The following is a 72,089-nucleotide window of genomic DNA, read 5'->3' as shown; positions in this document are numbered from 1 at the left end:
TCAAATTTATTGCATGTGCACAGCTGTTGCTGTTGAAGAAATGAGCAGCTATGGACCTTCCCTATACCCATCCTGCACATCCCGAGCTATATTCCATACTGTCTTTCCCTCTTTGTGCCCCTTTGTCAACACTTTCTTATCTCCCCATTTTTCTTTTCTTTCAAAGAAATGAACGCGTGGGTTAGCGGGAATAAGCACTATTAAGCATTAGTTAGCGGGTTTGCGCGGGTTTGCACTTGTTTGCGCTTGGCTAAGCAATGTGCAGTAATGCGCAAATCCGCACAAACCCGCTTACAACTGCTTAAAAGTGCCTTAGTCACTCTGTAGGTGAGGGCCCTTGTTTTGCTTAGGAGCAAAATAAAACCTATATATGTCTTAAACCCCAGACCTTACACACACTACATAACATCAAGTTGGTGCTTAAATAAATATATCATGCATCAGAATGAGTGAATGTAAAGGAAAAATAGGAATACCATACCACAGAACTTGTTCTGTGGATGTTGACTAACAGTTGTTGTGGGATTACATTACATGACTGTGATAAGAGAAGCAGCCATTCTAACAGGAAATAATGTTACACCATCACTTTACAACCCCACACAGTATCACAGCAGGACAATCACTGGCATATCTGTTTAGGGCAGAGGCCATACCTCCCAACTGTTCCTAATTTTCAGGGATGTCCCTGATTTTGAAACAAATTGTAGCTCTGTCCCTCTGAATCCTCAGAAAACTACTGACTTTGGCCAGAAAGGTGGTGAATTACATTTAATGAATAATGGCAATAATTAAGAGTTAGACACTTCTTTTACTTCAGAAAAGGTGTATTAATTCATATGCTCTCATTCTCTCAATGTCTCAACTTAATGTCACTAATATTTTAAAGGTGTCCCTGATTGTCCCTGACTTTTTCTTTACTTTTCCCTGAGTCTGTTCAAATATGTACCTGAGTGATTGAGAGGTCTGGCAGAGGCAGAAACGCAGAGGCATATCAGCCTTTCTGCTGTTACACACTGTGCAAAATGCTTTGGAAGGAGTTTCAGAAGCATACCCTTATGTAGGAATACAACACTGAAATACAAATGGATGTAGCCATGTACTGGTAGCAACCAACTGTAAGAATGCCATTGCTCTATTGCTGAAAAGACATGTGTGGTACACAGACAAAAAATAATAGGCTATTCTCTGGCTATCATGTGGATAGGTCCACAGTTGGGAGTTACGCCGACACACTACTTGCCTTGATAAACTAACATGTACACAGCAACCCTGTAATTCCAGCAAGATAAAATCCACACAATAGTACTTACGCTGTCTGTACTTCTGCAACCCTACCCTAATGTAGAATATACCTGTGTGTGCAGGGTCTACCAAGGATGTAGGTAAGCATACTCACAGTACTGAAATGTGTCCAGTTTTCCTGAGCAGCTTGTGCTAATGTCAACTCTAAAAAAGCACAAACTGTTTAGAACTGAGCAAATGAATATTCACAGTATAGCAGTTCACAATTCTTGTGCCAAACGGAATGCATGTCAATAACTAGCTTTGTATGGCAGTTAATTGTAACAGTTGAAAAGAAAGTACATCTTTCCATGTGTCTTGGGGTAGCATTTTGAGGGGTGGCATTTTTCTACACACACATGGGTACTGACTGGAGCAAGCAACATTCTGCAACAACAAATGTAAATCTGGCATGTAAATTCTGGCTTCTGATATAAGAACTATACCAACCTTCTGTCTTAAACAATGATGTCCACAGCAAACAAGGATGAGCTCCATCTTGGAAAGCTGAAAGGGCCACGCCTACATAAGTCAGCAATTTATAGTACTGGGTTGCTATGACAGTGGTTACTGTAATTACTACACAGCAGGCTGCATGCAATTAGCAAATGGTGGCCACTAATTGGTGCAGAGGCCATCACGTGCTCATGTGCAAATTCCTACAAAAGCAGGCTGCAATCTCTGCCAACAAACTCAATCACTCTATTGCAGATACTGACAAAGAGAGAGAGACAGAGACAGAGAGAGACAGAGAAAAGGAAAAAGAAATATTACCAAATCATACAAAGGAAAGGTATGTGACACATATGTATTTACTGGCATGTAGTAGATGTTATTGAAGAATAGTCTACATAATGTGAACCATTCATATGTGGCAGCAGTACTTCTTTATGCACAGATGTTCTGCTTAACTACTGCTATGTACAATACTGTGTGTACCTGTGGGCAGTAGGACATACCTGTGAAATGTGTAGCTCAGCATTAAATGTCAAAGATCTGATCCATGTTATCTGTGTTCTGTACAGTAGTGTGGCCAATAGCTGTTGGGAGGATTAGCGCTGACATTATATAAACATGGGTGTGACAGAACAACACATGCATGATAGTCATATTAAAGTGTAGCTTAGCACTGGAAACTGCTGTAGCAGTCTAGTATGCTTATCTAGCATCTGTTGCCATATATATATATCCCCCTAATGTTAGTCTGTGTTCATATGTGACACCTGTTTGTGTTGCAGCAAGGCCCAACAGTTCAGCTGTGAGGTCCAGGGACTTACAACAGTGTGGACCTTGTGTGTGTATGCCACACACATACGGAGAAATATATATGTGTCATATATATTCACATCTGTATATGTGCACAGAGCAGGGAACATATTGCAACTGTTTGTGAATGGGGGAGATATATATGTTGGTGAAGGTTAGTATGCGCATATTTGTATGTAGGTTTTAGTGTGTGACAAACACATGTGGTGGTTAAACACTGTGGGTAGTTTGTTCAGTTTGCAGTGTTGAAGCCAGTAAGGCCTGCTAAGGTTGTGAATACCTACAATCCATTTATCCCAAGACTGTGCGATTTTATTACATTACTGTACACCTTACATCCTTTGTATAATTGATATTCTCACTATGAAAGTTGAAATGTATATGTGCCTACATATATATGTATATGTAGACCAATGGATGTGTGTGTATGTATATATATATATATATATATATATATACATATACATTATATATATATATATATATATATATATATATATATAGTTATATATACTCATACACACCTACATCTACTTGTTGCAATAGATTCTCTGTATTGTTGACTGACTGTGATGGTCAATATGTTTGTGAATACGTCAAAGATATGTATCTGTGGGATAGCTTAGTGGGAAACTGTTTATGTCATGGTATTATGGATCCTTGCTTTGATCCTAGCAAAAGCTGTTTATTATGTTGCTGGGCAAAACAAGTGCTATTGCATACAGTGTGATTAACTCCCTTGGTTTTAACTAGGGTGTGTCATTGGAGGCTAAAGCACTACATCTTTGATTATTGATTGGTACCGATGTTGAATGCAAATCCTGTGTGTACTGTAGTACTACTTGAAGCTCTCAGGCTGTACAGCAAAGTATGGTGTACGTCCACATTGCTTGCATCCACTGTTTTTTGTGGTCCTTGTATTCATCACAGATTACATTTCTCAAGATTAAGGTTGTGTAAGGACTGACACAGTACTGTATAGTACACACTGAAAGCTTATCTGGGTTGTCATACCTTTGTGTCCTGTAATTATGTCTGATGTGTGTGGGTATGTCTGTAACATGTCCTTTGACATATGTGTGGTAAAACATATAACTGCGTATCTAGCAACATTCATAGTATACTACAGCAGTATGCGACCTATATTCCCAGTTATGCACATATTTTGGCCACAGGTTTGCCATTAACAAGTTGTGTGGTATAATAGTAATACATTTACTGGACTTTACACTGATTGTGATGGATGATATATTTCTTTACACATCAGCTTGATGTATATCTGCTGTGGCTAGGTGGTGCATCGTGTTGCATACAGTGTGCCAGGTACTCTTGTATAGTCTTATATAGTGATTTTATCTTGTTGTTGTGCAGAACATGGTTCATTAGGTAGAGAGTGAGCAAGGTACTTTCAAGCAGTTGTGGGGTGAGCAGTGATAAGTGGCAGTTACAGTGTTTCACTCTCGGTTAGCTTATAGGTTGCTATATATGGCAGTTCAGTGATATCTGTACTGTATAATGTTAAATGTGCCATATGACTTGCTCAGACATATTTTTGTATTTATGTCTTCCAGGGATCATGGTCCATCGCAGGAACCCCAGTTACAGTAGTGCTGAAGATTATATCATTACTAGCAGTATGATTCAGCACTACCGTCTCATGTTCTCAGGAACTAGCCAGGACCAGCAGGAGCGTACTGCAATGTGGCAAGATGTTGTCCGCAGGGTCAATGAGGTAGTTCTACATAACTGGACATATGAGCAGGTATGCCACCACTGTAGTGATCTTCTCAGGCATGTCCGTCAATGTGCTGCTGATGTGCGTAGACAACAGCTTGCAACAGGAGGTGGTGTTAATATCCATCCCCCCTCACCAGAGTGGAGGAGCTGCTCCTGAGCCTGGTGGCACCTGCCCAACAACAACAGCAGCAGACATACACCATGATGGAGGTTGGAGCCACCCAGCAAGCACACATGGAGCATGCAGATGACATGGCATATCTGTAGACTACTGTTATCTGTATTGGTAGATCATGGATATGTGAGATGTGGAGTGTGTCGTTCAAAGATGTGGAGCCTGTTGTTGTGCAATACTGATCATTTGGAACATAATCTGTAGCCCTGTGAATGCAAACTGTTGTACTGTAAGATTGCAAACACACAGTAGCAATGCCACAGTTGTGGCCACTGACAAACTGTCTCTTCTCTATGTAGGTCCCTCTGGGGTGACATCAAGGCAGCGGACAAATGCTGGTGAGTGTGTTCTACATTTATTATTGTAAATAAAAAGTGCATGTCATAGTTAAGGTGTAGGCTATGTACACATGTAACACACCTACCCATAATGCATGCTGTGAATGTTTGGTGTAAGAGCATGCACATTTCACTAATGTGATTAGCTGCCTCAAACACATGCAATACCCAGACCATCTCAAACAAATGTGGCTAGACTGTAGTGACCATTGGATAGGCACAGTTGATGCACAACATGCACATAACATACACATCTATGTCATACACAGAGCATTTTAACATGCTACACATAAAGGATTCCCAAACCCTCTGTAAAGACACACTCCAGTATCCAAAATCTCATCCACACATTACACATAATATACCTGAGGGATAGATGCCTATCATGGGGGCATTTAAACACTCTTCAACATGCTACACATTCATGTCAGGGAATGCTCCTTATTGGCCTCCTTACAAACTCACATAACAACTGGTTGTGAAATGGTGAATTTAGCCATGGTAGTACAGTTCTGGCACAGCATGATTAGTGCTGGTTTGGGAAACATTTGTAGCCTTGAGTGACCACCTGATGCTTCATGATGATGGCCTATGGTACTATACCCCATCCAGTTATTGTAACCGCAGTACTACACATAGCTTTCATTGCTATACACCTTAATGTTGCATGTGTGCACACATATGCACCTCTAAGCAGTATGCATACCAATCACCATTTGCACAACTGAGACATATATGTCTTGTGATGCTATTGAGTGGCTAGGTCATATGACACACATTGGGTATGTGTAGTGTTTAAATATGCAGTTGTGTTTTAGCATGGCATGACATGGATGAGACTGGCATGTCCACAATATGATCTACACTCACCATAAGTACTGTACATTGGGTATATGGCTGAATAGTATTCCATCAGTTATCCATGCACCACTAATGATGTTGTGTGAATACTCATCATGCATGCGCTAAAAATGTGTCCACAATTATTTGCTAAAGACACAGAGGCTGTAATCAGCATTGGATACCTATCTGACACACAGATACACATCCAGCAATGGTATGTACACCTGTGAGTTATGGTGTACAGTACATTACAGGGTTATGAATACCTGCACAGCAATGTTGTGTCCATGTATGCATTGTGTTCCAGGGGGAGGGCCATCACCTAATAACAAAACACATGCATCAAAGCCATGTATACTGTTAGTAACAAGGACTGACTACACTTGCACTGCATGCTATTGAGCAACACATTTTAAGCACTTGGGCTTCAAACCAGTTGTTTTACATTAGGAAGGTTTGTGGTCTACACTGTTGTGGTAGAACAGGTAGCGTACATCCTTCTAAGTTGGGAACTGCTGATTGAAGGCTCAGTGTCTGTTATTCTAAAAGTGTATTAGTTCTAGGTTAAAGACTTGGGCTTCAGGGCAGTTATTTTACATTAAGAAGGTTTGTGGTCTGCACTCTTGTGGGAGGAGAGGCTAGATTCTGCCCTTCTGAGCAGGGAATTTCTGGTTAAAGGCTTATTGTGCATGCTTACTTGAAGTGTTTCTTTCTGAAATCGGTACGCCTTGTTTGCTGTAGCATAGACTAGATTCAGGCTGGCTGGATCTAGCTTTGATTGTATGAATTATGCACTGACCCAGGCCGTCTTTTTTGGAGAAGGTTTCTCTGTACCCTAGTGGCAGGACTGTGCAGTTAGAACTTGTCTGATTGAAGACTGCAGGAACAGAGCTCAGTTTTAAGCTTTTTAACTGGTCAATTGGGTAAAGTGTTGTTTTGATTGTATCTGCTCTATTTTCTGGAAAGAAATATATATGTATACTTCTTTCTTGCCTTTCTGAACTAGTATAGTCCAGTTTTCATGTTATTACTGAATCCAGGGTTGTGTTACAAGTTTCTGTGTTGCCATACCTTACTTGGATAGAAGGAAGTTTCACTGTTCAGCTGTGAGAGAGGGGAGCTTTGAGCAGGCTATCTGTCCCTGGAGGAGTGGTTTCAGCCCAGAAGTTGGTAGTTTATTGGCCTTTTTGTGCTAATTTTGATTGTATCTGCTCTATTTTCTGAAAAAAATTATATACTAGTTTCCCACCTTTCTGAACTAGTATAGTCCAGTTTTCAGGTTATTGCTGAATCCAGGGCTGTGTTACAAGTTTCTGTGTTGCCATTACCTTAATTGGATAGAAGGAAGTTTCTCTGTTCACCTGTGAGAGAGGGGAGCTTTGTGCAGCCTATCTGTCCCTGGAGGAGTGGTTTCAGCCCAGAAGTTAGTAGTTTATTGGCTATTTTGGGCTAATTTCTATCTCTTTCACTTCCCTGCTATAAAAACCTCATTTGCACAGTTTTTACACTTGTATTCCGCTCAGCAAGTGCCTTCCAGGTGTTCTGCAGAGTCTACAGCAGCAGAGAGACAAAAGAGTGACTTTGGAGTGATTAAATATCACTTTTCTGCTTTTCTTGCTGTCTTAACTAATTCTGCCTAAAATGCCAGTTTTTTTTTTCAGCGAATCTGTGATTTAAAAAGTTTTGTTATTGTAGACAACTCCGCACAGCTCCTCGTGGTGTCCTGCAGAGTGTTATAGGCAACTGGTAGGCTACACACTCAAGTGCGCTAGCTGAATTAAAGCATTTACTGTGTTTCTGTACCTAATTTCTGCTACTTAAAAAAAAAATATCCTTGTTTCCCGCCTTTACTGAACTAGAATAGTCCAGTCTTCAGGTATTGCTGATCTCTGGGCTGTGTCATAGTTCCTGTGTTGCCCATATCCTTATTTGGATAGGAGGAAGCTCCTTTGTTCACCAGTGAGAGTGGGGAGCTCTGAGCAGCCTATCTGTCCCTTGAGGAGTGGATCCAGCCCAGTGACTTGTAGCTTATTGGCCGTTTTGGGCCATTTCCTATCTCTTTCTAACCCCCTGCTTTAAAGCCAGCTTTAGCATGCTTTTGCGCTTGTAATTTAAAGTTTGTCCTGTTTGTTGCATTTACCTGTTGAGGCTACACACTGTGCTAGCCTATGTTACATATTTATTGCATTTTCCTGCTGTTTGTTGCAAAAAAAGAAAAAAAACAAAAAACAAATTATCCTTGTTTACCGCCTATCCTGACCTAGAGTAGTCCAAATACAGGCTTTGCTGTATTCTGGACTTTTGGAAAGTTCCTGTGTTACCCATTTCCTTTCTTGGATAAAGGGAGGCTTCTTTGTTCACCAGTGGCAGTGGGGAGCTTAGCGCAGCCTATCTATCCCTGGAGGAATGTTCCCAGCACAAGAATCTGGTAGTCTATTGGCCGTTTTGGGCCAATTTCTAGCTCTTTCAAGTCCTCCTGTATAAAACCTGCTTTAGTGCAGCTTTGCGTGATTTTGCGCATAGCGCAGCATCAGGCAGTGCCGCTTAATTGGGTTTAAACCTTTCTCGGCTCCACAAAGTCTGATCTTCACTTTTTCCCTTAGAACTGATCTAGTTCTCATAATAAACACCCTATTCCTACTCTAAAGCCTGGCACTTGCTCACTAAAGCAATTATATAAGTCAGCACTAAAAAATTAAAAGCACTACACCCTCACAAACTCCCCCGGAGTACCTTGTTCTCCATTTGGCCCTTTTTTCAATTATAAAGGAATTCCCAATACTATTCCAGCATGTCCAAAGGTCAGTTGTCAATCTCCTCTCCGGTCCAGCTGGTGAATCTGGGAATCTTGAGGCAATGTTACAACTGCCTTATGTACACAGACAACCCTCTCCTCCTCCCAACAAATTCCAACACATGTGAGAGATGCAACCATATAGCCAAACTGGAGGCTAAGCTCTCTCAACTCAGTACTGGCATAAACAGTCAGGAGGAGAAGGAAACCACACTGACTACAATTCCAGTCTCACATAGACCTACCATGACAGCAAACCAAGCACATAAACACACAAAACCATACTCGGAGGCTCTAAATAAAAATCTGCCTAAGCAGCAGAGACCTCCAAAGCAGACACCCAAGCAACCGCTACCCCAAAACAAAACACGTGCAACACATAGCTCACAAAGCCAGTGTGCTGAACAGTCACAGCCCTTAAGGCTAAACAACACACCTAATACACTTGTAATAGGTGACTCTATTGTCAGGCACACTGACGTCCCACTCACCAGGCTGAACAAGGAGAAGGTCACGGTGAGCTGCCTGTCGGGTGCTAGGATCCGCCACATAACACAATCACTCAGGTCACTCCAAGGCAAGTACAGATATGACTCAGTCATTGTCCATGCTGGTGTGAATGACCTGAGACGTACCTCCCTGGACTACATGAAAAGAGACATAGAGGAGCTCTCTGAGCATGTAGCCCAGGCCGGTATGACCCTGACCTTGAGTAGCATCTTACCCTCACCAAGAATGATGCCACAATATGAAGACAAGATGATCAATTTCAACAATTGGCTTAAGTATTGGTGTCATTCAAAGGGGATCCAATGCCTGTCAGCCTGGGATGACATGCTCGACAAGCCACGATGCTTCGCTAGGGACAGCTTGCACCTGTCACCCCTGGGCTTTCGGATATTGGCAAAGGCTCTTGCTACCCCATAGTGCCTTTTTTAGGCAAGGCTCAAAAGACAAACCCAACTCCATAGGTATAACAAGGGATAAGAAACTAAGAGTAATGCTACTCAACGCCAGAAGTCTAAACCTCAAGATACACACACTCGAAACTCTCCTTAGCATGGAGAACATCGATATCTGTGCAGTAACAGAAACCTGGTTCAAGGCTCCCGAGAGCACCCCATCACTACCAGGTTATACCTCATACCATGCTTCTCGGCCCCAAAACTTGGACCAAACCACAAAAGGAGGGGGAGTATCAATATTCGTCAAAGATACCCAAACCTGCAGGTTGGTGGCACAGCACGAAGCATCAGAGACTATCCATGTGCAACTAACTATGGGTAAAACTGCCTTCCAGTTTATAGCCTGCTACAGACCACCCTCCCAAACCTAGGAACCCCACTCGCCCTTCCTGAGAACACTGGAAAATATGAAGGTCTCTCCAAACACCATTATATTGGGCGACTTCAACTACCCAAACATAGAGTGGGAGCATTACTCTAGCTCCAATACCCTAGCCCAAAGGTTCCTAGAATTTATAAACTCAAATGCTATGGAACAACTTGTTACCACTCCCACAAGAGGGGAAAACATACTGGACCTGATCATCACCAACATGGGGACTCTATGCTCCAGACCAGAAGTGTATCCCTCACTGGTAAGATAAGACCATAAACTAATCTCACTGGATATTCACATCCCGACCCCACCCCCTGCCCAGAAAACCACAGTGAAAAACTTCTCTAAAGCAAATTTCACACTCCTCAAAACCGAGGTGGAATCCTTCAAAGCCCCCGGGCATGTGGAAAATATGGCCCAGACTGCAGAAACCTTTATAAACGGATTCTATGAACACCTTCAGGAATGCATGGATCATGCAATCCCAAATAAAACCAAGATCCAATCCTCCAAAGGCAGGCGTCCTGTCTGGTGGACCCCAGCCATAAACAAACTATACAATAGAAGGAGGAAGCTACTACATGATAGAGCAAAATCCCAAAAAGGGAAGGCATCTCTGATCAGTATTAGCAAAAAACTACTGGCACTCATAAAATCGTCTAAGGCCAGCTTCAAGAGAAAAATTGCACAGGACACTAAGGATAATCACAAGGCTTTCTTTAGTTATGTTAGCAACCTGGGTGGGAATTCCCAGATATGCTCAGAATTAGTCCAAAATGACAAAAAATACACCGAACCCACAGACATTGCAAACATCCTAGCTGACAGGTTCAGCGCAAACTTCTTCCCCCCTCCCCACCAAAAGGGAAAATATCTATCCCAGCAGAGTGCTGCCCCCCTGACATCTCAGATGCTCAGGTAAGAGACGCCCTCTCCAAAGCAAAAAACACAGCATCAATGGGACCAGACGGTGTCCGGCTGCGCCCTACATAAACTCCAAGAAGAGCTAAACCCAAACATAAAACTACTGTTCAATCTCAGCCTTACTACAGGATATGTACCCAAAGAGTGGCGTACAGCAACAGTGGTCCCTCTCTACAAAGGTGGTGCCTCAACCGATCCTGGAAACTATCGCCCCATAAGCCTGACTAGCTTGGTCTGCAAAGCTATGGAAAGGATCATCATGGACCTCATAAATAAAGATATTGGGGACCTACAGACACTGGATCCTACCCAGTTCAGCTTTGTTAAGGGCAGATCCTGCCTCTTAAACCTGGTCGATTTCTTTGAAACAGTCATCAAGGCCATTGACGAGGGGAAGGTGTTCCACACAGCCTACCTGGACCTCACAAAAGCCTTTGATACAATACCCCACTCGGGCATTATAGATAAGCTCACCAGCTTAAATATAAACCCCTATGTCACTAGATGGGATGCAAACTGGCTCAAGGATAGAACCCACATGGTTATAATTGCTGGAGCCATGTCAGACTCCAAACCAGTTACAAGTGGCGTCCCACAAGGCTCAGTCCTGGGACTTTCCTTGTTCAGTATATATTTCTTGGAGGTACAGGCCAACACGGAAGGACTGTGGCTGACCAAGTTCGCAGATGATTGCAAACTGGGTGCCATAATCAACTCTCCAGCTGACACAAGCATCCTACAAAAGGGCCTCATAGAAACAGACAACTGGTGCCAGAGCCATGGCCTCAAGCTAAACGCCAAAAAGTGTATAGTCATCCCCTTTGGCAAAAACAAAGTGCCCACAAATGACCACATAGGTGGTAATCCATTACATACAGAAGAAGTAATTAGGGACCTGGGGACCCAAGTTGATAGCAATCTCTCATTTGACAACCACGTGGCCAAAGTGGTTAGAAAAACATTTTATATAGCCCACCTAATCATGAAGGGATTCACATCTAGATCAGGGGAGGTCATCGTGCCTCTTTACTCATCCCTCATCAGGCCCATAATTGAGTACAATGCCTTTGGGATGTACCTTACCAGACACCTGCAGCAACTGGAAAGACCCCAAAAGTACCTCACTAAGAGGATCAAAGGGCTCAAACAGATGCCATATGCTGCCCAGTTAAAGAAACTCCAGCTCTACTCAGTGGCATACCGCCTGCTCAGAGGCGATCTGTGCCTGACGTATAAAGCCATGTTCAACCTGGAATTAATGGACATGCTGCACCTCAGAAAATCCAAATCCCATCGAGCTACGAGCTCGAGAGACTTGAACCTCAGCACTGAAATAAATAGGACATGCTGGAGGGACAGATTCATAACCCAGAGGCTCCCTTCACTCTGGAATAAAATCCCAGTCCAGGTTAGGCAGAGTCCCTCATTGACTCTCTTCAAGAGGAATCTTGATGAGTGGATGGGAGATTGTAGGTTTACCCTGGGTATCACTTCTGTGTCACTGTTAGACAGAGGCACAGTATACTAACCTCGAAAAAGGGCATAGCAAAACTCATTTAAAATGGGTGGTGAAAGCCAAACACACTCTGGCTAGGCTTATAAATGCCCTAGGGCAGATAGCCTAGTATGAACCTATGAACCTATGAACATGTCCTGCATGCTGACATATGTGATATGACTGTTTTTCTTGTGATACTGTACCCCACCATCACCTGCTATTGTGTATGTTCTGTGATTGCTGGTGTTGTGTGTGTCTGCTTTAGGGAGGAGTGTATTTCTGTGTGTGTGCATGTGTGCATGTGTCCATGTGCGCATGTGTGCATGTGTGCATGTGGTATGAAGTCATGATCAGGTCTTAAAGTGTGTCTCCTGTTTTTTCCTTTCACAGGTGCCGAGGTAGGGCTGGTTCAGTACAGCAGGGATCCTGATATCACTGAGACAGACAGTGATGATGAGGATAGGTGTGTTGAGGCACAGGCAGGTTTGTCAGGGTCTGTTGTTGGGCCACCAGTTGACAGTACACAAGTCTCCACCCCATCCATGCACACAGTCATACTGCCTGTACATCCATCATCACCATTGCCATTAGCTGAGGGACAGTGTATGGTTGGCACTGGCCAGGACAGTGTGGTATCTATGGCACATGTATCAGGACACAGCAGCCATTTCCAGATGTCTGGAATGGTACCACATAGGCAGATGCCCAGAGGTTCTATCAGAGCACTACTGGTCATCATGCCCCTGGCAGACGTGCCACACCTCTTTCTACCACACACATGTTCCAGGCTGTCATGGAGGCACATGAATGGAGTGGTACACCAGACAGAGGCTAAGGGCACAGAGGTCTCATTACACCTCTGTAAATGACAGTATCCATAACCTAGCAGGTGCCATACGTAACTACACTGAGGTCATTGATAGACATTGGGGTGAGACATTGGATGCCCTCCACAATGTCATGCCCATGTGTCAGGACAGTGCGGGATGGTTGACACATCGACATGGACGTATGACAGCAACATCAGCAGCTGCAGGTCACCGTAGACATCCAGCAAGTCACAACCACTCCTGTAGTGCCAGTACCAGCCCCAGCAATGTTGGGGGGGCTGTCCATAGACCGTCCTAGCAGACCACATGAACGTGGCTCTGGCCAGTCCCAGGAGGGACCTGGATCCAGTGGACATTTGTCAATCCTTCAGATAGTACCCAATCTGGATTAGTACCTGATACTGTCTGTAGCACCCCTGCCAGGCGCAGGTTCCATATCCATGGCCAGTGGCGGTGATCTGTAAAGCCTGCCAGGTACAGTCTGTAGTTGTCTCACAAATCCCCGTATATGGCAGCCACATGGTGGAACTGTGTGAATTCACACACACATAAACCAGAAACCTAGGGCAAACACATACCTGCACACATTACATCAATATTGGCCCATAACAGTAGTCATGGCCCTCACACACACACTCACACACACACATGTCAATTGTATGGCTCAGTGTAGGCCTCTGGCAAACCAACAACACACCCTGTGCATATGATGAAACCTGTGCCACCTCCTGTCATCTGTAACATTGATGCAGGAACAGGCTAACATGGTGCTGATGCACAGGGTGACTTTAATAAAGTATAGCAATGGTTGGATGTGTAGCATGTTGTCAGCAGTAAAGTGTAATGATATACTTGAAGGTGTAGCTGAGCAGGCATGATGCATTAAAGCTGTAATTAGCAATGTTGCATTGTTTTCACCAGTGTTTATTCCAATTGTGTTTTGTTTGCCCATGTGCCACTTGGCTGATGTGTGTAGTTGTGTCAGCATGCGTTATACAGTGGACAGTAAGTGTGGGGTGTATGCAACACAGGTTTTCAGGTGTCCATTTGTGAACATGGTGGAGGTGCACTGTCTGCATGTACATGCATATTGGACACATGGGCAGGATGACATGCCCTGTATTGGCCAGTGTTAACACTCCATAGTTTCTATTGGTGCCCAGTATGCATTGTACTACATACATTTCGGAACTTGAGTATGCATGTCTGTGTATGACATGGGTTGACACTGTGCTGTGGGTGATGCTGTTGTTGCTATCTGTCATTGGTTTGCATTACTAAGGTTAACACTGTCCCAGCTGCATAATCCTTTAGTAATGCACACTGTTCACCAACAGGGTTGCATGGACTGTGCTATCACAAACACAAGAAATTCTCACTTATACAGTAAAAATGCATTAGTCTCATGGACCTCTGCCATAAACTAAATATATAATAGAAGGTGTGAAGTTGTACCAAAAAAGAGTACATACCAAGAAGGGATAACCTCTCTGGTCAGTATCATTGGGAAAATGCAATCCCTCAATAAACATACAAGGCAAGCTTCAAAATACAAACTGGCAAGGATTCCAAAGACAACACTAAAGCTTTCTTTAGTGTTGTGTATAATCTACAGGGGAAATCGCAGATCGGGTCACAGTTAATGTAAATGGTCACAAAGTACACTTATCTGACTGACATTACCAATTTCTTGTCAGACGTTTGAATGTGGATTTTGCCACCCTGTCGTTACACAAGGGCCACATTTCCAGACCCGAAGAATGTAAAACCTGATGATTCACAGACACTCTAGTAAAACATCTCTTTACCAAAGTCCAAACCACAGTGGAAATGGTACTGGACAGTGTCCCTGACTGTGTCATACACAAGCTAACATATGAAGTCACCACTCACCTAAACACTCTGTCCAGATGCAGCCTCTATACAGGTTACATACTTGTGGAATGATGCATGGTAATGGTGTTGACAGTCCACAAGGGTTGAACTACAATGTCTTCTTCTTCTTCTCCTTTCGGATGCTCCCATTAGGGGTCGCCACAGTAGATCATCTGTTTCCATTTTTTTCCTGACCTCCGGATCTTGCACTGTCACACCATCCACCTGCATGTCCTCTCTCACCACAGCCCTAAACCTCATCTTAGGCATTCCTCTTTTCCTGTTACCTGTCGGCTTCATCCTTAGCATCTATTTCACAATATACTCTGCATCCCTCCTCAGCACATGTACAAACCAACTTAATCCTGCCTATCTGGCTTGGTCTACTAACCTTCAAACCTGGACTGACCCTCTAATATACTTATTCCTAAATCTGTCCACCCTCGTCACACCCACTGCAAATGTTAACATAAATTGATTAAGGGTAGAACTACAACAGATCCTGGAAACTCTCACCTTATAAGCCAGACAAATATTATCGGGAAGGCTATGGAGCACACCATTATATAACTCATTAACAGAGACACTATGAACCTGCAAACACTGCACCATACCCACTTAGGTTCTCTAAAGGCCAGATCATGGCTCATACACCTAGTAGACTTCAAGCCAGTTAACAAGGCTATAGGTGAGGGAGGGGAGGTCCACACAGCCAAGCTATAGCTCACCAGCAATTCATACCCACCCCACATTATGGTATTATACATAACCTCAACACCCTGACCATAAACGATTGTTAGATGATGGATTGACAACTGATGCACCGATGTAAGACACACAGTAACATTTGCAGCCTCCATGTACAATTCTATGCCAGTAACAAGTGGTATTTACCTGCACTCAGTCCTGGGACCACTCCTGTTTGGCATATAGCTTTCTTAGGTACAAGCAAACACAGTAGGTATATGTCTGGCCACGTTTCATGAAAATGCATACTGTGGGCTATACTTTATTCTCCAGATGACACACACATCCTCCAAAAGGGTATCATAGAGACAGATACCTGATGTCAAACTCATGCTGTAAAGCTATAAGCCAAAGAAAGCATAGTTATCCACTTTTAGAAAACAAAGTATACCCAGAGTACAACATAGGTAGTAGCCCCCAAAATGTGGAACAGGTACTAATGTATACATAGAGCCATGTGTTTAGTCATCTCTCCTTTGATAATCACATTACCAAAGGGTTTTGGAAATCCCTCTGTGGAACACATAAGCAATAAAGGGTTTGCATGCAGATTCACAGAGGTTGTTGCACATCTAGAATGATTAGTCATCTTTGCCAGACTTTGCTTGCTTTGGAACAGGATTCAAACATACCTCAAGCATAAACCCTCACTCACACTCTTCAATAGAAACTGTGATGAGTGGATGTGAAACAGAAGACGTAGCCCAGGGATCACTGCAGTGGCTATGCTTGTCACTAGCATACAGAAGTGACCTAAGGTCTGGAAAGTGCCAGCATGCTCTAGCAAAGATAACAGATGCATTCATGAAGAAAGCAGAGTACCCACCTATGAAATAATTGAGGTCACATGTATGTATATGGCTTTGCCCCACAGCTACCTTACATGTGTAATGCACATACAGTTGTCATTGTCATACACTAAAAAAAAATCAGAACCCACTCCATATTGACCAATAGTGTTACACACTCTCACACACCTGAAACACACACACAGTCAGCAAGTGCTTGATTCAAACTTTTTCCTAAGTCCATTATGGATATTACAGCAGTATGTATTTACACAATGCACTATACACATTGCTGGGATTTCACTTTTCCACAGGTATATTTGTAGGATGGTGTCATCATCAGACTTGTCAAAGATGAGTATGCCACTTTTAAGGGGTGTGAGTATTCTCCAAAAAGGTTGCTTCTCCCCACGGAGACAGACATATTCAAACACACAGTTGATAGGTGCAGGATTCAAACCCCACCCTAACTACATTATGATACTACAGCAGTAAGCATTTACATAACATGCTATACACATTACTGGGATTTCTTCTTTCCACTGGTATATTTGTAGGATGGTGACATCATCAGACTTGACAAAGATGAGTATACCACTTTTAAGGGGTGTGAGTAGTCTCCAGAAAGGTTGCTCTTTCCCTGAAAGACACACACACACATTTGGCAAGTGCAAGATTCAAACTCCTACATGATACGACAGCAGTACGCATTTACACAACACGCTATACACATTACTGGGATTTCACTTTTCCACAGGTATATTTGTAGGATGGTGACATCATCAGACTTGACAAAGATGAGTATACCACTTTTAAGGGGTGTGAGTATTCTCCAAAAAGGCTGCTCCTTCCCATGGAGATACACACACACTCACAGTTGGCAAGTGCAGGATTCAAACCCCTACCTAACTACATTATGATACTACAGCAGTACACATTTACATGACACACTATAGAAATTACAGGGGTTTCTCCTTTCCATAGGTATATTTGTAGGATGGTGACATCATCAGACTTGACAAAGATGAATATATAGTCTCCAAAAAGGTTGCCCCTCCCCAGAGAGACATACACACTTGGCAAGTGCAGGGTTCAAACTCCTATCTAACTACATTATGATACTACAGCAGTACGCATTTACAGTATGCACTACATATGTTACTGGGATTCCTTCTTTCCACAGGTATATTTGTAAGATGGTGACATCATTAGACTTGACAAAGATGAGTATACCACTTTTAAGAGGTGTGAGTAGTCTCCAAAAAGGTTGCTCTCTCCCCAGGGAGAGACAGACACACATTTACACAGTTAGCAAGTGCGGGGTTCTTAACCCAAACTAAGTATGTCTTTACACTTCAACAAGCAATATGAAGTTGCAGGGTGCAATACAGACATTACTTGCTGACAGTTTGCCCAAAGTTTTTTTTCACATTTGCTAACTTCAGCAGGCTTATTATACTAGGTGAATTGTGAGTGTATTGTATGCATAGGCCATGACCATATCATATATGGGTTGATGCACCACATGCTGGCACACACAGGGTCAAACCGGTGGCTAAGCTCTGTCAACCCAATACTGGACAATACAGTCAGGAGGAGTAGGGTCATACAACCACAACACCAACTGTCTCACATAGACCTACAATACAAGCACCAGCAAAACACACACATAAATACACATTACCATACTTGGAGAATACAAATATCAATCTGAAAAAGAGAGAGTGTCCTCCTAAGCAGACAAGCAAGCAACATGCACCTCCGAGCACACGCCAGAAAACACATAATACACCAAAGCAGTGTGCCTCACAACAGGCCCTAAGGCAAAACAACATACCCAACACACTAGTAATAGGTGACTTCATAGTCAGGCACACAGATGTTCCACTCACTCGGCTGGACAAGGGGAAGGTTACAGTCAGTTGTCTGTCAGGTGCTATAATCCGCCACATAACACAAGCACTTACATCAATCCAGAACAGGTACATATATGACATGTTCTTTGTACATGTCAGTGTGAATGATCTGAGACATACCTCCCAGGACAACATGACAAGAGATATATAGTAGCTCTATGATAATGTAGCCCAAACTGGTATGACCCTGACCTTGAGTAGCATCTTACCTTCACCTACATGATACTGCAATATAACAGAAAGATGATAAACTTCAACAATTGGCTGAGCTTCTGGTGTCATTCAAAGGGGATCCAGTCTCTGTCTGCCTGTGATGACATGATAGACAAGCCTCATTGCTTCACTACAGATAGTTTGCACCTGTCACCCCTATGCTTCTGAATACTGGCCAAGGCTCTTGCTGTCCCTATATTACCTTTTATAGGCAGGATTCAAAGGTCCATAGGTTCATAGGTTCATAGGTGGGTACTAGGCTATTGGCCCTGGGGTCTATACAAGCCCAGCCAAAATGGTACCCTGGCTTTTGCCACCCAAGAAATTTATTTTCCTGTTCCACTGTCGAGCAGAGACACAGAAGTGATCCCCGGGGTGAATTTCCTATTTCCCATCCAATCATCAAGATTTTTCTTGAAGAGTGCTAATGAGGAGCTTTGTTTGATATAGATAGGTAGTTTATTCCGGTGTATGGGAAGTCTCTGGGACAGGAATCTATCCCTCTGGCATGTTCTGTTTATTGTGATGACAAGGTTTAGGTCCCTAGAGTGTGCAGGTTTATAGGTTCATAGGTAGGTACTAGGCTATCTGCCCAAGGGCATTTATAAGCTTAGCCAGAATGTGTTGGCTTTCCCCTCCATTTTAAATTAGCTTCCTGGGCCTCTGTCTAGCAGGGCCACTGAAGTGATCCCAGGGGTAAATTTACGATTTTCCATCCACTCGTCAAGATTCCTCTTGAAGAGAGTCAGCAAGGGGCTCTGCCTAACATAAACTGGGATTCTATTCCAGAGCGAGGGAAGTCTCTGGGACAGGAATCTATCCCTCCAGCACATCCTGTTTATTGCTGTGCTGAGGTTTAATTCACTGGAGCATGTGGTTCTAAGAGATTTGGTTTTCTTGAGGTGGAGCATGTCCATTAATTCCGGGTTGGATATGGCCTTATACGTCAGGCATAGATCACCTCTGAGCAGGCAGTAAGCAACCGAGTAGAGCTGGAGTTTCTTTAGTTGAGCTGCAAAGGGCATCTCCTTGAGGCACATGATCCTCTTGGTGAGGTACTTCTGTGGTCTTTCCAGCTGTTGCATGTGCTGATTAAGGTACATACCAAATGGGGCATTGTACTCTAATATGGGCCTAATGAGTGATGAGTAGAGGGGCACAATGACCTCTCTAGAGGTGAACCCTTTTGTGATTAGGTGGGCTACATAGAGGAAATTTCTAACCACTTTGGCAATGTGATTATCAAAGGAGAGGTTACTATCTACCTGGGTCCCCAAGTCCCTAATTACATTTTCCGTACCTAGTGGATTACCACCTATGTGGTAAATCATGGGCACTTTGTTTTTCCAAAGGGGATGACTATGCATTTCTTGGCATTCAGCTTGAGGTCATGGTTTTGACACCAGGTATCTGTCTCTGTAAGACCCTTTTGGAGGATGTCTGTGTCAGCCAGAGAGCCAATTATGGCCCCCAGTTTGCAGTCATCTGTGAACTTGATCAGCCATAGTCCTCTCATGCTTGCCTGTACCTTAGAGAAGTATATACCAAACAGGAGGGGTCCCATGACCGAGCCCTGTGGGATGCCACTTGTGATTGGTTTAGAGTCGGACATGGCACCTGCAACTCTGACCATGTGTGTTCTATCTGTGAGCCAGTTGGCCACCCATCTCATGACATAGGGGTTAATGTTCAAGCTGGTAAGCTTGTCTATGATGCCAGAGTGGGGAATGGTGTCGAAGGCCTTAGCGAGGTCCAGGTAGGCTGTGTGGACTACCTTCCCTTCATCTATGGCCTTGGTAACTGTTTCAAAGAAGTCAACTATGTTTAGGAGGCAGGATCTGCCTTTAATAAAGCAGAACTGGATAGGGTCCAGTGTCTGGAGGTTCCCAATGTCTCTGTTTATGTGTTCCATGATAATTTGCTCCATAGCTTTGCAGACCAGGCTGTTCAGGCTTATAGGGCGATAGTTCCCAGGTTCTGTTGTGGCATCACCTTTGTGGAGCGGGATGACTATTGCTGTACGCCATTCTTAGGGTACATAGCCTGTGGTAAGGCTGAGTCTGAACAGTGAATTTAGGTGAGGGTTTAGTTCCTTTTGGAGCTCGTGTAAGACGTAGCCTGCGACACCATCCGGTCCCATTGATGCTGTGTTCTTAGCTTTGGAGAGGGCTGTTTTTACCTGCATGTCTGTGATGTCTGGGGCTCTGCATTATTCTGGGATGGACATGGGCCCTTTTGGGGGTGAGGGGGGGTGATGTTTGCACTGAACTTGTCCGCCAGGATGTTGGCAATGTCAGTTGGTTCAGTGTATTTTTTGCCATTTTGCAGTAGCTGAGACCATATCTGAGAGTTGCCACCTACATTTTTGATATAGCTAAAGAAGGCTTTGTGGTTATCTTTAGATTCCTTGGCAATTTTTCTTTCGAAACTGGCCTTGGATGATTTTATGAGCGATCATAGTTTCTTGCTAATATTGATCAGTGATGCCTTTCCTTTTTGGAATTTTGCTCTATCATGTAGTAGTTTCCTCCCTCTGTTGTATAGCTTATTTTTGGCTGGGGACCACCAGACTGGGTTCCTCTTTTTGGAGGAGTGAGTCTTGGTTTACTTGGGATGGCTGAATCCATGCATCCCTGTAGATGCTCATAGAATGCACTTGTAAAGGATTCTGGGGATTGGATAGCATTATCCTTTAGCAAGGGGGCTTTGAAACTTTCCACTTCAGTCTTGAGAAGTGTGAAGTTTGCTTTTGAAAAGTTTTTCACAGTGGTTTCCTTGACTGGGGGTGGGGTCGGGATGTGGATGTCCAGTGTGATTAGTTTATGATCTGATCTTACCAGTGAGGGGTTTACCTCTGGTGTGGAACACTGATCCCCCAGGTCCAGTATGTTGTCACCTCTAGTGGGCGTGGTGACCAGCTGTTCCAGGGCGTTTGAGTTTATAAACTCTAGGAAGTGTTGGGCAAAGGAGTTTATACTTGAGTAATTCTTCCAGTCAATGTTTGGGTAGTTGAAATCTCCTAATATCATGGTGTTTTGTGGACCTTTATATTTTCCAGTGTCCTCAGGAATGCTGAGTGAGGGTTCTGAGACAAGGTAGGTAATCTGTAGCAGGCTACAATCTGATAAGCAGCTTTGCCCACTGTTAGTTGCACTTGGATGGTCTCCGAGGCCTCGTGCTGTGCCACTAACCTGGAGGTGTGGGTATCCTTTATGAAATGGATACACCCCTCCTTTTGTATTTAGGTCCGGGTTTGGGGGCTGAAGGGATTGGGATTTCTTTAAGTGGAGCATGTCCAATAGCTCTGTGTTTGACATAGCTTTGTATGTTAGGCAGAGATCACCTCTGAGTAGGCAATATGCGACAGAGTAAAGCTGAAGTGTTTTGAGACGGTCTGTGTAGGGCATGTATTTGAGGCCGTTAATCCTCTTTGTGAGGTATTTCTGTGGCCTTTCCAGTTGTTGTAGATGTCTTGTGAGGTACATACCAAAAGAGGCATTGTACTCTATAATGGATCTAATGAGTGATGAGTAGAAGGGAACAATGATCTCTTTTTTTCTGCATGAGAAACCTTTTGTGATGAGGTGTGCCACGTAGAAGGATTTCCTGACTACTGTGGTGATGTGGTTATCAAAGGAGAGACTACTGTCCACCTGTGTCCCAAGGTCTCTCATCACATTTTCGGTGTTAAGTATACTACTGCCTATGTTGTAGTTCATGGGTACAGAGCTTTTACCAAAGGAGATGACAATGCACTTTTTGGCATTGAGCTTGAGACCATGGCTTTGACACCAGGCATCTGTCTCAGTGAGGCCCTTTTGTAGGATGTCCACATCATTAGTAGTTTTGATTATGGCTCCTAGTTTGCAGTCATGTGGGAACTTCATTAGCCAAAGACCGTCTGTGTTAGCCTGTACTTCAGGGAAGTAGATACTAAACAGGACAGGACACAGGACTGAACCCTGTGGTACTCCACTTGTCACTGGTCTGAAGTCGTATTTGGAGTCTGCTACTTTCACAGTGTGGGTAATGTCAGTGAGCCAGTTGGCAACCCATCTTATGACATAGGGATTTATACCTAGTTTAGTGAGTTTATCTATAATTCCAGAGTGGGGGATGGTGTAGAAAGCCTTGGCAAGATCTAGATAGGCTGTGTGAACCACCTTACCCTTGTCTATGGCTTTGGTGACTGCTTCAAAGAAGTCTATCAGGTTTAGTAGACATGATCTGCCTTTTACAAACCCAAACTGGTTGTGGTCCAGAGTTTGGAGATTACCAATGTCTTTGTTTATAAGTTCCATGATGATATGTTCCATGGCCTTGCAGACCAGGCTCATCAGGCTAATGGGGCATTAGTTCCCAGGGTCCGTGGTGGCTCCTCCCTTCTTTAGTGGGATAACCATTGCTGTGTGCAATTCAGCAGGCACAAAGCCTGAGGTGAGGCTATGATTGAACATGGTACTTAGGTGTGGTGCCAGTTCATTCTGTAGTTCATGTAGAACGCAGCCTGGGATGTTGTCTGCTCCCATGGATGCTGTGTTCCTGGCTTTGGAGAGTGTGGTTTTTACCTGTGCAGCCGTGATGACAGCAACTTTGGATTCTTCCAGTATAGAGATGGGCTCTTTCATGGGTGAGAGGGGGATAAAGTTAGCACTGATCCTATCTGCCAGGATTTTGGCAATATCAGTTGGGTCTGTATATTTAGTGCCATTGTGCTGTAACTTAGAGCAGATCTGAGATTCTTGACATAGCTATAGAATGCTTTGTGGTTGTCTTTAGAATCAGTGGCGATTTTGTTTTTGTAACTAGCTTTGGAGGATTTTATCAAGAATCGCAGCTTCTTACTGAGGCTGACCAGGGAGTTCCTCCACTCATGGGATTTTACCCTCTTTTGCAACAGTTTCTTCCTTCTGTTGTACAGTTTGTTTATGGCAGGGGACCACCAGATTGGCTTCCTTTTCTTGGAGGATAGCATCTTGGTTCTGTTTGGGATAGCACGATCCATGCACTCATGTAAGTGCTTATAAAGTGCAATTGTGTAGGATTCAGTAGTTGTAACCATATTGTCCATCTGCATGGGTATCCTGAAGTTCACCACTTCTGTCTTAAGAAGCATGAAGTTGGCTTTGGAGAAATTTTTTAACATGGTTTCCTTAATGGGGTGGGGGGTGGGGGCAGACTGTGCATATGTAGGGTAATTAGCTTATGGTCAGATCGGACCAATGAGGTGTTGACTTCAGGTGTGGAACACCAGTCACTCAGGACAAACCAAACCCCATAACCAACACAAATAAACACAAAGTGAGCTAAATGCTACTCATTGCCAGAAGTCTCAGCCTCCAAATGTAGACACTCAAGGCACTTCTCAGTATGGAGAATATTGATATCTGTGCAGTAACAGAAACCTAGTTCAAGGCTCCAGAGAGCACACCAGCACTACCAGGATACCACTCATTCCATACCTTTCAGCATCAGAACCTGGATCATAGCACATAGGGTGGGGATGTATCCATATTCATCAAGGATATCTACACCACTCTCTACATCCTCTCTACAGGATATGTACCCATAGAATGTTGCACAGCAACTTTCTTCCCACTCCATAGGGGTGGGGCCACAAAAGACCCTTGGCATTCATGCTCTATGAGCCTGACGAGTCTGATCTGCAAGAGAATGGAGCCAATCATAATGGAAGTCAACAATAAAGACATTGGGAACCTTCACACAGTTGAGCACATCCAGTTTGGCTTCGACAAATGCAGATCATGCCTCCTGAACTAGGTGGATTTCTTTGAGACAGTTACCCAGGCTACAGATGATTGAAATGAGCTCCACACAGCCTACCTATACCTTGCTAAGACCTTTGACACCATTCCCCAGTCAGGTATTATAGATGAACTCACCAGCCTGGGCATGAATCCATACATCACAAGATGGATTGCAAACTGGCTCACATATAGATCCCACAAATTAACAGTTGCTGGCTACATGTCAGACTCGACACTGGTAACAACTGGTGTCCCCCAGGGTTCAGTCCTGGGGTCCCTCCTGTTTGGTATAGACTTCTCAAAACTACATGCCAACACAGGAGGGTTGTGGTTGACTAATTTTGCTAGGAACTGTAAAGTGTTTGCCATAATAGATTCATCAGATGACACAAATATTCTCCAGAAGGGACTCTAGGAGACAGATGTGTGGTGTCAGAATCATGGTCTCAAGCTCAATGTGAAAGAATGCATAGTAATCCCCTTTGGGGAAAACAAAGTACCCACAAACTACAACATAGGTGTTACCCCCTAAAAACTGACAAGGTAATAAGGGACCTGGGGACGCAAGTAGATAGTCATCTTTCCTTTGACAACCATGTTGCCAAAGTGATTAGGAAATCCTATGTGGCCCACCTAATCAACAAAGGGTTTGCATCAGGATCAAAAGAGGTAGTGGTGGCCCTCTACTCTTAAGTCATCAGATCCATCATTGAGTACAATACACTATTTTGGATGTACTCGACTAAGCATATCCAGCAGCTGTAGAGACCACAGAGGCACCTCACCAAGAGGATTACAGGCCTCAAACAGTTGTGTTATACAACACAACTGGTAAAACTAAATCTGTACTCAGAGGCATACTCTGCCTAACATACAGAGCTATGTCCAACACATAACTGTTGAACATACTTCATCTACAGATAACAAAACTGAGTCGCACTACACACTCCCGGGATATGAACCTCATCACAACAATGAATACAACATGCTGGTGGGATAGAGTATCATCCCAGACACTTGCCTTACTGTGGAACAGAGTCCCAATGTACATCAGACAGAGCCCCTCACTGGCACTCTTCAATAGGAACCTTGATTAGTGGATGGGAAACAGACAATTCACATCAGGCATCACATCAGCAGCCCCACTAGAAAGGAGCTTAGGGTACTAATTATTAGAACTAGGACTTAGAAGACTACCCAATGGGGTGGTGAAAGCTGCACAACTTGCCTAGGCTAATATATGCCTTCATGAAGATAGTCTACTACATACCTATGAACCTATGTGACAGGTACATGTCTACAGATAGTAGATGTGTACTTCACTGTACAGTCATATTGCACAGTAGGCACATGGACCACATACACTGTAATGCTTACAGATACTGGTGGCTGTTATGTACAGTGGGTGAGATGTGCACCTCATGTCTTTTGTACCATTGAGATGTGTGCTGGGTCGGACAGTCCTGGATGGCTCCCTGTCATGGTCACCCTCTTACACACATCTCTGCCCATCCATCTTTGGCTTATTATACTGTGTTCCCCCTACATATATATAGGTACATCAGTAAGTAATAGGCTATCTGCTTGAAGGCATATATTAGTATGGCCAGAGTGTGCAGCTATCACCACACATGGGGCTAGTTCCCTAGTCCTCTGTGTAGTAGAGCTGATGAAGTGATCCATAGTGTGACAGTTCAGTTTCACATACACTCATCAAGGCTCCTCTGAAAGAGTGTCAGTTAGGGACTCAGCTAAATGTAGGTTGGGAGCCTGTTCCAAAGCAAGGGAAGTCTGTGAGTTAGTAATGTATCCCTCAAACATGTTCTATTTATTGTTGTGATGATGATATCCCTAGAGCATGTGGCACAGTGAGCTTGGGTTTACTTCAGATAGAGCATGTACATCAGTTCTGCATTGGACATGGACCTGTCTGTTGGGCAGAGATCGCCTGAGTAGACAGTATGCAACAGACTATAGATTGAGTTAACTTCAGTCTTGATGCATGGGGCAACTGTTTGAGGCCAGTAATCCTCTTGTTGAGGTACTTCAGTGGTCTTTCCAGCTGCTGAAGGTGCCTAGTCAGATTCATCGCAAGTGTGCCGTGATACTCTCTGATGGGTCTGATGACTGATGAGTAGAGGGAACCTCCTTTGATCTACATGCAAAGACCTTGGCAATTTGTGGGAACACATAGCATGATTTTCTAACCACTTTGTTAATGTGTTTCTGGAAGTAGAGATGACTATCCACATGTGTCCATAGATCCCTTATTATTACCTCCATATTTAGGGTGTTGGCACCTATGTGGTATTTGTATGACTGTAGCTCGAGGCCATAATTTTAACACCACATCTGTCTGACTGAGACACTTTTTAAGGATGTCTCTGTTGTCCCAAACATCGATTATGACAACCTTTTTGCAGTCATCCATAAACTTTGCTAACCATAACCCTCGTATGTTTGACTGTATTTCTGAAAAGTATACACCAGACAGGAGGGGTCCCAGGACTGAGCCATGGGGGACAGCAGTTGTTACCAGCTTACAGTCCAACAGGGAGAACACAATTCTTACCTTGTGGGATCTATCTGTGCCCCAGTTGGCAATCCATCAGATGACATACGTGTTTATGCACAGGTTCTTGATTTTGCGGATACAACATGTGTGTGGGATGTTGCAAAAGGGCTTTTTAAGGTCTATGTAGGCCATGTGTAGCTCATTTCATTGATGTATGTCCTGGGTGACTGCCTTGAAAACTGTCTAGCAGGTTTAGGCACCATGATCTGCCCCTGACTAAACCGAAATAGGTAGGGTTGGGTGTTTGTAGGCTCCCAATAGCTCTGTTTATGAGTTCCATAATGATGGACTCCATGGCCTGCAGATCAGGCTTATTAGGCTTATAAGACAATAGTTCCCATGGTCTGTTGTGCACCAACACTTGTGGAGTGTGCCAAATGTTGCTGTAACCCATTCAACAGTTTCATATCCTGTACAGAGGGTGAGTCTCAACAGAGTGTTCAGGTGCAGAGTCTGTTTGTTTTGGAGTTCACATATGACACAGCCAGGGAAACCATGTCATCCCATAGACGTCATGTTTTAGGTTTGGACAGAGCTGTTTAACCATTGTATATGTAATTTCTGGGTTTTCACAATCTCCAGGTATGGTAATGGGCCCTTTTGTCAGTGGGAGGGGGGTAAATATGTATGAACCTGTCTGACAAGACGTTGGCAATGTCAGTCATGTACATGTATTCATTTACACTTTTCACTGACTCTGAACATATATGAGTTTACACTGATATTTATGACATAGCGAAATAAAGCTTCATGGTTCTCTATGGACTCTTTGGCAATATTTTTGCCAGAACATGGCTTGGATAATGTTAGGAGTGCTCATTGTTTCTTCATGATACTGATCGGAGATTTATTGATCTTATTTGGATTTTCACTTTCTTTGAACAACTTAAGTGCTTGTAGTACATAGTTTGATTATGACAGGGGTTCAATATATTATATGGGTCTGTTTTCATATCACTGTGTGCGGAAGGCAGGATTGGTGAATAGTGACTAGTGTCTGGAGTAAGAACTGCAACTGCCAGATATGTGTGGCCCACTGCTGTACTCAGACTTGGCCTGTGTGAGCATGCCCAGTATGACCTTCCAGTATGTTGCTGACTGAAATTTGCTAAATTTAAGTGTGTGAGCATGCCCACTATGGACATATATACTATATGTCTGTGAAAAATCAAGTTGTTTTTTACTTTAGGGCTCACCTTTGTGTTGTACATTGACAGGAAGCATGCTGTGCCTGCAGTGCTTCCATGAGTCTATTTGCATAGACATTTCTACATACAGGCGGGACAGCTATTATTTGTACATTTCTACCCAGGAGGGCACACCTGATTGTTACTGTGGGTGCACATAGGATGAGGGGTACACCTGACACTTATACACATTTGCTAGGCCTGCACTGCTATGGCAGGTACTCCATTTCAGTCTGTACTGTTGCCTATCGTACTGGCTTGAGGCATACCACTGTACTACAGACCTTAGCTTCCAATTACATGCATATTAGTTTGTGACTTCATAGCCTACCCAACCCACATCACACTGCCTGGCCTGCTGTTATCTGTCTGCATAGGCCTGGGGGGAGGTTACTCATATGCCTCTTCAGAGGGCATCTTCAGAGGGCATGATACAGCATTTGTTTGTGTTTGCATTTGTCTACAGTTGTCCTACTGGCTGTGACTGTTAGGTATGTGACCTCCCCCCCAACTGGTATGTGTGAGTGACTAAAGTTGTGTCTGCACCAGTGAAATGCTGTCATGGCTTAGTGGTTCAGTACTGTGACTATAGTGCACAGTATCCTGAGTTCAAGCCCTATCACTGCTTTTTATTTTCCTGCTGGGCAGATCTGACTGGTTAAGGAATATTAAAGCAGGTGTGAGCATGTTTACCCGACTTTGCTCAACTTTGCCTGACGTTGCCCAACGTTGCTCGACGTTGCCCTACATTGTCCAACATTGTGCTGGTTAGCGTGGTGTGCAGTTACGCGCAATTGTATTTAAATATGCTCAATACTGGTAAAATGTGCTCAGCAGTGCTTATATTGCTTAAAATAGGGCACTCATGCCTCAGGTGGGGCTGCAGGGCTGCCTATGTTGGATGCACATAGTACACTCCCTATGCATGTTTGAAAACAGGTAGTGTCAAGTTAGGCATCCCTTTTACTGTATGTGCGAGTCAGAGAGAGGTGTCAATTCCAGGGTTCCTACTGAGTCAGTGTATGCGCTATGCGTTGCCTCTTTGCCAAGGCCTCCTTCTGCCTACTGGGACAGGTGCAGGTTGTTCCTCCTTTGATTCACGCTGTGCCTGTGCAGGCCTTAGCAATGGTGGGGGGCTGTTTGGCCCTGCCCCATGCTGTTCCTGCTGCAGCTGTTTCCACAGGATCATATTGTGCAGCATGGCACATACCATAACAATTTGGGTACATGTAGTTGGTGAGTACTGCAAGGCTCCACCAGATGTGTCCAGGCACCGGAAACATGACTTGAGCATCCCAAACACATGCTCAATTATGTTTCTTGTTTGTGCGTGTTCCTCATTATGGAGTTCTTGTTCAGGTGTGTGTGCATTTCTGATGGGTGTCATCAGCCACGGCTCCAGTGCATATCCAGCATCCCCCACTAGGTGACCATCAGGGATGTCCCCATTGGCAAATCTCTGGTACAGCTGCGTCAGATGCCAGATGTGGGAATCGTAATAGCTTCCAGGGCAGCCAGCACACACATTCATTATTATGCCCTGGGTATCACACATGACCTTGCAGTTGATGGAGGGGAAGTCCTTGCGGTTGATGTAGACCCTACCCCGCTCACCGGGTGGTGATTTGATGCATATGTGCGTGCAGTCTATTGCACCCACTACCTCAGGGTATTCTGCTATTTGGTGGAAAAGATGCATATTGCTGGCCAATGCCTCACAGGAATTGGGGAAATATACATGGTCACCGACATGTGCTGACATAGCATCAAGGAACTGGTGGAGTACCCTGGATGTGATGCCTGTGAAATCCCCATCATATCACCAATTGGTCTTTGGAAGGTACCTGTAGCTAGTATTCTTATGCCAACACATACCTTGGTATCCACTGGGATGGGCTCCCCTCTGTTGGTTCTGTGTGTGAGGCATGGCCGGCACAGCTCAACAATTTGCTGTAGGAGGTCTCTGTCCACCCTATAGCACTCCACTATCTCCAGCTCATGTACCCCCTGGTAGGTTACCCTGGGTCTGTACACTCTTCTCCGTCTCCCCACTGTGGGATGCTCAGCAGTATTCACAACATCACCACCCTCAGCATCTTGCACATGTTGGTTTATGATAACAAGAGCAGCCCCTAACATTTTGTCTGACATAAGCTTTTTAAGCTTTCCCTCTTTGTATACTGTAGTGTTGCAGAGTTCTTGGGAAAAAAACGGGGGAATGCTGTTTGCAGAGTTTAAAGTGCTGGGCTGGGCTAGTCTGCTGCCTGTGTAATTGGCTGATTCTGATATATTTCACCTGGCAGCTCTGCTAGTTCTCCTTGGTGAACTTCCTACTACTTATTTTCCTTCCGTTTGCCTTTCTGTTTCCACCCGGGACAGCACCGTGCAACATAACTCTCAACCTCTTAGTGAAAGAAATCTGGACAAAGCCTGACAAAATGGGGGGACAAAGGCCCAAAAATAGGAGCATAGTTTAAATATTGCTGTTATAAACTTAGAAAGATGCTAGAGTAATAGGGTTTGTTTTAACATATATTTTCTGAAGGATTTGAAGTCTGAAACTGAAACGTATGTCATTATTTAGTGACTTCAGTCCTGAGACCATCCAAGTGAATTGCCAAAAAAACATACATTTTATGTGGAACAGATCAAAAATCTGACCCAAAAATTTGTACATTCTGCGAAAGTCTGGATAGTTGAGAGGTATGCCGCGCAAACAAGTGCAAACACACGCACGCACACAAGCACACACAAGCGCACATGCTGCGTGCATGTTTGCAAGAAATTTCTGATCTTTTAACAGTGTGCACCTTTGGTTTCAGGTTTTCAAATAGGATAACTGTAGGCATGCCTCTTGCAATCCTGAGCAACTCTGGGCAAACACAAGCCACTGTGCTCCAATTACCTTACAGCCTTTCTGACACACCCCCTCATGATGTCACCTATATTCTGCTCTACTACTCACCTACTCCTACTCTTACACTCTTGGGACATGCCTCACATGCAGGGAAAATTGGGATTCACTATCCTTATCCTCATTTGCATAGGATTGTCTACTAATGCATGGTTACATCTCTCACACTGATCTTCCCCCCCTTAGCAACCACTACTCAGTGGCCATGTTGTCTTCAGCCTGCCATTCACCTGCATGGCAGAATAAGCTTTTTAGTGAAAATGCCTATTGTTGGCTATTTTTAAATTATTTTCTTGTTTTTTAAAGTGCCGCATGTTTGCGCGTTGCTGCGCTATGCCTAAACAGCGGAGATCGGGAAAAAAGTTAGATTTTTATCATTTTAAACATTTCTAAATGCCAATGGCCTTATATTTGGCCATTGGCATGCATCCTCAACTGTATGCATCCTTTATTTGGAGCTGTCATAGCTCCGTTTAGCTATTTGCAGAACGATACTCTGTTACCAACGGAGTACATTTCTGCAGATAACACTAATCTTCCATGGACAGGTTAGTGTTTCCTGGATTGCAAATTTACCTCATTTGCATAGCCTTCAGCAGCAAATGAGGTAATTTGCATACCATGATGCTGTCCATGCAAGAGTAGCTTTAGCAGGTCTCGTGCACACCCCAATTTACATATTAAATATCCAAGAAACATTTTCATTACTTGGATGCTTCTTTTATCAAGCACAACAAATAAAAAAAAAATAATTTCAAGAGTATATAGGAAACTGACATAAAGTAACACATTTTTATATTTTGATAGTGAACATCCTTATTCTCAAAAACAAAGTATTGTAAAAGGGCAATTAAAACTGCCCGTATGACATCTATATACCAAGATTTTATACCAGAATGTGACACTTTGAAAAACATAAATATCATAACAAAATATTGGGATATTTTTGGTCAGATACCAAGAGCCCCTGGTATATTCAAAAGACCATTAAAATTTTACATACAAAAAACATAGAAGTTTAAAGAATTTACTTGGGCCACAGTGCAATTTTAATGAGTATAATAATAGGTCAAAAATGGTACCTATAAGTGTGGTGCCTGTAAGTAATGCATTTATATGGGAAACACCGATATTATTGACATAAAAAGTCAGAACAGAAAAATTCAAACCATGCAATATTTCAGTTGTAGCACAGGGGTGGTCTACATATGTTTATGTGAAAAATGCACCTATTTCTATATTGGAAAAATAGAAAGGGCTTTAAAAAACTCATTTATGAGCACTTATATGATGTATTGCATAAAGTTGAAACCAATTCATTATTTAAACATACTAGAACATATAATAATAGCCAGTTTAAATTTTATGTATTAGAACAGGTACAAAAAAATCCTAGAGGAGGAGAGTGGGAGGACCTCCTAGAATACAGAGAATTATATTGGCAGCTGGCCTTATGGGCTAACAGAGAACCTGGTTTAAATGAAAACATCACTATCACCCCTGTTTTAAAATGTATATCTGCCAACCTTTGATAGATGTTTATTTAAAATGGTGTTACATTTATTTAATTATAAATATTTATATGCATGAGTTTTCTAAGCTAAAAAATAACATAATATTTATACACATTCGTATTTTCACACTAATTAGGTTTGTTTTTAATAATATAGGATTTCAACAATATAGAATTTTAGATGTTGACAATGTATTTGCATCTGTTTAGGGTAGCATTGTATGATTCTTTTTGAAAGTCTGGAATGCTGATTTAATGTCACTGTCTTTTTAAATGTAAAGTACTCATTAATTGTTTTACTAATTGTTTTTATGTGGGTGTTTTATATATATATATATATATATATATATATATATATATATATACATATACACGGAACGGAATTGGCTAGGTTTGTACATTGTTCTGATGAAGTCCTAGCTGAGTCTGGACAAAAGTTCTAAACTCATATTGAATAAAAAATCTATTTATTTCACTGAATTCTGTGCTATCCATTATTTTTGTGTTATTTTGGGAAGTGTCAGTGGCTTAATCTCCTATTGTAGAGTATTTTGTTTTTTAGGTGTAAGTAAGGTGGCAATAGAGTGGTTAACGTATTGACCATTTGTTCAACAATTATATGGGTTGTTCCCAGACTATACATCACAGGTTGTCAACAATGGTCATGCTAGCTATAACCATAGGAAGATGAATTCAGTGTTGAGCATATATTCTCAGCAGGAAACACAGGGATTGAGGTTTTCCATGTTCCACACATTAAAGTAGCACTGAAAGCCATGTTATCACAGATCTGCAATGTTATTTTATTTTGCTCTTTCTCATTCTGTTCAACCTTTCTACTCTTTTTCTCTCTCCTTTCCATTTCTGCATTTAATCTGATGAAAAAATAGAAAAACAGAACATATACTTGGGTGCAAATGGCTTATAAACCAGTTTTTATTTTTTTATTTTTTAAATTATCCATTGCACAATACTTAGCCTCAAGCAGCATTGCTGGTCATCTTTGAAATGCTAGTTCTCATCCTTTGGCAAAAGCAAATAAAATTCTTAAGACTTTGTCATTGGTTGCACAACTAAGCTTGGCATCATTGCACACCAGAAAGCAAATGTGACATTGAAAAAAAACATAAAAATAAAGTAAGGAGATTATGTTCTTTGTAACAGTTTCCATGGCTCAATGTATCAATGGTGTTAAACTTCCATTTCTGTGGACTGCATGCATGGTCCTAATTCAGTGGTGGAATGCAGTTATGTCTATAATTTCTGCTCCCTAACTATAATCCATTACAATGAACATCTTTTACATATGTTGCTTGAAAGTTTCACTGTTATACCTGTGTAATGCTCTGTTTGATAGACTGTAACTAAGCAGCTCATCACTTTGAATCTGGTCATGTGCATTTATTTTACATTGATTTCCACTGCTATGTTAAAGTAAAATGTGTGTTATGGACACCTCTCCTTGAAAGATATGTGACAAGCATAGGTAATGATCTGCCTATTAACTTTGAACACCTTGCAAACAGACATAAAGGGTTGGAAGTTAACACAATGTTTAAGGTGTTTATATCACAGCACAAGGTACAGGATTTGATTCCAAACCTTAAAGAAAAATGACTAGGCTTAAAATGGTCTGCAAGAGTAGCTAGCGTGTACTTGCCTATAAGTACAATATACACCTCTACAAAAAAAAGACTAACAGATTAAAATAAAAAAAAAAAAACAGAACAATGTTTTGTTCAAACTGTATATAATGTTTGGCATGCAGCAATAGCGACAGAAATAGAGTCATAGAATAGCACTAGCCTAGCTGCCTTTGTAGTCCATCGTAAGCCTAGCTAATCACCCCATCTGAGTATCAAATCCTGTACCTTATGTCTGTAAGGTAAACACCTTAACCATTATGCCAACCTCCTGTCCTCAAAACTCTACCAGGAGTGGGATTTGAATCCACGTAGCTATACATCTATTGGATCTTAAGTCCACCATCTTAACCACTCAACCATCCTCGTTTAATGGTTGATACGAATAAATGACAGTTAACATCTTATGGCAAAAAACAAATAGAAACCTTTGGGCCTTACTAATGATTTGTTGACCATCTTTTGAGAGAGCTTGAACCTGAGACACAGAAGACTGTCACCCATGCAACTGGTATCCCACACACAAGTGAACAGTGCAATTGCCACTATAGTGCCATAAGTCATAGTTTGGATTCCTTGGACAATGGGAGTAAGAGGTTTGAGACCATTCACCACCTCCATACTGTAAGTATAACATAAGTCACCCATTCTTATACCCTGCCAATACATGGCACCATGGGATATTTAATATGCTATGTCTATCTGTGCAGCTGAAGAAGAGATTGAAAATAGTGATTGCAACATCTGAGAGAGTGCCAGGTTGCATGCAGATTAATTTTGTGTAAGATGTCTATGACTCAATAGTAACAGGTAACAAACGAAATATCAGTAAAGTACAATTATACACCAACACAGCACTTGTCATTAATGCCACTCTATACTGGAATTATTGGGAGTATGCAAATGTAGATTGTTGATTCTCCAAGCCACTATTAAAATAGCAACATAGCTTGAAAAGTTGTTTAGCATATTAAATCTATTTACATTGATGTAACTATTATGCTTGTGGGTTCAACACCCACCACTACAGAAAACAAGTCTTTATTGTTTTTAGGAGCTGCCTTTTAAGTGTCATAATATTGAAAGCAATAGATCTTTAACTGAAATAGCAAAGATGTTAAAATAAACCTGCACATGTTAGGATGAAAATATTTTAATTGTTCACAACTGTATTTGATGACCAACAAATAAAGATTATGAATACCATGAAATCATTTTTGTAAGTCTTTTCCACCACCCCATTTCTACAATTAGGTATGATTTAAGTTGTTACCATGTTGCCCATTATAAATGGTAAATGACAGTGAGAAAGCAAAATAAAAGCAAGATACAATTTGTCATTAATGTCATTCTACACAGTAAATCATAAGACTTTGCAAAAGTAAAGATGGTGGATTTGGAATGCCATAGTTTGACAAATGGTGCATTCTGTTAACAGTTATGTAAAAATCACAAATGTTATGATGAATACTGGTTCAATTCATACAAGCCCATAAATGCATAATGTGGAAGCTTTAATGTTGTAAATGTATAATTTCATATTAATTAGAGTAATGCAATGGTAAATAATATAAATAATATAAATAGTTAAGGAACCTATAATACCCGTGTTTGTCCTATAGTTTGCTTATTATTCTCCTTCACTGTAATGTCTGCTTATGAGAAAATACTTAGTAATGCAATTTTCATTGCTTTTTTGTTTTGCCTCTTCCCCCATTGTCTTATGTGTTACTATTATATGCGTCTTATGCTCTCTCTCTCTCTCTATATATATATATATATATATATATATGGTTCTACCTGACGAAGACCGACAGCGAATTGGAGCTCCAGAAGATCAAGACGCGAATGGCGGGTTGCAGAACATCGACAATGCAGAAGAGCGACACGACGGATGACAACACCAACGCCGAGGATGCCGACATGGGGAAAGGCTGTGTGAGTATGCGGTAGTGACGGACGCGTTGTGCAGGCAGGTAAGTGTGGAGATTGACGGTCTGTGGGGATAGGGGTGGGTTAAGTGAGTTAGGGTTTATAGGGTGGGTTAAGTGAGTTAGGGTTAGGGAGGCGCGGGGTGGGTTAAGTGAGTTAGGGTTAGGGTGGGGTTAAGTGAGTTAGGGTTAGGGGCCAGGGTTAAGTGAGTTAGGGTTAGGAGCGGGTAGGTAAGTGTGCGATAGTGACGGACCTTAGGGTTAGGGTAAGGTTTAGTGTGGGCTTGTAAGGATTTTGGTGTGCTTGTGTTGTGTGTGTGGTTTGTGGAATGGGGATGTTTTGTTTTTAATAATTGTTATTGTGGTGTGTGCAGTGTATGGGGTTTCGTGTTTGTGTACCGTCGGTTATTTCGTTGTCGGTTATGTGTGGTTTCGTGTTTATGGACTGTCGAATATGTGGTGTCGGTGATGTGGTTGTCGGTGTTGTGTGGTTTCGGCTATGTCAGGTAGAACCATATATATATATATATATATATATATATATATATATATATATATTCCCTCCATCTGTGTTACTATTATATGCAGCAGCACAGAGACCTGGATTAACCACTGTGACACAGCCTGTCTTCCCCCCACAGGTGGCAGCAATGTGCCCTCACTATTATAACAGCTACCCAGCATATCTGCATCAGAGACTGACAGAACTGCACCCACACCTTCTGCCCTACCTGTGTTAGGTAGCACTGCCAAGGGCAATAGTACATTGGTGCCCAATGGAAGAGGTGCCAGTAGAGGTGGCAATTATGTCACCCATCAGGAGCTGGCAGCGCTTGTTTGGGAGACCATAGATAGGAATTTTAATGGTTGTATTTGGTGACAGCTCCCAGGGTGAATACTGATTTCCCACTGTCTAAAGCTAGTAGAATATGCATCTCCAAATACCCCATCCTATACCCATTCACAGTTTTCCCATCCCTTTCATGTCCATAACCAACCCTGGTCATGTTATACAATCCACCCTTAACTATTGCCTTCCCTTGTCTGATTTCTCCCTCACAAATGTGTTCTTCTTCCTCAGTGTGCTGTCTCACACCCTATCAGTCATATTTGTCTCCTCCTGCTACATAACTTCCAACCCTTACATGCTGCTCATATCCCTGACATTTGTCCCCAACTTTCCCAACTCATAGAAAAAGTAAAGCCCCCACCAAAAAAATGCATCCCATACATAACTCAACTTCATCTATGTGTGAGAATAACACAAAAGATTAGATACAATTGGTTATACTACACAGTGTGTTATTTTGACACAGTATTTATGATTTCTGCAAGATATATATATATATATATATATATATATATATATATATATATATATATATATATATATATATATATATATATATAAACATAAACACCACTACTACTTTGAGAAAAGGTTGAGAGATATGGTCCTATCCCATCTCTACTGTGATCATTTCTGAATTGCTTCCCTAGTGTGTTTTACCATCTGTTTGCTTCCAATTTTAATTTGTCCTATCTTCCCCGTTCCAAACGTTAATCTTATCTAAAAATAGATAAACACAACACACATGGCCATAAGTGGCTCATAGAAAGAAGTAGCTATTTCTGCACTCCTCTAATGTGTGACACTTAGCACTGAGCAGCAGAGCCTAATATCCATTCTCATCCTACAGAAAAAAAATGAAGAAAATTCTTACCCAAGCACAAGACTTTGCCATGGTTCATGCAACTGATCTTGGCTTCGGTGCACATCGGTAAGCAAATGTGACATAAATAAAAGTAAGGCAAGGTGATTCTGTTCTCTGCAGTTGCTTTCATGGCTCAATGTATGAATATTGTGATATGCTGAGCACTACATGAATAAGCTAAGCGTAAATGCACAACCAAAATCAATAATGTTGTAAACATGATTATACATGTATCACTGTAATTGTAACAACATCCTTGGCTGAATGTAGTTCTGATGTGATGTTCAAGGTGTCAGTTATGTATGCATAGGGTCATGACCCATTGATTACTGCTTTCTGTTTAGCATTGCACTCTTTCCAAATGTGTGATTTTTGAGGACTGTTGCATAGCTTGATGTGTGACATCACTATTTAGTGCACAAGTTAACAGAATCCAAGTTAGACAGGCAGGGGGTCAAATCTAGAGAGGTGTACATTGTATTGGTCTAAAAAGCAATTGATGACATGCAATGAGGACGTGATGTAAGAAATTATATTTGTCTCCAACACTGTCACAGGTGGAGGATTATAACCCACTAACTGTTGTACTCCCTTTTCAACATGGCCATATTCGTTCAGATACACTGTTGTCAATATCCTTTCAAATGTGACCTGCCTAACAACTACTGCATAAAATGTTCTGTGGCATCAGTAGTTAGTGTTCATATCAAGGGAATGTGTGCAGTACTGGCAGAGATTCGATTCCCGTGAGGCATACATTTTTGGCAGTCTGACTTGCAATCCATACCTTGTGATTGTAAGTACAATGCATATTGTAAATTACACCTTATCATTACTATGCAATCTGTCATTCCAGTAGGTTCTGTGTTTTGATTCTCTAGTCTTTGTATGTTGTTTAGTTATACTCAGTTTGGCAGTATTACACAGTCACAATGCAATACTGAAGTACGTTAAAAGCAATAACTTCCCAGTCACATTATCACAGCACATACATGTGCAAAAAAAGGTATCTCACATACATAACTCAGGTATCGGCAGTGTAATTTTATGTGACAGGTGGCAGAGCAAATTATATGAGTCCTTAAGAAGGCACAGAGTAGTGGTGCATCTTATGTTATAGCACACAGTGAAGAAGAAATTCGAACACGTGAGTGACTCAGCTACTGTTAGGCAAGTCAGGTGACTGCTGATATGTGACACCAGGTTTAGCTGCATTCTCTCAGTTGCCAAGTATATGACTGGTCATAACTTAAGGTGTACCTTGCCTATATATATATATATATATATATATATATATATATATATATATATATATATATATATATATATATATGTAGATCTACTTCATATGTTCGACACTTCAAAATGCCGAATTTCATATGGCCGAGACCATATGATTGACATTTGAAATATCAAACATATGAAAAACAAAAGTAAAAAACAACAAACACTTACCTAAATACTGCTAGCAGGGGGGGCAAGCCCCCCTGCACCCCCTGTGGGGGGCTCCTCCCCCATTACTTAAATATACCAACTCCGAGATTGCACTACAGTGCAGGAATGGAAATCTTTTCATTCTGCACTCTACGGAGATGCCAGTTCCGCATTGTTGGCATTTCAAATGCCAATCATATGGTCTCGGCCATATGAAATTCTGCATTTTGAAGTGTCGACAATGTGAAAGGGACCCATATATATATATATATATATATATATATATATATATATATATATATATATATATATATATATATATATATATATACACACACATATATCAGAGAGGGGTTTTTGAGTCCATTGATAGTTACATTTTATGATCAAAGGTCATAGTACATAGAGTTCCACTATGTTCTGACATTTCCTTGCAATAGTTTATTGCTATGCTAACTATATTGTGGCATAACTTGCTAATACACTGTTGTATAGACTATTGTTTATGCAGATGGGTTCAAATTCATAATGATGTACCTTGTAGAATGCTGAACATTGTCATTATCATGTGCTAATAATGTGGCATCCATGTTTTAATGCTGTGTAATAATGCTTGCATCTGAGACTTTCCATGCCTGAATAAAATCATACAGTGCATGATGAGTTTTGGTCCCCAACACTTTGATGTCATTTTTCCATGTTCATTTTACTGTCTTTAGAAGTAAAATATACATCTGTGCATTTATACAACTTCAGTGCACATTCCTCTGAGGAGTAACTTACTTGTGGCCATGAAGTAACAATGTCAATGTGAAAAATGAAGAGTTCTAACCCAAGTATGTGCATTTTGTTTGTCATGATAGCAATTTTTCTAGACTCCTGAAATGTGTTGTCCGGTCAACTCTTTCTTGAGCACTTCCATAGCATACTTTGCTAATACACCATCCTGGTAAATATATATTTGAATGAAGTCAGGGGGTATAACCATGGTGTCTGCATTTTTTTCTCATTTGCTCCTCTGAAATGTGTTTTTCCAATCAGTTTTGCTACCACTGCTTCTGTTGCATGCCCTGCTAATACTGTGGTCTATAGCATACCAGTGACATAGGCTGGAGTTCATTTTCATTTCTGATTGTTTCTCTTGTAGTACTGTCATGTGGTACATTCCCCTGAATGTCATCTATGCTTTTATGAGTGTGCATACTATGTGAGGAATGTTGTTATCTTTTAATTGCACATAATTATTTTCTGAATTCTTCTGCCCTGTGGAGATGGGCATTTGTAAGATATGTGGTCTTAATGGCAATACTGACTTGATTGACTGATACATGCTCAGACACTGATATGGGAGATGTCATATGGCACTTGCAATGTGGCTACACATGCTAAGGCAGTTCCATAACATATTGTAGTGTACAAGTTCTGTGTTCATTGCCCTGGAGGACTATTTCTTGATTTTAGTTGTAATCTGCCTGCATGTGATACATTTTGCACCCTGACTTGTGCATTGTCTGACCTTTACATTATAATGTGGAAATAGTGGCATGTGGACTAACTTGCTGCACTGACCTTGAGTCAGCCATATTTTCATTTGTAAGTACCTTCATGGTACAGCATGGGAACATGGCTAACACTCTGCATTGTGCGGGGTGTTATATCACACGACTGTATTACTGTATATTTCACTTCCCCCATATATACTTAATTTTCTTAAAATTATATTATTGGCATATACATTTATAGTCTATCTTTCCATGTAATGTTTTGTTTCACAACTCAGATTGCACTTTAATGTTCACCTTTTCTATAACTTTTGTTAATGACCTGTACTCCTGCTTCAGCATCTCTGTTGCATGCCTTTCCATTACTCATATATTTATGTCTCTATCTGATGCTGTTGCTGACTTCATCATTAAACAGCTCTGCATGCACACTTGCATCAGCTACTGAAGTTGCATGTAACACTTGTTGTTTACTTATTCCGTTTAAATGTGACCATGAGGTGGCTTACCTGAATTTAGCTAGTAACCAAAGTAGAAGCATATTACCATGCAGCCTGAATTTGTCTATACTTTAGGCCCACTATCTTGGTTATTTACCACAATTTAGCTGCAGATATGAGGAGAGACTCCTCATCATGAAAAAAGCCTTGTCTGCATGCATATGTGATTAGCAATGGTACTTGTCATGCTAAAAGGGAAAATACTGTTGGCCTGGCTGCAATAAGACTGTGCTATTAATGAATCCTTGGGTGTGTTTTTAGATGAGCAATTGTGTGAAATATTAGAATTTGAAATGTATTATTCAAAGAGAGGAAGTCTGAATATTTATAGCAATTTTGTGAAATATGAGAATTTGAAATGTATTATTCAAACAGAGGAAGTCTGAATATTTATTTGGCAGATAAGTGGAAGGGCATTAGGAGTATGTATGAGTGTTTGCAGGGTAGGGTCAGGTGACTGGTTTTCTAGTGTATCATGCTAGTGTTTACTGGACAAAGGCTAGGTTTTATGATGTGTGTACATGAATGTTTTGGAGTGTGTGAGTGAGTTTGTCAAATGGTAAGTTGTTCGGCAGCATGGCGTTGAATGTTTTGTGTGTGTGTGTGTGTGTGTGTGTGTGTGTGTGTGTGTGTGTGTGTGTGTGTGTGTGTGTGTGTGTGTGTTTAGGTGAGAGTTTCAAATTAGGGATAAAGAAAAACCTGGGTTATGGGGTACATTTAGCGTTGTGCTGTTGCATGTGTGTGTGTGTGTGTGTGTGTGTATGTGTGTGTGTGTCTGAGTGCCTTCTGTAGTGATATTTTTCTGGAAAGGGATTTTCATAAATTAATGTGTAGGATTAGGGCTAGCCAGCATGAGTTAGTTGAGGCAGGGGGGTGAAGCTGTCTGAAGTTATTGCTAGGGTTAGGTTTAAGTTGCTGGAAAAATAAACTGTTTTGTTTTGTTTTTATGTTGTATGGATTTCTGAGTTTTTGTCATTCTAGTAAATTTGTTTTCATTGTGCCAGCACTGATTCATTGTGTTTCAATGTTTGTGTACTTCTGCAGGCTGTTGTAAACTCATATATGGGTAGAGAGATAGATAGATAGGTAAAGGGTAACCATTTGAAATGTCAAGACCACTTCAGACAGTCCTGAAATACAGAGACTTTCTGGCTGAAAAAAAAACAGTCTTGCATATACAAGTTTGAGATGGCCATTTCTTGAAATATTCCCTTTTCTTTGAGGTATGGTGATTTCAGAGTTGGAATATATAAGTTCCAGGATGTAAGGCGGAGCCATATCTGGCTTATCTATCCTACCTCTTCATCTCTTCAAGAGAAGAACAAATAAATATATAAACAAATAAATAAAAAAAACAAAAAACAAAGACTTTAACTTTTATGGTAGAAAGTCAATTGGTAGAGTAGCCATATGTATGCCTCCATTCAGCTCTTCAACTCAAGAGCCAAACAAAAAAATAAAGGACATTGCATTGAAGTGCCTTTCTGTACTGACATTTTGGCATTTTGTTACTGAAAAAATGCAGGAACTCTCAATGACACCTCCTTACACTTAGCACCCAGGGAAGCTGCCTCCCTCACTGTACCCTTACTACACTACTGGTTGGGATGGTTTGCCCCACACACCACAGGGTGCAGGGGGTGTTTAATGGAGGTGAACGATGCTTGATACTTGCTCTTCTCCTGCATTTTTGGTCTTTTTTTCATTGTTGGCACTTAGTGTTATGAGTGCTGACATTTCCTTAGGGAGCCAGATAGACAGAGAAAGTGGGACGGAAAGAGAGAGAGAGAGATGTGATTGTCTTTCTCAGCTATCTGACCTTGAGTCTGCAATTTAGGGATAACACTTCAAAATTTCTTTCACACATTTTTTTTTTTATGCTGGCTGCTAAGATTTTGTTTTTCCTTAATTTGTGAACGTTTTATTAGAACTTATCAGATAGTCACCTGTTTAGCCAGTAAAACTCTTACATTCATTTGTTTTGATTTATAAAGCTTATTCTGTGTGGAATACATTACCTGTGAGGCTCTGGGAATCTTAGTGAGGACTTTTTTGCACCATGTCAGTGCAGGCTTTGCACTGATGTTATCTCTTCCAGCTTTGTCTTATTGTGGCATAACTTAGTAAAAAGCCTTGTCCATGGGTGTAGTTCTCAGTTCTACAATACTTGTGGCTTGTTGAGGTAAATGCACAATATTTCTTTGGTTTCTTACACCACAGAATATGGAAATCAGCTGGCTAAACTTAATGAAATTATGCCAACAATTAATGAGAGAGACTCTTGTCATAAAATACAGCTAGTGATTTTACTTCCCATGTAGAGTTTCAGATCAGAATAAACTCACGTTTATAGTCTTACCTGTCTTACAGGACTGGAATGCACAATCTTAATTCAGATTATTATATAAACTCAATCAATAGAAACACATAGCTGGGTGTTATTAACTACATTATTTAATGAACAGAAATGCAGCAGTTGCTTCTATCAGAGAGAGAGACGTCATTTCTTGTGCTGCATGTGCTCACTCATGATCATGAAAGCTACTGGTAACATACAAAGTAAGACATCAGTTTAAAATAAGTATTTTTATGCAAGGGGTTAGTTCCTTGCACCCCCCCCCCCCAGAACTGATATATACCAACTCCACACCTGCAAAGCCTTGGAGAAAAGAAAAAAGTTCCTAAAACAGCACAAAGCACTTTCTAGCAATCACTTATTTCACTCTAACATGAGCAAGTGACTTCAAACAATTCCTGTATGCAGAACACACAGGAGAAAACTGCAGCAATCTGATTTGGGAGCGTTCTTGGGGTAAAGCAGCCATGACACTGAATGTTATCTGTCAGAAACAGATTTGAACATTTTGCACACATTACTGTATTATGAATTTATTTAAACATGTATCAAAAATAAGTAAAAAAATAAAAATAAACTCGGTTTAATTCCATTAATGTACAAAGATTCATCTGGACACTCATCTTGAAACCTGATATTAAATTAACACAACAGTGACAGAAAGTGTATACCTCTTCTAGATTGCCTTACGATCTCAACAGTAGCAATAGCCTACAAAGTGCATGTGGTCTTGTCTTTCCATAGTGTAAACTGTCTAACAATGAAGCCAGTAACTAACAGCATGCTTAATAAATGACATGTTTAACTAAGGCTGTACTATAATGATAATATGTACTGTGCCCTACATGGTTAGTGATTTGTTTACTCCAAGCATCTCTTACTGCACTCCCACAGGCAAACTGCACTGTCTATAGACAGACACAAGTGCATGCACTCATAAATAATGATTAATACATTAAAATCTCAAAGATTAACTGACCCTGCCGCTCTGCCTTTTGGATTTTCTTTCAGCTTATAAATAGCAACCATATGATAGTGTACAGGCAGGAGAGGTGACAAAACATGGAGTTTGCAGCTTTTAGCAAGTTATCAGTGTATACTGCATGCATTAGCTGTGTGCAAAGAATTGCAAATGCAGTTTCCTGGGCAAGTGATGCTCAAAACAATGTTTGGCAGTAACTTGACAGAGATGCAATAACCTGCAACAATGCAATCCAAACTAGGGAAAGATAACACAAGTAAGCATTATATTCCAACTGCTTACCCATTCCCATTAGCAGAAATCATGTGTGCATCATTGTCTGTGTTCAGTAGTGAGCATGACACCTACATTTTCTTGGAAAGGACCTGTAACATAATGCTACATTGGTAAACAGGTTTCTATTTTCACATATTTCTTTCTCTTCAAGTGTTGAGTGTGTCCTACTCCCAGACAGCCTTGCATATGATTGAACAAGTTGGTATTGAATTTATCCAGTGCTACTAAACTAAAGATATCCATTTATAAATATAAGCAATGCTTGTGGTGTATACACACATAAAAGTAAGAGTAAGAATATGCTGAAAGTGCATTTTTAGCTCCACAGACCACACAGACCATCCAGCTCCCTTCCTGGCACCCTGTGGACTCATTTGTTCTTGTCTACATTGGGAATCAGACCCATTCATTCTATAGTCAAGGCAAAAGACCTATGGCCCAGTTTAAGAGCCTAGGCCTGTTCATTCCTTGGAGACATGAGGATTGGTTGCTGTTATATGCACAGGGCAAACAAGCTTCACTACTCTAGCCTTACCCCTCCCCATCATGGCTGCAACTCCCACAATAGCTGTTTTCCTGGTAGATGCATGTGTGCACCCACATGTGTCAATCTCCCTAGCCTTCTGTATAGAATGCTGATCACGTCAGCCCATATTGCTGCATGCCATAGCCTTCACACTCCTGTAGGGGTCAGCAGTGTGGTAGGACGAGGGAGTCAGTGTCAGCTGCTTATTCCCATTCTCCCCAGTAAATTTTTCTAAATTCCTGTGCCATTTATCAAACATGGGTTGCCTGGGTCATACCCATGCTTTACCAATCTGTGCCAGACCATGAGACCAAAACTACCCTTTTTGTGTGTGTGGCACATCTCACACCCAGTAAAAAATCGACACAGTGGCACTCACAGGTATCTATGCAACTAAAGTCTTCCTTTGTCTGAATTTTTAACACTACATCTGAAACTCTTATTACCATTGATACGGGCAAGGATACAGGACACGACTCAGTTTCTTACCATTATGTCGGATATGCAATTAGAGCCAGACTGGCACCTATGTACTTTAGATGTCACCTCCTTCTATACGAATATCCCCTATTGAGCAGGACTCATTGCTTTGAAATATTGGTTAAACCCTAAATATATTAATTACACAATGACCCTCCATTAATATTCCAAAACGTGCACACTGATTGGCCAGCATGCCCTTTGTAAATCCCACAATATACCAATGGAAAAAGGTCTGATCGCCTGAACTTTTTTCCGTTTGTATAAAGTGTCCAATTTTTTTTTTTAATTAAAAAAAACAAACAAACAAAAAAAACCGGAGCAACGCAGACTTTCTTTTCACCGTTGCTTCCATTTCAATGCATTGATGTACTGGGTATGAGTGAGAATGCAAGTCCCATATGCATACGCAGTACATCAATATAAGGAAGCAGTATACCACCACCGGCAGAAGAATAGTAATGCGCCATTATACAAAGGCATTATTTAAGAAAAGTAAGTAGTTTTTTTCTTAAATAATGTCATTGTATAATAGCAATAACCGACTCCGTGGTTGTGGTATATTGAAGATTACCCACGGTTGGTTTTATTTAATCACTCGGGCTTCGCCCTCATGATTAAACCACACCAACCGTGGGTAAATCTTTAATATACCACACCACATCATTGGTTATTGCTTAAATAATCTTTTCTCTTGAAGACAAGCTTGAGTTTCTGTTTATCTCCTTCTCTTTATTCATTTATATATAATTTGGTAACACAATAAATCCTTTACATAATTGCTCATATTTATTTATTAAACATGTATACACATTGATTAACTGTAACACAGAAAACTGTAGCAGCAATATTCAAAGCAACAATCAAAAGTAAAAAGTGTATAACTATGCCTATCAGATAGTTGTAAGAGCAATACATTTTAAAGATTTGTGAAAGGGAGGGAAGGCATAGGGCTGTGAGGTAGATGAAGCTATAGAAATCAAGCAGAGTAAGTTTTCAGAGAAATCAATTAGTATGACAGTTATAAATTTAGGGAGACTAGGATTTTTTTTCTAATGTCGAGTTGTACCAATTTTCAAACAGCACAGACTTATGAAAGGATATTTTAGCAGTGACAAATATAACAGGAGGTTGTCACAGTGAAAGAGCACCAGAGTTAAGACCATATAAAAGCAGAATGATTATCAGAAGTAGAATGGCTCTAGATGATTGTCACTGCTGAAGTGACAACCCAACCTCATATGCAAAAATGGGAAAAAGGGGTTGTGGATGGATGAACAGGAGGTAGAATATGGGCAAGGGGAATGCAAAGGTAGAATGACTTGTGTAGGCTATGTAAAACAGGATGGCACAGTGATGTGGAGAGTAGCATTGTTGTCATACAGCAAGAGGTTCTCTGGCTCAGTTCTCATCTGGGGTGTCTTCTGCACAGAGTCTACATGCCCCCCATTATTTTTGGGGGCTTTGTCTGGGTGCTCTGGTCTCCTCAAAAATCCCAAAGACATGCACTAGGTGGATTATCATATCTAAATTGTACATAGGTATGAATCTGGCATATGAATGTGTGTGTGTGTGTGTGTGTGTGTGTGTGTGTGTGTGTGTGTGTGTGTGTGTGTGTGTGTGTGTGTGTGTGTGTGTGTGTGAGAGAGAGAGAGAGAGAGAGAGAGAGAGAAAGAGAGTCCATCAACAAGTAAACAAGTCCCAGATCTTCTCTGTCCAGGCATGGCATTGTCTCATCCCCCCCCAATCATATAATATAGGGCTGTACAATGCCCCTAGCCTCCATGGATCAGAGCAGCAGGGGAGTGACATATTGCAGGTGACTGTAAGCTGTGGGTGTGATTTCAGGTGAAAGTTCTATTCCCCTCTGCATATGCTAGCAACACTAGATTGGCTAGGCAGGTAAAGAGGAGTGGATTCTGGGTGCAGGAGTTTTGATCTATTGGGACTTTGACAAATGACCCACCTTCCCTGCACGCTCCATTTAACCAGGATGGGCATGACCATTATCCCCTTCAGTGCCAACAAGCATCCAAGTTGCTTAAAATTCAGGTCACCTGGGCTACCAATAGGATGTTATCCCTCTATACTACTGGTGCAGGTAAATGGAATATATCCTAGAAATCTGTTTAACTGACAACTTTTATATTTTAGATGTTGGTTAACCTTTCTAAGTAGAAGAAGAACATTAGTATATAAATTAATACGAGTGTGATCACACAGCAGGGAGCTTATAAAAAGTGTTAAGAGAATTAGCCAAGAATAGACCCAAGAAGCTAGTAACCCAGAAAAAGAGAAGACAGAGGAAAGGAGGTAGATGAAGGCAATTTAGAGTTATGTGTGCAGCAAGCTGTCTTTGAGGTGGGTAGAGGGGAGGCAGAACATTAGAAATATAGAAGGACAGATAGTTAGAAAAGCGTGAAAAGGAAGATAAGACAATACAGTCCAGAGTAATAAGAAAGGAAAATGAGAGTAGGATAGTAAGGAATAGATACACCAGAATAAGAGACAAACTAATGCAACACACACAGTACTAAACCACAAAATAGACTGCACAGTGAGAAACCACACTACAGAAGGAGACAGAAACTAAGTAACCTAAAATAATGGGGGAACAATGTCTCAAAAAAGGGACACATTTTAAATATTCGCCTGTAAACTTTGAAAGCTGCTAGAAGGACAGGATTTGTGTTAGCGTGGATTTTTCTGAAGGCTATTAAGTCTGAAACTCAAATGTATGTCAATATTTAGTGACTTAAATCCTGATTGATTTACTAGAAAACCACAAATTTTATGAGGAGCAAACCAAAAGTATGCAATAAAAATCTGAAAATCTGGACAGTTGAGAGGTATGTGCAACAGTCAGGGTGCAAAGTTCATAAAACACGTATCTGGGAAATGTAGGAAATATGGCAGTCTGCTGACAGAAACATTATGAAACTACCTACAAACCCTGGGTATTTGAAAATAAAAACAGTTGCAATGACACAGTCAAAATCAGTGCATAAGTACATTGTTCCATAAAAGAAATTAGAATAAAGGCAGTAGGTGTGCTTTATTTTGTATTGGAATGTGCATCACAGCTTAGCTCATTTGTACAACTAACTGTTCAATGTGTGCCATAGATTTTTCCATCATTTTTGCCATTAGAAGCCCGTAGCATCCAACTGTCGATCTCAACAGTGGTAGAAGAATAAAAAAATATGTTATATTATATTATATTAGAAAGTGCCAACGTCCCCTGCATAATGAGCATGCTCATTATAGGATTGCTTACTTTCAGGAAATTTAACACATGATAACACAGAAAGTGACCTGAACCTTTGCTTATGTCATTGATATGCTCTTGCATATTAACAAGGCATGCCATAGAAGCACTGGTAGAAATGGTGATGGGAAAACAAGTTTTAGGTGAAAAGAACATATAATAGCAGGACAAAAAAACTGTTTGCATAACTAATACCCTCTATACCACTGCATTATCCACTATAGGCATGGTAAAATTATAGTTTAGTGGGCAGATAAAACACATTTCAAGGAAAAGCGATAACACTGTTGAAGATTAAACAATGACCATTACTAAACAGCATACAAGAATGAGAACAAACCTGCACTGTAATGTACTGACAATTACACATATACATACTCTGTTTGCCCTTGTTACTTATATGTATTGTATATACTGAATGCAAAGTACAGATTGTCTGTCAGATTCCTACAATTTGTAACTCATTGGAATGGAACCCCTGTCTGCTTGACTGATATTCTACATACCAGCACATTAGCAGGTGATGCCAGAGAGGAACATAAGATAAGGCTGTATGTAAACGCACATTTCAAGGGAATGTTAGAACAGTGTTAGAACAATGTTATAACAATGCAGAAGAATATGAAATTTACATTTTATACAACATGTAATGATCAGGGACTCCCAATGATCCCCCAATGTATTGACAATATACACACCACATCATAAACAGAAGCTGTGGCAACGCAACTATTAGTGTCACCTTATATCAATATTGCCTGGTGTCTTGCATCTGTGTTCAGCTCATTAGTGAGGCAGAAGATAAGGTCTTAGTGTATTCAAAGAATTTTCCTCAGTTCTTGCCATACAAAGAGAAGTATCATTTCTCTATGGTTGTATAAGAACAGTGAAGTTGCTCTCCACAGAATGTCACGCACATTTTTTCCCAGTGTGAAAGCTCTTTGTTGCTATGCATGTGCTGTAATAACTTCAGTTCCCTATTGCAAATTGACTGTGTAATACTAAAAAGGAATATTAGTAGGCATCAAAACCCACCCCCTATTGTAATGACAATTTACATAGCAATGACAAGATACAACTACATATACTATGGTTACCCTGAATACCTATATATATTATACCTATTTACTGTAAGCTATGCATTGTTTGTCAGACTGTAAGAACTTACACTTTAATGGATTTGAACCCCTGCCTGCCTATCTCACATTTTCTTGACCTGGACAACAGTGACTGATGCCAGAGAAGTTGCACAACATTTGTCATAAGGCACACATTTAAATGGATGTTACTTTCAGTGTGTGAATGAAAATGAGCAGGATTAAACAAGAATACAGCCCTCTGGAGATCAAAATCCTCCTTGTGTTAAACTGTCACATCCAAGTAGAGTACCTTACATTATATTTGTTCACAAAGTCATTACTGCATGTTACACAATGCTATTTGCACTGATACAATGTGCACCTCATTGGATTTAAGCTCCTGCATACCTAACTCACATTCTGTAACCTGTGTGCTAGCTACTGATGCAACAAAAGAAGTTATACAACAATGGTAAGAAAGCACACATTTGAAAGGAATATTGCAACAATCATGAAGACTGCAAAATGAGCAACATTAAGCAGAGTCCAGTAATTAGAGGTCACAACCCTCCAAATACCTTAATGGGAAGTTATAACCACAACAGGAGTACAAGGAGTTGAATGAGCCACAGAACATGTTACAGTTAAACAAACAATGTCATCTTATAGTTCAATCATTATTTCTTGCAGTAGGGCCTCAGGGGTAAGCTCACTGTCATGATGGTCACCAAACTATTAGTGTGATATTCATGTTTCTAAGACTGATGCAAGGTACACATTACTGGAATGGAAACCGTGCTTATGCAAATGATATGCTGAGATCAATTCATGCAGTATCGTGTGAAGCCACAGAAGAAGATATACTACATCTGTTTGCCAACTCGCAACTGAGTGGAACGTTCAAAAGGAATATTGCAAAGCTGATGAAAGAGGGATTGAGCAGGATGGAGGTGTATAACCAAGTAAGATATAAATCAGTGGAATGTAACCCATGCATTTTGTATTCATATTCTTCAGATCAGTGCATTTCCTAGGGTTGCGAGTAAGGTTGGCTGTATGAGATCATAAGTGACACATGTAAGGTAATTTGTACACCACTTATAGACTGGTATTAAGAAGAAAAATCAAAGGATTTCAGTATTCATTTCTTGGTATCCATCTGAAAATATTATAAATTTACCTAGTGAGTGGAAGGCAGTTGCAGACAGAAGAAAAATGTAAAACAACATCCCTCCCTCAGTGGATTAGAACCCTGCAATCAGTGCATTCCTCACTTCATTAATACACTGAGTCATGAAAACAGCTACAAAGAACAGAGTCATTTTACATTACATTTATTTATGTCATATTTGCTTTTGGATGTGCACCAATGCTCAGCTAAGGTGCTCAGACGATAGCAAAATCTTAACATGTGCATAACAATTTTCTTCATTTTTGCCATAGAAGGAGAACTAGCATTACCATCTTGTTCACTGATAACCAGAAATGCTGGTCTTTGCCAACCATAGCGCAATGGATGAATACAGACATAACTACTTTTGTTTATAACCTGTTCATGGCTATGTGTGTTATGTGTTTATCTATTTTTTGACCAGATTAAAGGTTGGAAATGGCAGAACAGGCAATCAGAGAATAAAACAGAAAGTGAGCTATTCAGGAATGATCAGGAGAGAAATGGGATATCACCATATCTTTTAACTGTTTTTCTAAATAATCATGTTATCTTAATTACATTAGTCTTATTTTCAAAATGTGAATCATTTGCCAAAATAATGTACTTTGTAGGATGACCAACTGAACCATATAGTTTGTGTATCTTACTCACATGTGTGAAGTTAGTTAAATGTGGAACATAATTTCTGTATGACAGTTGCCTGTTTTTCCTATAGAGAGGAGAAATTTTGGGAGAAGGAAGTCTGGGAGGTAGGAGGTAGGTAAGAGTGGTAGGTTTGATATCAGGTACAGACAGACATGACTGACAGTATATATGGGGAAACACACTGATGGAGAGGGAATACAATGTTAATGGAAATATCAAACAAAGTGAGGACAGAGAATGGTAACATGTAACATAACATAACAAATAACGGGTGGTTATAAACACAAAAGAAGAGGGGAAACACTTGGGTTTGGGGATAGGATGGTATGCCTGGAGATGAATTCCCTGCCAGCTTTGACACAGTGGGACATTACTCCTCACCCTGGGAGTTGTTACCAGTAGGTCCTGCATCAGTAACTGCAGGCAGTGCTAGGCGGAAAATCGACTCAACATGTCACTGGAGTATGGTCTCAATATGGCCGATGTGGGCAGTGAACCTCCTGTCCAGAAGGTCCTCCACAAGCTCTACAAGCTCCTGATGGGAGACAAAATTGCCACCTCCTCTTTCACTGCATCCTGTGGGTACCAGTGCACCATCCCAAAGAGCAGAGCTACCTGACACAGGTGGTGCAGGTAGGACAGTTGGTGTTGAGTCAATTCTAGCAGGCTGGGACCCAGATGTACTGGAGTTGGCCGACTATGGGGATTCGACTTTTTGAATTTTGCGGTTTAGTGTGTTCAGCATATTCGCGGTTCGCGCAATACATGTCAGTGTTTTCGCATTTGCTTAAAAGGATTTTCGCTAATATAATATAGACCCAAAGAATCAACATTCTTTCTTTGCATAATCATAATAATGACAGTGCAAATGAAATTTACCAGTATTTTTATTGATAAATGTCACTATTGAGATATACATATTTTTCACAACATAACCTACACTTACCTAGACATTCTTTTAGGCTCTCCAGTTGCTCCTGATGCATCTTCCAATTCTTTTCACTCTTTTCAGGAGCTAGAGAGAAAGATAGGCTATAATAAAAAAAAACTGACATTTATTAGCAGGGTATATGGATAGGTAACTTATGTTATACTTAAAGGTAGTGATTGTGTTCAAACTTAAGAAGTCCAGACTTTCCTGTGACTTATGTCAGTATAGTGGTGAATGGCACTGTTCTCACAGTGTAAAATGCCAGTACCATTGGTGATAGACTTAGCCAAACTATTCCAGGCATCAGCCTTGTACAGGCAGTCCCCGGGTTAGAGACATCCGACATGCGGATAACCCATAGATACGAAGAGGATGTCGAAGTGTCGGAGATAATGTAAAAATAAATAATTTTTAAAGCTGCTCAAATCTTGCCTTAAAATGAAGAATTCTGTTGGATTTTCCTTTTCCCCATTTTCCCCATTCATAAAGCTTCTCACACGTCTTGTTAGAGCCGTTACTTTCACCTTCACGGAGAACAAGTGATCCAATTGGTTAAGAGATTGCTGTTTTGGTAATCTGATTGGTCAAGACTGCTGGCTTGTATAGTACACAGTATTGAAGCAGTTACTGTACTGTACAGTAGAATGGGCAAATGACATTGCAGCTCACTGGGGTCTAGGTGACAGTGGCAGGTCTGGAAGAGGTTAGAAGGCTCAAGAAAGACTGGAAAACATTTGGGGGTGATCCCTGCAGTAAAGAAATGTGAAGTGAAGCTTAAAAAGAGGTATGTTTAACATATTTAGTTTTTGTATGGAACGTTTTACTGTACTGTACTGTACTGTATTTTATTGCAGTGTAGTACACTAGAATGTTCCATGTACGTGTTTCGAATTACATACATATTTGACTTAAGGACAGACTTAACTCAGGGACTGCCTGTACTGAGACCTGGTATAGCCTCCTGTCAGAGCCTGTGGCTTTATTGCTTAAGAAGGATGTTCAGAAATATCTTGGTCTTCTCCACATACCAACTCAGTGCTGTAAGAGGAGCACTAACTTCATGTTTGCCATACATAGGTATCTCTCCTTCAAAGATGTTAGGAATAAATGGCATTGAATTAGTGCCCAATGTAAATCTCATGATTCCCAAACATAGCACAATAAAGGGAAGCAGTCAGAATCAGAATCATATTTGCATAATGGATGGCAAAATAAATATAAGTACTGCACTTTTATGGCTCAGTGCCACATTAAGATGAGAAACATGGCAGTCACACTTCATTCTGTTTGTTGCTGATAAAACATTGATAATATATACCTAACAGTAACCCCAGCTTAATATTGGTGGAAAATGGTTATCAACTGTAATTCACTTGACAGACATCTGCGCATGGGGTAATTAAAAAAATGAGATAAGCACTAATGAGCATGTTCATTTTGCTCACTGGTCACATTGCTTTCACTTATATTCCAATGGACTCAAAACCCTACCTGTCTAACTCATACTCTTCTGCCCCATCTAGTTACTACAGATAACCACAAAAAATTATACTATACTTGTCAAACAGCACACATTTGCAGGGAGTTTTACCACAGTAAGGAGGACTGTAAAATGAGCAACAACTTAAGTAATCAGGGGGGTTCAAACCTTCCACATACCTTACTGAAAAATTAAAATTACATCAGTTCAACAAATAATGTCAGTGTATACTCCCAGTGTATACTCCTGTCATTACCATTGTCTGTCATATATCATCAGATCTACTCCTGTCATTACCACTGCCTGTCATATCACATCAGATCAACTAATAATGTCAGTGTATACTCCTACCATTACCGCTGCCTGTCATATCACATCAGATCAACTAATAATGTCAGTGTATACTCCTGTCATTACCATTGTCTGTCATATCACATCAGTTCAACTAATAATGTCAGTGTATACTCCTGTCATTACCACTGCCTGTCATATCACATCAGATCAACTAATAATGTCAGTGTATACTCCTGTCATTACTGCTCTCTGTCACCCTCGAGGTTAAGCTCATTCATGTGATGGTCAACAAATCATTATCACAGCCAAAGGATTTTCTCAGTTTTTGCCATAAGATAATAATTGTCACTCATTGTTTCCTTCTTATGGATAGCAAAGTTGCTCAGTGCCAACAGTCACACAATATTTGAACACAGAAAGTTTTTTTTCCTACGTCCTTTGTGGGCATGTGTATATTACACTAATCCAATTTTGCACAATGTTAAAGACTGAGAGTGAGAGTAAATACTGAATGCACAGGATGAAGGCATGTTTGTTTCAAGGAAGTTAACAGACATAGCTATGTAACCATGACTGTCTAGACATTATGGCATTAACAAGAGTAGCCATTAGAAAAGCAAGACTTCACAGGGCTCATGAGACACGCATGCCAAGGAAATGTGGAACATTTGCAGACTGCAAACACAGCAGTGTAGAACAGTATACATTACTCCAGTGTCTGTGCCCCCCACCTCAAAAAAAACAGTGATCTGTTAGAGTATAAATAATGTGGTAATTACATTGAGTCATTGAAGGGGACAGAGTCAAAGCATTACTTGTTCTATTGTTTAATACCTTATTATTAACTTATTATAGACAGCATGCAATAGAAATACATACCTGATTTTTGTTAAGAAGTGCAAAATTCACAAACATAATTTACATATTAATGATAAGAATGTTTCGTTTCATCATGCTACATCAAACAATTATAGAACATGGGATTTGAAGACATGAATACATCACCGGAAGTCATTAAACAGAGCATTAGCTACACATGCACAATAATCTTTCTCAGGACGTGTTTATAAAACATATTTCAAGATAGCACAACAAAGGACATTAAAAACACAGAAGTACACCTGATGGGATTTAAACCCATGCACATCTTGGTCATTGACCACCAAACAAAAGATTAGTTAGGTATGCCGCTGAAGCTCTCAGATTAAATACATGAACAGATTTTTTTAGTGGAATGGAATTAAATTGCAGACTGAAAAATGTAGAAGATCTCATCCTCAACCAGTTAGAACTCTCACCCAATGAACTGCAATGGAAGTCTTATATCATTAATACATTGAGCCATGGAAGCAGTTACAGTGACCAGAAGCACCTTACTTTACTGTTATGTCTGTCAAAATTGCTGACTGACATGTACCAGTGCTCAGCTTAGGTGTACAACTGATTACAAAGTCTGAAAGCATATGCAGGTGTTTTCTTTACTTCTGCCATAGGAAGAAAACCTCTGTTCATCGATGACTAGCAATACTGCTGTATGCCAACCGTCATGCAAAGTATGAATACAGAACTAGGAAATTCAGTTTATAAGTCTTTTTTGGGACTATTTTTGACCAGATTAAATGATGGATATGGGATGATATGACAAAGATGAAAATCAGAAGTAATCAGAAAATGGAACAGAAGGTCAGATTGCATAGTAATAAACTTGTGTAGTAACTAAGATGGATAGAATTGATCAGCCACAGCATGACGTTATGGGAAAGAGTAGTGGAGGAAGCTAGATTAAGAAGAGAGATGATGATTAGTGAGCAGCAGTACAGTTTCATGCCAGGAAAGAGCACTACAGATGTGATGTTTGCTCTGAGGATGTTGATGGAGAAGTATAGAGAAGGTCAGAAGGAGTTGCATTGTGTCTTCATGGACTTAGAGAAAGCACATATCAGGGTGCTTAGAGTGGAGTTGTGGTATTGTATGAGGAAGTCGGGAGTAACAGAGAAGTATGTAAGAGTGGTGCAGGATATGTACAAGGGTAGTGTGACAGTGGTAAGGTCTGTGGTAGGAGTGACAGATGCATTCAAGGTGGAGGTAGGATTACATCAAAGATCAGCTCTGAGTCTTCTTATTTTCAATGGTGATGGACAGGTTGATCTGATTTGTAGTGAGAGTAGGGAACAAGTTGAAGAGATCTTGGAGAGGTGTTGATATGCTCTAGAGAGAAGAGGAATGAAGGTCATCAGGACTAAGACAGAATATATGTGTGTGAATAAGAGGGAGGATAGAGGAATGGTGAGGATGCAGGGAGTAGAGCTGGCAAAGGTGGATGAGTTTAAAATACTTGGAATCAACAGTTCAGAGTAACGGTGAGTGTAAAAGACAGGTAAAAAAGAGAGTTCAGGCAGGGTGGCATGGGTTGAGAAGAGTGTCAGGAGTGATTTGTGACAAACAGGTACCAGTAAGAGTAAAATGAAAGGTCTACAAGTTGGCAGTGAGACAAGCTATGTTATATGGGTTGGGGACAGTGGCACAAAAGACAGGAGTCAGAGCTGAAGGTGGCAGAGTTAAAGATGTTAAGATTTGCACTGGGTGTGGTGAGGATGGACAGGATTAGAAATGAGTATATTAGAGTCAGCTCAGGTTGGACTGTTTGGATACAAAGGCAGTGAAGCAAGATTACATTAGTTTGGACATGTGCTGAGGAATGCTGGCTATATTTGGAGAAGGATGCTAAGGATGGAGCTCTTGGGTAAGAAGAAAAGAGAAATGCCTAAGATAAGGTTTATGGATGTGGTGAGAGAGGACATGCAGGTGGTTGGTGTGACAGAGCAAGATGCAGAGGACAGGAAGAAATGGAAACGGATGATCCGCTGTGGCGACCCCTAATGGGAACAGCCAAAAGAAAAAGTAGACTGTTGTATAGTGGAACTGGTGGCACTTTAATATGTGTAACATGGCTAACCACCTCAGTCTCACAGACTAGATACATTTGACAATATACTTTTCTACAGTGCTTTTTACTGTATAAATAGCACTCACTACTATTTACTATGACTGTTAGAACTATTCGTAACTCTTAAATGTGTGACAGACTCTTTCAATGTGTAAGTTTTAGGAATGGCTCTTTCTAAACTATTTTGTGGAAAATTAGTCCTAATAAGGTAGACATGGGAGATATGAGCCTGACAACTTCTCAGTCCCTGCTATCCATGTTTCTCTTGCATGAGCAGAGCTCACCCCAGGTGTTCAGGTGAGTACACAGCATCATGTAGAACTCAACATGATATTTACCTGATTTATCATCATGCAACTTGAGAGATTCAGAAACAATAATGATACGACCCCTAATTAGCATGCACATCACAGCATGAGAGCGTATCTACCAATCCAAGAGCAATGTAGAGCAAGGGCCATCACTGCACTATGGAAGACATTTTTCTGTTTTGTAAAAGATATTACTAAGAAACTTGTTGCTTTACTACAAAAGTCAGCCAGCTTTAAGATATGGGCCACTTGTTACATCTGCTTTTTTGTACAATGTTAGCATTTATGTGTGCCATGTACTGTAAGAGCAACAAGGAATGTTTTAGGTTTTCTGATAGTGTATTGTAATAGTAAAAGATGCAGGAGTTCATTGTTGTATGTGTACTGGTCATAGTAGTATGACAGAGTGGTAAGGTTGTACTTTTTGAATGCAGGTTGCCATGTGCCAGTGTAATGTTGTGTATGATCAGTGTATATTTATACCAGATAATAACTACAAGATCTGTACATATTGTACCTATCATTGTGAGACTGGGTGCTTGATAACTTACACTTATGCACCATTTATTTTGCTGGGGGGATTAGGACAGACAGAAATGGGTAAGATTGTGGTGTTGATTTTTTGAGGCTACACATGTGTTAGTTTCAGGCCATAGTAACCCATTTCAGATAGCGTATTAATATCATCTTCAAAATGTTATAATGTATAATACCCATGTAGGACCATGGCTGCTAATTTCAGTGTTTTCAGTACTAACAGAGACATGCTCAAGACACAGTTGGCTAAAGCCACATCTAGCTGAATGCCACAATTCAATGATGAGAATGAGGTGGTACTACAGGCCCTCTGTCTCCATATTAGATGGCTCATTGAATGTAAAATGCTAACAAGTTCTTCCAAGATCATGTTTGACAGGGAGTTGTGAAGGATGTCAATTCCTTGGGTGTCAAGGCCCGTAACTATGAAATGGTCTGACGGAGATCCAGTCATATGACCTATAATGCCACTCGCAAGTGGAAGGTATGGCATGGGAGCAGATGGATACAGGTGGTAAACTAGATGCTGTAACAACCCTTACAGAGATGGTGGAGTTCCTGACCTCACTCAAAGGCAGAATCACTTTCACTGACTTCCATGGTGTGGAAATCCTGGTGGATTTCTACAGGTAATGCCCTGGGTATGTACTCCTACTTTATTAAGTGCCTCATTTGTAGCTGTTAATCACATTACTGTTTATAATACCTATTGCACACATCGTATATAGGTATATATGGCATCAAGGTAAGAAAACAAGCTGCAAAAGATATGGCTATTGTTATATCTCATTATCTCAATTATTAGCTGTAATACTATAACTTGCATGTATAGTTGTGGTGATTGCACATAGTTCCACTGGATATGTTTTGTTTTGGTGCATTCACAGGTGAAGCATTGTCTCCCACCAGTACAGTGGAACAACGCCCCATCTAATGTTGGAGGACCTTTAGTTTCTGATGATGATAGCAAGGATGAAAAAGTACAGTCTACAGAGCATTTGTCAGATACAAGGAGTGTGACCCATACATCCCTCTCCTCAGACTGTGGTCACAGCCTGTCTGTCTGTGCATACCCATGACACACTGTCATGTAGTAGTGGACAGGCTGATGGAGACACTGTAGATCAAGGAAATGTGGTAGCCCTAAGAGCAGACAGGTCAGAGTCTGCCCCTAGTGTTGTGGATAGAAGGGCCCATATAGAGGGGGTAGTAGTAGTGTTTGCAGGAGTTATGATCACCACCCTCCCCCTGAGGTTGTTCAGTCAGTAGTTGCCACACAATGTATATGTAGGGCCAACATGGAGGCACAGGCAAGTTCCACCAGAGTCTTGGCAGAGTTTGTTAAGGTCATTCAGTCAGTCCTTATTGACTTATGGAACTGCATAAACTATATTTTTGAATCACTGGACAGGAGCAATGACACACTGGACTGTGCAGCATCTGCTCTGGGTCATCAGGAGTGAGGGGCCATCCTCTAGGCTGATTACCTGCTACATCTTCAGATGTTAATTCCCCCTGGCTGTGGACAAGAAAAGCCCCACTCCTGCTGCAGTGCTAGCACTTCCACTGCTACATCAGTTGTGAATGAGCCTTGCCCCATGGTCATGATCATGGTCATGTTAACAGCTTCTCCAGCAGACATTGGTCACATCAGGTAGCACACTGACATCTAGCCAGGGTCATCAGACAGCCAGTGCACTCCTGACACAATTAGTGCTCATGAGCAAGGACATTCCTGACATAATCAATGCTCATGAGCCTGGGTATACACAGGAAGCTGACTACCCTGCCATGCCTGACTTGGACCTGTCCAGTAGGCCAAGGCACAGTGCTGGGCCACGTACTGAGGCTGTGTCCCTGCAAACACAAAGGCATGTCACTACAGCCTGTAGAATATCCACCCCCCCACACACACACACATAGTGAGCCAGGCCCTTCAACATAGTAAGCCCCCATAAGCTCTTTACACTGCCCATAGGTGCACTTTTTCATTTTTTAAGACCTCAGCGGCCACACTCACATGCTTCCCTGTGTATGGGAGTCCTGTACCTCATTTCCCACCTCTGCAGAAGACAATGGTAACTGTGCCCTTCCCTTAGTAGATTGTCACATTGAGTTGCCTGTTTCTAATACACTGAGTGCCCAGCCTATGCGTGGGTGAGCTTAGACTGTTACTTTTGCATGCATCATTTTTATTGATATGTAGTGAATCTCCCTTCCCCACCTTTGCAAATGATGCACATTCTGACTTGAGCTGAATGTCTGATATACAGAGTAGCCATAGTTGCATAGTAAAGCTATGTGCAAAGTACTGCCCCTTAGTTAGTAGCATGGCATATTGTGCCTGCCTCTGTCTGGTATGACCATTTCCTGCTGATGGCTTTTCCTGTGACTTGTTGTCTGTCTCAGCTGCCACTGCCTGAGGTGTTGAAAACTGTGGCTCCTGTCCATTGTCAAGGGGTCCTATTACGCAATTGAAAATCCCTTTAGTTGAATACGAAGATGTTGAACCATATTGGGCGAAGTACGTAAACCCCGAACGTTCAAAAATGCAAATTTCGAAATGTCGATTTGTTTTGATTGGCCCATCTGCAATAAGGTAAGTGTGCGATAGATAGGACTTTAGTGTTAGGATTTGGGTTAAGGTAAGTGCATAGATAGGTAATGTATGTAATAGTTAGTGTGGTGTTAGGTGTAGTTTTTTTTTAAGTGTATGTATGTGTATTATTTATTTTGTTTAAGTCTATGTCTGTAGGGAATGTGTGCAGTAGTTACGGACCTTAGGGTTAGGGAGGGGTTAAGGAGAGTGCATAGATAGTTGTGTTCGTGGGGTTTAGTGTAGTGTTGGAGGTAGGGTTTTGGTGCTTTAGTTTAGGTTAGAAGTAGGGTTTGGTTAGTGTATGTATGTGGCTTATTTATTTTGTTTGGGAAGGTAGTATGTAGTGGGTGGTGGGGTTGGCCGACTATGACAGTTCAATATTTTTTTTTTTTCGCGGTTTAGTGCATTCGAGATTTTTGTGGTTCACGGTATAGGGGTCGATGTTTCAGTATTCGCGCATAGGGTTTTTCACTTTGGTAATATAGACCCCATTGTCAATCTGTTGAATCTGATTAGACACTAATATAATATGTACAATGAAACAAACAGAGCTTTTGCATATGTGGTGGGATTGTACTGCAGGCCTCCATTAGATGTATCCAGGTAGAGGAACCATGAATTCAAAAATCCAAACACATGCTCTGTGATGTTTTTGTTTTGTGATAGAGCATAGTTTTAAACTTACTTTGTTGAGTTATGTGGATTTATCATTGAGGTCATGAGCCAAGGTTCAAGGGCATATGCATCACCAACTAGACGTTCTTATGGGAAGTCACCCCTCCCAAAGCATTACTAAATGTCACATATGTGCCATATGTGTGAGTCAAGGAAAATGCCTGGATGCCCTGCACATATATTGAAAATGATACCCTGTGCATTACAGACCACTTGGCAATTGATGTATTGATACCCTTTACGGTTCAAATCCTCCTGCCCATTTCACAGTGTGGGGCCTACAGTCTATGGCTCCCAGTATTTCAGGGAAATGGGCTATGGAATAGAAGTCCTGCATGGTGTTGCTGCTCTCCTATGGGGTACACGTGAAACTCATAGTCTCCAAAACTTGCTGAACCATAACACCAAAGAACTGGTGGAGTATTCTCAAGGCAGATACCTGAGAACCGCCTACTGTCTCCCCAATTAGTTGCTGAAAGGTCCCTTGCTCCTAATAAATGTAAAGCCACACATAACATAGTTTCTATGCAGATGGGTACTCCATGATTGCTATAGGGCTGCAAAAGAAGCCGGTATATGTCAACTATTTTTATTGTATCGTTTCCCTGTCCACATGGTAGCAGTCCATTATGTGAGCGCCATAGAGGGCATGGGAAGTTGAACATGGTCTGAAGACCCACTGTCTCTGGGGGTGATGTTACACACCACTGGCAGTAGAAGCTGCTGTGAGACCTCTTGCTGATACAGGTTTATAATTACCATGACAACCCCTTTCTGTGTTTTTCTCTGTTTGAACGTAACTGTATGGTCATGTTCATTGCTAATGCTTGTGCTCTGTGGCTGCTGTTCATTTATATCTTTCTGAATCACCCACACCATGTTTTACTTCATTAGCATATAGCATATCTCATTAAACAGTCATTAGCATATATCTCTACTATGTCTCATTTTCCAGTCAGCCTTGATATGTTACAGTGTTTCTTGAATCACACACACCATGCTCATTCCCACTCATTGCACAAATTCATTTAGCAGGATGCAGCAGCGGTTTATGGATCTAAATAATTTTCTATAGGAATCATTTAGGTGTCAAAGCTGTGTAAAATTCACATAAAATGGTTATCTCATTATGTACAATATTTAATACAAAGAATATTACTTACTACAAATGCTGATATTCGTGTGGGCATGAAGGGCCAGTGTGAATTAATACCATTGAAGCATTCGCAGTGCATTTTAAAATATTATTAAATGTCCAGTGGAACAGATAATTCATTAATTAAAATGGTCTGTTTTGCAATACAGTGTTTTACTAATATGTGAAGATTGTTTTGATAGTGTATGTCTGTGAGAAAATCCTAACTGCAAGACAGTAACTTGCTTACATGTTGGAAAACAGCTTCATGCAGCTGAACTGCTTCACTAACTGGTGATGATTATGCAGAAGGAAAATTATTTTGCAAATGCAAGGCAGTTAATGCTTCTCCTAAACAAATGCCAATTTAAAAATGTCTGCATTCTGAAAAGTCTGAAATTTTGCACGAAAGTAAAATGCTGACAAGTTGCAAATAAGCTGGGACACCTGAATGTGTTAGCAGCTAGAAACATTTTTGCGACTTACCCAAGATGGCCTACTGCAGTACTCCATTGCGAGATGAACTGAAAAAAAGAAAAGCAGCTAGCTTAAAGAAAGTTAAATAATGCAGCCATAAAAACATAGCTGCATCTTAAGTAAGAAGAGACCAGCAGACATGAGTTTATATCTATTATCTATTTATTTATCTGTTCATATACACACACACACACACACACATACACACACACACACACACACACACACACACACACACACACACACACACACACACACACACACACACACACACACACACACACGTATGTATGTATGTATGTATCTATCTATCTATCTATCTATATATGTTCATAGGTTCATAGGTAGGTACTAGGCTATCGGCCCAAGGGCCTAAATAAGCCTAGCCAACAAGGTTCCCTGGCTTACACCACCCAAGAAAGTTATTTTTCTGTGCCACTGTCGAGCAGAGACACAGAAGTGATCCCCAGGGTGTATTTTCTATTTCCCATCCACTCATCAAGATTTTTCTTGGAGTGCTAATGAAGAACTTTGCATGACATAGATGGGTAGCCTGTTCCAGAGTATGGGAAGTCTCTGGGACAGGAATCTATCCCTCCAGCATGTCCTGTTTATTGTGGTGACAAGGTTTAGGTCTCTAGAGTGTGTAGCTCGGAGGGATTGGGATTTCTTTAGGTGTAGCATGTCCAGCAGCTCTGGGTTTGACATAGCTTTATATGTTAGGCAGAGATCAACTCGGAGTAGGCGATATGCTACGGAGTAAAGCTGAAGTTTTTTTGTCTATATAGAGATAGATAAATAGATACATAGTTTAAGTAGGACGGATTGATTTGAGGTTAAATCAACTTCTGTCTTGTTGACAAGTTTTGATAAGTTGACTGAATGACTAACTGTTGTGTGAGAACAGACAATCCCCAGACTTGGTAATATGTTTGTTCCCTTGGGATTGTGTAATCTCATAGTTAAAATCAATAAGTAACAGGGGTGGGGTATGTCAACATTTCATTGCTGACATAAGTGCATCAACATTGGCATTACCATTGCTGGCTGCTAGTAAACCCATATACACACACACACGCATATATATATATATATATATATATATATATATATATATATATATATATATATATATATATATATATATATATACCTCTAGCCTTCAATTGCCGAGCGTGTAACCTCAACCAGACTTTGCTGTCACCCTTGAAAACAGATTGTGTGTCCAGTGGGCCTACCAGGTTAAAAAAATAGGCATTATTATTATTATTATTATTATTATTATTATTATTATTATTATTTATGTATTTATACATATATAGAAAGAGAAAGTGCGACAGAGAGAGTTCTCACCAAACTGAAAAATACAAATGATTGAAAAAAGTATACATATTGGTGTTAAATAATGTTTAGAGCATTAAACTGTACCTTTGTACCTATTTTTTAACAAAAATATACACAGTTGTATTAATAAAAGATGTTTGTTTAATCAGTCTTTGGACAGATTATAAAAAGAGGTATGAGAAAAGCCCAGTAAGAAAGTGTTTGCCCCTTCTATAAAGGGACTGGATGTTCAGAAATGCACCCATAGTGAAAGAAGGTCTTGGAAAGAATCTGGAAATTTGTTCCTGTTAGTCAAATATAGCGAAAACTGCCATCACAGACTAATTCCCACCAGTATAAAACTGAGTTAAAATTATTCACTATGCATCTATTTGATAACGATACTTGGTGGGGTAACCTGCTATATTTAATTTATATGTAAGAAACAGCATTATTTTTATAGACTGGTAGTCTCAGCTGCTTTAATCTGCTTTAATGTTCCTCTCAGGTGGAAAATGTGGTATTTTAGCACTTTATTAATGTCAGTGTCCTGAGACCTATCACTACTGTTTCAGCATAATTCCCCAAAAAAGAGAAGGATTCTTGCTGGGTGCTGTTTAGATCCATGTGCCAAGATGGTCACAGTAGTGCAAGTATTTCAGACCAGCCGGGGGGATGTCAGAGTAGCTAAAGTTAATTGTTATCCGAAGGGAAGTACAGTACCGACGTTAAAACAGCTTATCTAGGAGAAAGGCCTTAAGGGATATGTTACTACCTTCAATTGATTTGCCCACCATAAGGAATAAAAATGAGTGAAGGCAGAATCTTATTAGCCCAGTTAACAGGAGAGCCACCTGACAGCCTTCATATACATAGAGGGAACACACTACCAGGACTATGATAGTCTTTTTTTGACTTGCCAATGGTGCAGCAAGATACAAGCTCAAAAGTTTAATTGTTGGACATTTTCTTATACCAGACCAGTTAGGGTCACAATTATCTGAATTAAATCATGTAATTACTCTATGAATATATCATGAAGGCCAACATGATATAAAGAAAATGACAGAAGTAATAACAATCAATAAATTTAAAACATCGTTAACTAATGCTTTAAGAAAGTTGTATCATATCTGACCCCATCTGAACGTTACATAGATCTGGCAGGGAAATTATTAATTGGATGAAACCATGTGTGAAACTGAAGAGTCTAAACCTGTAGAAAACCTTGTGTCAAATGTTGGTAGCCAAGAGAAGGCAGCAGTTGTAGACACACTCTTTAGACTTAGTACAGAGTAATGAGTCTGGAATAGAAAGAAGACTGCCCTCAGTTCAGGTAAATAACAATCTTCTTAAGCCACAGAAACAGAACATAAGGAATTTCCCTTTAGGAAACCAGGATGTACTTTCAGAATACCTGGCAGAGTAAACCTGATTTAAAACCATGATGAGACTATTCTGGGGGCAAAAGTTAACTTAAAACATAGCAACATACCAGAGACCTAAAAAAGGCTTTACAGAATACAGGAGCCATGAAGAAATATTATACAGGAAGTAGCAGTGCTCCTGTTTAAGAAAGACATAATAGAGGGGTCACAAAATGAGTGCTGCTACACCGGAGTGACCATCCCAAATAGTCACTGTAGTGATTGTAAGAAGGAGAACAGCATTATGTTATGACAATAACCCAGTGCATTGACCAGAGAAACTAGCAAAAAGATGGGAAAACCAAAAGTCTTAAATACATTAAATGGTCTACAACCATTCAAAGGTAAATTTTTATTTATTTATTTTTATTTTACATTTGTTGACTGGGCTAGTCTATCTGGATATAAGTCCATTTTCAGTAGAGGCCCAGGGAGAAAAGCTCCAGACAGGATTATACAAAGTGAAAAATGATAGTATGCATCTACTTAATGACAGACATTATGAAAGTACATTAATATTTAAAAAAAAAAAAAGAAAAAAAAACCCCTAAAGTACAGATAAAGTACTGCACTGGCCTGATTTGACTCACCACAAGAAAGATGGCCTGTTTTGGACACACAGACCATGCAAAACATATGAAATTGACAGTTTCATGCTTGTAATATAGTGCTGTCGTTCTCACCAAATGGAAGAGTACAAGGGACTCTAAAGTATAGACACAGTGGTACAAATAAAGTTAATTGCAGTGTTATTGCAGTGCCTTGTAAATAGAGTGATATTTGTTTCGGTGAAGTGTTATGCTGCACTTGTTTTAAGAACAAAAATATACCTAGCTGCATTAGTAAAAAGGGTGAATTAAATAAGCCACTGGATGTAACCAAAACAGATGGCTGACAGTAGCCCAGTCAGAGACTATTTGCCCTTTGTGAAAAGGGACTTGATGTCTAAAACTCTGCAAGAGAGAATTAACCAATTTGAAGGAAGACCATGAAGAAAAAGCTGAAAATTGCGACTGTCAGAGGAATCCAGAAAGGGCTAATAAAAAAGATTGTCTTACAGTAGTACAACTGAGTTAAAGATACTTGCTTTGGATTTAATTAAACCCCAAGGGTCTGTTTTGCCTTATTTTCATTTCTATATAATAAGCTGCATTATTTTAATAAAGGCTTGTGTACTCAGCTTTTTTTTTTAACTTCTCTAATATGTATAATATGTGTGTGTGTGCGTGTGTGTTGTGTGTGTGTGTGTGTGTGTGTGTGTGTGTGTGTGTGTGTGTGTGTGTGTGTGTGTGTGTGTGTGTGTGTGTGTGTATGCGTGTGTGTGCGTGTGTGTGCATGTGTGCATGTGTGTGCATGTGTGTGTGTGTGCGTGCCTGCGTGCATGTGCGTCTGTGTGTGTGTGTGCGTGCCTGCGTGCATGTGCGTGTGTGTGTGTGCGTGTGTGTGTGTGTGTGTGTGTGTGTGTGTGTGTGTGTGTGTGTGTGTTTGTGTGTGTGTGCATGTCTGTGTGTGTGTGTGTGTGTGTGTGTGTGTGTGTGTGTGTGTGTGTGTGTGTGTGTGTGTGTGTGTGCGTGTGTGTGTGTGTGTGTGTGTGTGTGTGTGTGTGTGTGTGTGTGTGTGTGTGTGTGTGTGTGTGTGTGTGTGTGTGCATGCATGCTTGTGTGTGTGTGTGTGTGTGTGTGTGTGTGTGTGTGTGTGTGTGTGTGTGTGTGTGTGTGCGTGCGTGTGTGTGTATGTTTGTATTTAGAAAATTGCATTGGTGTCACTACTTGGGACTCCTAGGGATAATCACTGTTACTGAAATACACATCAAACTACATTATATTTTTTCCAATATACATTCATGAATAAGACTTATATAACTTCATTTAGAGTTGCAACTGCACTTACCCACTTGATATGCATTTCAGGTAAAAGTGGTTATGCTTAGGAGTCCCAAATAGTGACAGTAATGAACTTATACTTTGTTGAAGCACATTTTGATTTAATTACATAAAGTCTTTAAAAAGTCTTTTAACACTTCTTTCTCAACTTCTGTCCAGAAAGTAACAAAAATCTTTTTTATCCCTCTGTTAAATGTTTGTACCACATATAAGTTCCATGGGTTATTGTTTTTCTTAATTTCAAAGTGTTCTAAAACTTTATCCATAAATTGTCCTGTCTCAGACAGGCTGTCATAGTAGGTATTTTTATTAATGTGCATAAGTGCTCTCACCTCCTTAGGAGAGATACCCAAGGGTGCAATTATGTTGTCCCAAACCTCATACCTTTCAAGTTGTTTTTCTTCTTTAATGCTTGGCCTTACCATAAATTTCTTCTTTATTGTCTCTTTTATTACCCCTGCTCCTCTTTCCCCTTCTTTCATTGTCTGCACATATGAATTATTTTTTTCTTTTTTTGTTTTTTACAATCTCTTTCATTTCATGTTGTATTTTATCCATAATCCCTCCCCACGATACTGCCTCTTCAGTCTCTGGTTCCCTCTGACTCAACATATCCCTCAGATAAACCTCCCACAACCTTCCCTATTGGAGGGTTGCAACCATAAGTCCATTCTGTGAGTCTCCTTGAAATAGCCTTTCCAAAACAAAGTTTCTGAATCCTTTAAAGGTGCATTCATCTTTAACTCAGCACTCTGCACCAGCTCCCTCTTGGTTGACTGCTTGTCTCTTCCTTCAGTCTCTTCCATCACATCATTTTGACAAGGATCAGACTCCTTCACTTCCAAAATAACCTCATTTCCAGTTAAAACAGCTTCTTCACTGACCATCTCCTTATCACCATCTCAACTCACCATATTTCTTCCTGCTTCTCCAAGCCACCTCCGCACTCAAACTGGAAGCAGGAAGTGCAAACACAAACAGCATCCCCATACACTAAGGGTAGGTACAGTTCCCTAGTGCTCAGGCCACATTTCTCCAAGATAGTAGAAATATAATCCATTGGCAACACCTAGCCAGGGCAACTTCACTGCAGTGGGTATCAGCTTCTAAAATAACAGCATAATTGCCAGCTGCATTGTTGCTGCCAGAAAAGACTGCATGTTATCTATAAGGTACATGGAGACCTGCCACTTGCAAAAAGCATATTTTTAATGATCTTCCAGTTTTTTATTTCAGCATCAAAAAGGAGCTGGAATATTGTGAATGTTCACAGAATTGCGCATTGTCTGAAAATGGGAACTGTGTGACTGACCATGCCTTCATCTCTATCATCTATAGCAGATATTTTGGAACAAAAGTAAAAAGTTCAGGTATCAGCCTTATGGCAATTGCAAGGACCCTTAAAGAGATAGGTGTTATAGAAGTTAATTTATTAATTGCATGTATCCAACTTGCTTTGAATTATATCATATTATTGAACAATCCTATAGCCTATAGCAAACTGTACCACAGTTTGGCATGTATCACATGTGAATAACAATATTGAAATGAGCAACATTATGACAGTGAGACAAACTGCAAATGTAAATGAGGGTAAAGTATATGTTGGAGTAGTTCACTAATGTATAACAATAGTCCAAGGAGTTGTTTCAGGCAGAGAATTTATAATCTGTCATATTTTGGTTAACAGAGACAGAGAATGATCTAAGATGCTAGGAAAACCATCTGTATAGCTGAATAGAATATGATAGGGGCCAGTATAATAGGCAGTGTCTGTGATAGTGCATGCCATCGCCCTCCATGTCACAGGTGAGTCTCACCATACCTAACATAATATCTCCTCCATGACAGGGACATAGTCAGATGCCATCTTGTGGTGAGAAACCATACAGGAGCTTATAAACATGTGACATCTTCCTGTGAAATCCCTTGTGTTGCATGGAATACTAATCCCTGTGGTCCTTTAGATATAAATAGCGTTGACTATCCGTGTTATGGGGACCTTCCAGCAGCCATCAAGGGACAGAGTGGGCATATTGCAAACATCTGCCTCATGATTACTACTTCAGCTCCTTGGTGTTAATACTGCATCTGTTCCTTTTATGGTATGCTGCAGCATTTGGAGAAGCACATATAATTCCCACAGATTGCAAAGGAAAAAAAATCACTATGCAGACATTCATCAAAACAATCTATGTTCTTGACATTTTAGGGGGTCACTGACTGCTCTAACATTGTCATCATTGCCCTGTCTTGTCCACATAGACATCAGTGTGTGAACTTGATGAGTTCTCCCCATCAGTTGCAATGTGGTATGCAACACATGGGATAGTATACATACTGAGTCTCTGTACTATCCAGGCCATTCTAATGATTTCCTTATCTGACACATGTTCAGCCAGTGATTTTGTGGGGTAATGCCAGATATATCCCTGAGTTGTTGCTTATGGCACTGATGCATGACTCACAGATCATGGCTGTGATATATAACTGCACTGTTTCAGACCTACAACATCACTGAGCATGTATTTGTATTGTTGAACATTCACTTTGACTGATTAGATTCTTATAGATTCATAGTTTATAGGTGCATACTAGGCTAATGGCCCTGGGGCCTTTACAAGCCTAGCTCATAGAAGTGCCCTGGCATTGTGCCACCCGTCATTAGTTCCCAGTGCCTCTATCAAGTAGAGCCACTGGAGTGATCCCAGGGATGAACTTTCTATTTCCCATCCACTCATCAAGATTTCTCTTGAAGAGGGCTAATGATGTGCTCTGCTTAACATGTATGGGAAGTCTATTCCAGAACATCGTCAGTCTCTGGGATATGAATCTGTCCCTCCAACATGTTGAGTTAATTGTGGTAATGAGGTTGAGGTCTCTGGAGCGTGTTGTATGGAAGGATTGGGATTTTTTTAGATGTAGCATTTCCAACAGAGCTGGGTCAGACATGGCTTTGTAAGTCAAGCAGAGATCGCCTCTTAGTAGATGATATGAGACAGAGAATAGCTGGAGTTTTTTGAGTCTGTCCATGTAGGATGTTTTTAAGGCCTAGGATCCTCTTCATGAGGTACTTTTGTGGCCTATCCAGCTGTTGCAGGTATCTAGTGAGGTACATAACAAATGGGGAATTATATTCTATGATTGGTCTAATGAGGGAAGAGTAGAGAGAAATGATGACCTCTTTCTTCCTGGATGCAAAACCCTTGGTAATGAGATGTGCCACAAAGAAGGACTTTCTGACCACAGTGGCAATGTAGTGTTCGAAGGAGAGGTTGCTGTCAAACTTTGTCCACAGATCTCTTATAATGCCTTCAGTGTTCATTGGGGTCCCATCAATGTGGTAATTAGTGGGAACTGAGTTTTTCCCAAAGGGGATGAAGACACATTTTTTTGGCATTAAGCTTAAGGTCATGGTTTTGACATTAGTCACTGGTCTCAGTGTGGCCTTTCTGTAGGATGTCTGCATCCCTTAGGGAGTTAATAATGGCTCCCAGCTTGCAGTCGTCTGTGAATTTGGTCAGTCAGAGTCCCTCCATGTTGGCCTGGACTTCTGAGAAATAGATGACAAACAGGACAGGACCCAGGACTGATCCCTATGGGACTCCACTTGTGACTGGTCAGCAGTCTGACTTGGAATCTGCTACTTTCACACAGTGTGTTCTATCTGTGTGCCAGTTTGCAACCCACCTATTGATATAGGGATTGATGCCAAGTTTGGTGAGTTTAGCAATAATTCCTGAGTGAGGAATGGTATTAAAGACTGTGGCCAGATCAAGGCAGGCTGTATGAACTGCCTTACCTTCATCCACCGCCCTGATGACTGAGTCAAAGAAGTCAACCAGGTTGAGCAGGCATGATCTACCTTTCACAAAACCAAATTGCATGGGATCTAGAGTTTGGAGATTCCCTATATCCTAGTTAATTAAGGCTGTGATGATGTGCTCCATAGCCTTACATATCAGACTCATGAGGCTAATGGGGTGATAATTTCTAGGGTCTGTAGTCACTCCTCCTTTATGGAGAGGGATGA

This window comes from Protopterus annectens, chromosome 2.part2 (genome assembly GCF_019279795.1).
Source record: "Protopterus annectens isolate FY-2018-M chromosome 2.part2, PAN1.0, whole genome shotgun sequence".
Lineage (NCBI taxonomy): Eukaryota > Metazoa > Chordata > Ceratodontiformes > Protopteridae > Protopterus > Protopterus annectens.
This window is presented reverse-complemented; position numbering follows the sequence as displayed.